Source organism: Pieris rapae, chromosome W (assembly GCF_905147795.1).
Source record: "Pieris rapae chromosome W, ilPieRapa1.1, whole genome shotgun sequence".
Taxonomy (NCBI): domain Eukaryota; kingdom Metazoa; phylum Arthropoda; class Insecta; order Lepidoptera; family Pieridae; genus Pieris; species Pieris rapae.
This window is the reverse complement of record NC_059533.1, coordinates 3,044,781-3,116,869: the sequence shown is the minus strand read 5'-3', so window position 1 is coordinate 3,116,869 and position 72,089 is coordinate 3,044,781. Positions and strand designations below refer to the sequence as shown.

At 42.9% G+C, this 72,089-nt stretch overlaps 2 protein-coding genes and 1 long non-coding RNA gene across 3 annotated transcripts; 2 read left to right on the top strand and 1 right to left on the bottom strand.

The window, feature by feature from the left end:
* The first annotated feature begins 28,735 nt into the window (after positions 1–28,735).
* LOC123690452 (L-dopachrome tautomerase yellow-f2-like) lies at positions 28,736–59,135 on the top strand. The gene is given in 10 exon segments (XM_045633880.1): positions 28,736–28,743; positions 30,039–30,127; positions 45,998–46,027; positions 47,660–47,758; positions 48,227–48,283; positions 51,402–51,575; positions 56,630–56,805; positions 57,625–57,808; positions 58,453–58,555; positions 59,075–59,135. Coding segments are annotated over 10 exon segments (981 nt in total).
* Positions 32,890–34,546, top strand: LOC123690491. The gene is made up of 3 exons (XR_006751112.1): positions 32,890–33,109; positions 33,763–33,865; positions 34,384–34,546. It is a non-coding gene; the product is annotated as an uncharacterized LOC123690491 (long non-coding RNA).
* A 2,379-nt stretch (positions 59,136–61,514) lies between the features above and the next one.
* LOC123690451 (gelsolin-like) lies at positions 61,515–63,294 on the bottom strand. Its single transcript, XM_045633879.1, has 3 exons — positions 63,206–63,294; positions 62,419–62,535; positions 61,515–61,685 (listed from the first exon to the last, which is right to left on the bottom strand). Exons 1-3 carry the CDS (start codon positions 63,275–63,277, stop codon positions 61,515–61,517), a joined length of 360 nt encoding a protein of 119 aa, XP_045489835.1. The 5' UTR covers positions 63,278–63,294.
* Between the last annotated feature and the right edge of the window lie 8,795 nt (positions 63,295–72,089).

Sequence of the window (72,089 nt, the reverse complement as noted above, 5' to 3'; positions counted from 1 at the left end):
GTGCTGGTGTTCTTTTGAGAGTGTTACGGGCGCTGTCCCGGTGGATGTATTCTTTGAATACTTGTCAGGCTGAGTCCTGTGCAGCCGCAGTGCTGGTTCTCCTTTGAGAGTGTTACGGGCGCTGTCCCGGTGGATGTATTCTTTGAATACTTGTCAGGCTGAGTCCTGTGCAGCCGCAGTGCTGGTTCTCCTTTGAGAGTGTTACGGGCGCTGTCCCGGTGGATGTATTCTGTGAATACTTGTCAGGCTGAGTCCTGTGCAGCCGCAGTGCTGGTGCTCTATTAAGAGTGTTACGGGCGCTGTCCCGGTGGATGTATTCTCTGAATACATATCAGGCGCAGTCCTGGCAGCCGCAGTGCTGGTGCTCTTTTGAGAGTGTTACGGGCGCTGTCCCGGTGGATGTATTCTGTGAATACTTGTCAGGCTGAGTCCTGTGCAGCCGCAGTGCTGGTGCTCCTTTGAGAGTGTTACGGGCGCTGTCCCGGTGGATGTATTCTGTGAATACTTGTCAGGCTGAGTCCTGTGCAGCCGCAGTGCTGGTGCTCTATTAAGAGTGTTACGGGCGCTGTCCCGGTGGATGTATTCTTTGAATACATATCAGCCGCAGTGCTGGTGCTCTTTTGAGAGTGTTACGGGCGCTGTCCCGGTGGATGTATTCTCTGAATACATATCAGGCGCAGTCCTGGCAGCCGCAGTGCTGATGCTCTATTAAGAGTGTTACGGGCGCTGTCCCGGTGGATGTATTCTTTGAATACTTGTCAGGCTGAGTCCTGTGCAGCCGCAGTGCTGGTGCTCCTTTGAGAGTGTTACGGGCGCTGTCCCGGTGGATGTATTCTCTGAATACATATCAGGCGCAGTCCTGGCAGCTGCAGTGCTCTTTTGAGAGTGTTACGGGCGCGGTCCCGGTGGATGTATTCTGTGAATACATATCAGGCGCAGTCCTGGCAGCCGCAGTGCTGGTGCTCTTTTGAGAGTGTTACGGGCGCTGTCCCGGTGGATGTATTCTGTGAATACTTGTCAGGCTGAGTCCTGTGCAGCCGCAGTGCTGGTGCTCCTTTGAGAGTGTTACGGGCGCTGTCCCGGTGGATGTATTCTTTGAATACATATCAGGCTGAGTCCTGTGCAGCCGCAGTGCTGGTGCTCTATTAAGAGTGTTACGGGCGCTGTCCCGGTGGATGTATTCTCTGAATACATATCAGGCGCAGTCCTGGCAGCCGCAGTGCTGGTGCTCTTTTGAGAGTGTTACGGGCGCTGTCCCGGTGGATGTATTCTCTGAATACATATCAGGCGCAGTCCTGGCAGCCGCAGTGCTGGTGCTCTTTTGAGAGTGTTACGGGCGCTGTCCCGGTGGATGTATTCTGTGAATACTTGTCAGGCTGAGTCCTGTGCAGCCGCAGTGCTGGTGCTCCTTTGAGAGTGTTACGGGCGCTGTCCCGGTGGATGTATTCTGTGAATACTTGTCAGGCTGAGTCCTGTGCAGCCGCAGTGCTGGTGCTCTATTAAGAGTGTTACGGGCGCTGTCCCGGTGGATGTATTCTTTGAATACATATCAGCCGCAGTGCTGGTGCTCTTTTGAGAGTGTTACGGGCGCTGTCCCGGTGGATGTATTCTCTGAATACATATCAGGCGCAGTCCTGGCAGCCGCAGTGCTGATGCTCTATTAAGAGTGTTACGGGCGCTGTCCCGGTGGATGTATTCTTTGAATACTTGTCAGGCTGAGTCCTGTGCAGCTGCAGTGCTGGTGCTCCTTTGAGAGTGTTACGGGCGCTGTCCCGGTGGATGTATTCTCTGAATACATATCAGGCGCAGTCCTGGCAGCTGCAGTGCTCTTTTGAGAGTGTTACGGGCGCTGTCCCGGTGGATGTATTCTCTGAATACATATCAGGCGCAGTCCTGGCAGCCGCAGTGCTGGTGCTCTTTTGAGAGTGTTACGGGCGCTGTCCCGGTGGATGTATTCTGTGAATACTTGTCAGGCTGAGTCCTGTGCAGCCGCAGTGCTGGTGCTCCTTTGAGAGTGTTACGGGCGCTGTCCCGGTGGATGTATTCTTTGAATACATATCAGGCTGAGTCCTGTGCAGCCGCAGTGCTGGTGCTCTATTAAGAGTGTTACGGGCGCTGTCCCGGTGGATGTATTCTCTGAATACATATCAGGCGCAGTCCTGGCAGCCGCAGTGCTGATGCTCTATTAAGAGTGTTACGGGCGCTGTCCCGGTGGATGTATTCTTTGAATACTTGTCAGGCTGAGTCCTGTGCAGCCGCAGTGCTGGTGCTCCTTTGAGAGTGTTACGGGCGCTGTCCCGGTGGATGTATTCTCTGAATACATATCAGGCGCAGTCCTGGCAGCTGCAGTGCTCTTTTGAGAGTGTTACGGGCGCTGTCCCGGTGGATGTATTCTCTGAATACATATCAGGCGCAGTCCTGGCAGCCGCAGTGCTGGTGCTCTTTTGAGAGTGTTACGGGCGCTGTCCCGGTGGATGTATTCTGTGAATACTTGTCAGGCTGAGTCCTGTGCAGCCGCAGTGCTGGTGCTCCTTTGAGAGTGTTACGGGCGCTGTCCCGGTGGATGTATTCTTTGAATACATATCAGGCGCAGTCCTGGCAGCCGCAGTGCTCTTTTGAGAGTGTTACGGGCGCTGTCCCGGAGGATGTATTCTTTGAATACATATCAGCCGCAGTGCTGGTGCTCTTTTGAGAGTGTTACGGGCGCTGTCCCGGTGGATGTATTCTTTGAATACTTGTCAGGCTGAGTCCTGTGCAGCCGCAGTGCTGGTTCTCCTTTGAGAGTGTTACGGGCGCTGTCCCGGTGGATGTATTCTTTGAATACTTGTCAGGCTGAGTCCTGTGCAGCCGCAGTGCTGGTTCTCCTTTGAGAGTGTTACGGGCGCTGTCCCGGTGGATGTATTCTGTGAATACTTGTCAGGCTGTCCTGTGCAGCCGCAGTGCTGGTGCTCTATTAAGAGTGTTACGGGCGCTGTCCCGGTGGATGTATTCTCTGAATACATATCAGGCGCAGTCCTGGCAGCCGCAGTGCTGGTGCTCTTTTGAGAGTGTTACGGGCGCTGTCCCGGTGGATGTATTCTCTGAATACATATCAGGCGCAGTCCTGGCAGCCGCAGTGCTGGTGCTCTTTTGAGAGTGTTACGGGCGCTGTCCCGGTGGATGTATTCTCTGAATACATATCAGGCGCAGTCCTGGCAGCCGCAGTGCTGGTGCTCTTTTGAGAGTGTTACGGGCGCTGTCCCGGTGGATGTATTCTTTGAATACATATCAGGCGCAGTCCTGGCAGCCGCAGTGCTGGTGCTCTTTTGAGAGTGTTACGGGCGCTGTCCCGGTGGATGTATTCTGTGAATACTTGTCAGGCTGAGTCCTGTGCAGCCGCAGTGCTGGTGCTCCTTTGAGAGTGTTACGGGCGCTGTCCCGGTGGATGTATTCTTTGAATACATATCAGGCGCAGTCCTGGCAGCCGCAGTGCTGGTGCTCTATTAAGAGTGTTACGGGCGCTGTCCCGGTGGATGTATTGTTTGAATACTTGTCAGGCTGAGTCCTGTGCAGCCGCAGTGCTGGTGCTCTATTAAGAGTGTTACGGGCGCTGTCCCGGTGGATGTATTCTTTGAATACTTGTCAGGCTGAGTCCTGTGCAGCCGCAGTGCTGGTGCTCTATTAAGAGTGTTACGGGCGCTGTCCCGGTGGATGTATTCTTTGAATACATATCAGCCGCAGTGCTGGTGCTCTTTTGAGAGTGTTACGGGCGCTGTCCCGGTGGATGTATTCTCTGAATACATATCAGGCGCAGTCCTGGCAGCCGCAGTGCTGATGCTCTATTAAGAGTGTTACGGGCGCTGTCCCGGTGGATGTATTCTTTGAATACTTGTCAGGCTGAGTCCTGTGCAGCCGCAGTGCTGGTGCTCCTTTGAGAGTGTTACGGGCGCTGTCCCGGTGGATGTATTCTCTGAATACATATCAGGCGCAGTCCTGGCAGCTGCAGTGCTCTTTTGAGAGTGTTACGGGCGCTGTCCCGGTGGATGTATTCTCTGAATACATATCAGGCGCAGTCCTGGCAGCCGCAGTGCTGGTGCTCTTTTGAGAGTGTTACGGGCGCTGTCCCGGTGGATGTATTCTGTGAATACTTGTCAGGCTGAGTCCTGTGCAGCCGCAGTGCTGGTGCTCCTTTGAGAGTGTTACGGGCGCAATCCCGGTGGATGTATTCTTTGAATACATATCAGGCGCAGTCCTGGCAGCCGCAGTGCTGGTGCTCTATTAAGAGTGTTACGGGCGCTGTCCCGGTGGATGTATTGTTTGAATACTTGTCAGGCTGAGTCCTGTGCAGCCGCAGTGCTGGTGCTCTATTAAGAGTGTTACGGGCGCTGTCCCGGTGGATGTATTCTTTGAATACTTGTCAGGCTGAGTCCTGTGCAGCCGCAGTGCTGGTGCTCTATTAAGAGTGTTACGGGCGCTGTCCCGGTGGATGAATTCTTTGAATACATATCAGCCGCAGTGCTGGTGCTCTTTTGAGAGTGTTACGGGCGCTGTCCCGGTGGATGTATTCTCTGAATACATATCAGGCGCAGTCCTGGCAGCCGCAGTGCTGATGCTCTATTAAGAGTGTTACGGGCGCTGTCCCGGTGGATGTATTCTTTGAATACTTGTCAGGCTGAGTCCTGTGCAGCCGCAGTGCTGGTGCTCCTTTGAGAGTGTTACGGGCGCTGTCCCGGTGGATGTATTCTTTGAATACATATCAGGCGCAGTCCTGGCAGCCGCAGTGCTGGTGCTCTTTTGAGAGTGTTACGGGCGCTGTCCCGGTGGATGTATTCTTTGAATACTTGTCAGGCTGAGTCCTGTGCAGCCGCAGTGCTGGTTCTCCTTTGAGAGTGTTACGGGCGCTGTCCCGGTGGATGTATTCTTTGAATACTTGTCAGGCTGAGTCCTGTGCAGCCGCAGTGCTGGTGCTCTATTAAGAGTGTTACGGGCGCTGTCCCGGTGGATGAATTCTTTGAATACATATCAGCCGCAGTGCTGGTGCTCTTTTGAGAGTGTTACGGGCGCTGTCCCGGTGGATGTATTCTCTGAATACATATCAGGCGCAGTCCTGGCAGCCGCAGTGCTGATGCTCTATTAAGAGTGTTACGGGCGCTGTCCCGGTGGATGTATTCTTTGAATACTTGTCAGGCTGATTCCTGTGCAGCCGCAGTGCTGGTGCTCCTTTGAGAGTGTTACGGGCGCTGTCCCGGTGGATGTATTCTTTGAATACATATCAGGCGCAGTCCTGGCAGCCGCAGTGCTGGTGCTCTTTTGAGAGTGTTACGGGCGCTGTCCCGGTGGATGTATTCTTTGAATACTTGTCAGGCTGAGTCCTGGCAGCCGCAGAGCTGGTGCTCTTTTGAGAGTGTTACGGGCGCTGTCCCGGTGGATGTATTCTTTGAATACATATCAGGCGCAGTCCTGGCAGCCGCAGTGCTGGTGCTCTTTTGAGAGTGTTACGGGCGCTGTCTCGGTGGATGTATTCTGTGAATACTTGTCAGGCTGAGTCCTGTGCAGCCGCAGTGCTGGTGCTCTATTAAGAGTGTTACGGGCGCTGTCCCGGTGGATGTATTCTCTGAATACATATCATGCGCAGTCCTGGCAGCCGCAGTGCTGGTGCTCTTTTGAGAGTGTTACGGGCGCTGTCCCGGTGGATGTATTCTGTGAATACTTGTCAGGCTGAGTCCTGTGCAGCCGCAGTGCTGGTGCTCTATTAAGAGTGTTACGGGCGCTGTCCCGGTGGATGTATTCTGTGAATACTTGTCAGGCTGAGTCCTGTGCAGCCGCAGTGCTGGTGCTCTTTTGAGAGTGTTACGGGCGCTGTCCCGGTGGATGTATTCTCTGAATACATATCAGGCGCTGTCCTGGCAGCCGCAGAGCTGGTGCTCTTTTGAGAGTGTTACGGGCGCTGTCCCGGTGGATGTATTCTGTGAATACATATCAGGCGCAGTCCTGGCAGCCGCAGTGCTGGTGCTCTTTTGAGAGTGTTACGGGCGCTGTCCCGGTGGATGTATTCTGTGAATACTTGTCAGGCTGAGTCCTGTGCAGCCGCAGTGCTGGTGCTCTTTTGAGAAAGAGTGTTACGGGCGCTGTCCCGGTGGATGTATTCTGTGAATACTTGTCAGGCTGAGTCCTGTGCAGCCGCAGTGCTGGTGCTCCTTTGAGAGTGTTACGGGCGCTGTCCCGGTGGATGTATTCTGTGAATACTTGTCAGGCTGAGTCCTGTGCAGCCGCAGTGCTGGTGCTCTTTTGAGAAAGAGTGTTACGGGCGCTGTCCCGGTGGATGTATTCTGTGAATACTTGTCAGGCTGAGTCCTGTGCATCCGCAGTGCTGGTGCTCCTTTGAGAGTGTTACGGGCGCTGTCCCGGTGGATGTATTCTGTGAATACTTGTCAGGCTGAGTCCTGTGCAGCCGCAGTGCTGGTGCTCTTTTGAGAGTGTTACGGGCGCTGTCCCGGTGGATGTATTCTCTGAATACATATCAGGCGCTGTCCTGGCAGCCGCAGAGCTGGTGCTCTTTTGAGAGTGTTACGGGCGCTGTCCCGGTGGATGTATTCTTTGAATACATATCAGCCGCAGTGCTGATGCTCTTTTGAGAGTGTTACGGGCGCTGTCCCGGTGGATGTATTCTCTGAATACATATCAGGCGCAGTCCTGGCAGCCGCAGTGCTGGTGCTCTATTAAGAGTGTTACGGGCGCTGTCCCGGTGGATGTATTCTTTGAATACTTGTCAGGCTGAGTCCTGTGCAGCCGCAGTGCTGGTGCTCTATTAAGAGTGTTACGGGCGCTGTCCCGGTGGATGTATTCTTTGAATACATATCAGGCGCAGTCCTGGCAGCCGCAGTGCTGGTGCTCTTTTGAGAAAGAGTGTTACGGGCGCTGTCCCGGTGGATGTATTCTGTGAATACTTGTCAGGGTGCTCTTTTGAGAGTGTTACGGGCGCTGTCCCGGTGGATGTATTCTTTGAATACATATCAGGCGCAGTCCTGGCAGCCGCAGTGCTGGTGCTCTTTTGAGAAAGAGTGTTACGGGCGCTGTCCCGGTGGATGTATTCTGTGAATACTTGTCAGGCTGAGTCCTGTGCAGCCGCAGTGCTGGTGCTCCTTTGAGAGTGTTACGGGCGCTGTCCCGGTGGATGTATTCTTTGAATACTTGTCAGGCTGAGTCCTGTGCAGCCGCAGTGCTGGTGCTCTATTAAGAGTGTTACGGGCGCTGTCCCGGTGGATGTATTCTTTGAATACTTCTCAGGCTGAGTCCTGTGCAGCCGCAGTGCTGGTGCTCTATTGAGAGTGTTACGGGCGCTGTCCCGGTGGATGTATTCTTTGAATACTTGTCAGGCTGAGTCCTGTGCAGCCGCAGTGCTGGTTCTCCTTTGAGAGTGTTACGGGCGCTGTCCCGGTGGATGTATTCTGTGAATACTTGTCAGGCTGAGTCCTGTGCAGCCGCAGTGCTGGTGCTCTTTTGAGAGTGTTACGGGCGCTATCCCGGTGGATGTATTCTCTGAATACATATCAGGCGCAGTCCTGGCAGCCGCAGTGCTGGTGCTCCTTTGAGAGTGTTACGGGCGCTGTCCCGGTGGATGTATTCTGTGAATACTTGTCAGGCTGAGTCCTGTGCAGCCGCAGTGCTGGTGCTCTTTTGAGAGTGTTACGGGCGCTATCCCGGTGGATGTATTCTCTGAATACATATCAGGCGCTGTCCTGGCAGCCGCAGAGCTGGTGCTCTTTTAAGAATGAGTGTTACGGGCGCTGTCCCGGTGGATGTATTCTTTGAATACATATCAGGCGCAGTCCTGGCAGCCGCAGTGCTGGTGCTCTTTTGAGAGTGTTACGGGCGCTGTCCCGGTGGATGTATTCTTTGAATACATATCAGGCGCAGTCCTGGCAGCCGCAGTGCTGGTGCTCTTTTGAGAGTGTTACGGGCGCTGTCCCGGTGGATGTATTCTTTGAATACATATCAGCCGCAGTGCTGGTGCTCTTTTGAGAGTGTTACGGGCGCTGTCCCGGTGGATGTATTCTCTGAATACTTATCAGGCGCAGTCCTGGCAGCCGCAGTGCTGATGCTCTATTAAGAGTGTTACGGGCGCTGTCCCGGTGGATGTATTCTTTGAATACTTGTCAGGCTGAGTCCTGTGCAGCCGCAGTGCTGGTGCTCTATTAAGAGTGTTACGGGCGCTGTCCCGGTGGATGTATTCTCTGAATACATATCATGCGCAGTCCTGGCAGCCGCAGTGCTGGTGCTCTTTTGAGAGTGTTACGGGCGCTGTCCCGGTGGATGTAATCTCTGAATACATATCAGAAGCAGTCCTGTGCAGCCGCAGTGCTGGTGCTCTATTAAGAGTGTTACGGGCGCTGTCCCGGTGGATGTATTCTTTGAATACTTGTCAGGCTGAGTCCTGTGCAGCCGCAGTGCTGGTGCTCTATTAAGAGTGTTACGGGCGCTGTCCCGGTGGATGTATTCTCTGAATACATATCATGCGCAGTCCTGGCAGCCGCAGTGCTGGTGCTCTTTTGAGAGTGTTACGGGCGCTGTCCCGGTGGATGTAATCTCTGAATACATATCAGAAGCAGTCCTGTGCAGCCGCAGTGCTGGTGCTCTTTTGAGAGTGTTACGGGCGCTGTCCCGGTGGATGTATTCTGTGAATACTTGTCAGGCTGAGTCCTGTGCAGCCGCAGTGCTGGTGCTCCTTTGAGAGTGTTACGGGCGCTGTCCCGGTGGATGTATTCTTTGAATACATATCAGGCGCAGTCCTGGCAGCCGCAGTGCTGGTGCTCTTTTGAGAGTGTTACGGGCGCTGTCCCGGTGGATGTATTCTTTGAATACATATCAGGCGCAGTCCTGGCAGCCGCAGTGCTGGTGCTCTTTTGAGAAAGAGTGTTACGGGCGCTGTCCCGGTGGATGTATTCTGTGAATACTTGTCAGGCTGAGTCCTGTGCAGCCGCAGTGCTGGTGCTCCTTTGAGAGTGTTACGGGCGCTGTCCCGGTGGATGTATTCTGTGAATACTTGTCAGGCTGAGTCCTGTGCAGCCGCAGTGCTGGTGCTCTATTAAGAGTGTTACGGGCGCTGTCCCGGTGGATGTATTCTTTGAATACTTCTCAGGCTGAGTCCTGTGCAGCCGCAGTGCTGGTGCTCTATTGAGAGTGTTACGGGCGCTGTCCCGGTGGATGTATTCTTTGAATACTTGTCAGGCTGAGTCCTGTGCAGCCGCAGTGCTGGTTCTCCTTTGAGAGTGTTACGGGCGCTGTCCCGGTGGATGTATTCTGTGAATACTTGTCAGGCTGAGTCCTGTGCAGCCGCAGTGCTGGTGCTCTATTAAGAGTGTTACGGGCGCTGTCCCGGTGGATGTATTCTCTGAATACATATCATGCGCAGTCCTGGCAGCCGCAGTGCTGGTGCTCCTTTGAGAGTGTTACGGGCGCTGTCCCGGTGGATGTATTCTGTGAATACTTGTCAGGCTGAGTCCTGTGCAGCCGCAGTGCTGGTGCTCTTTTGAGAGTGTTACGGGCGCTATCCCGGTGGATGTATTCTCTGAATACATATCAGGCGCTGTCCTGGCAGCCGCAGAGCTGGTGCTCTTTTAAGAATGAGTGTTACGGGCGCTGTCCCGGTGGATGTATTCTTTGAATACATATCAGGCGCAGTCCTGGCAGCCGCAGTGCTGGTGCTCTTTTGAGAGTGTTACGGGCGCTGTCCCGGTGGATGTATTCTGTGAATACTTGTCAGGCTGAGTCCTGTGCAGCCGCAGTGCTGGTGCTCCTTTGAGAGTGTTACGGGCGCTGTCCCGGTGGATGTATTCTGTGAATACTTGTCAGGCTGAGTCCTGTGCAGCCGCAGTGCTGGTGCTCTATTAAGAGTGTTACGGGCGCTGTCCCGGTGGATGTATTCTCTGAATACATATCATGCGCAGTCCTGGCAGCCGCAGTGCTGGTGCTCCTTTGAGAGTGTTACGGGCGCTGTCCCGGTGGATGTATTCTCTGAATACATATCAGGCGCTGTCCTGGCAGCCGCAGAGCTGGTGCTCTTTTGAGAGTGTTACGGGCGCTATCCCGGTGGATGTATTCTCTGAATACATATCAGGCGCTGTCCTGGCAGCCGCAGAGCTGGTGCTCTTTTAAGAATGAGTGTTACGGGCGCTGTCCCGGTGGATGTATTCTTTGAATACATATCAGGCGCAGTCCTGGCAGCCGCAGTGCTGGTGCTCTATTAAGAGTGTTACGGGCGCTGTCCCGGTGGATGTATTCTTTGAATACTTCTCAGGCTGAGTCCTGTGCAGCCGCAGTGCTGGTGCTCTATTGAGAGTGTTACGGGCGCTGTCCCGGTGGATGTATTCTTTGAATACTTGTCAGGCTGAGTCCTGTGCAGCCGCAGTGCTGGTTCTCCTTTGAGAGTGTTACGGGCGCTGTCCCGGTGGATGTATTCTGTGAATACTTGTCAGGCTGAGTCCTGTGCAGCCGCAGTGCTGGTGCTCTATTAAGAGTGTTACGGGCGCTGTCCCGGTGGATGTATTCTCTGAATACATATCATGCGCAGTCCTGGCAGCCGCAGTGCTGGTGCTCCTTTGAGAGTGTTACGGGCGCTGTCCCGGTGGATGTATTCTCTGAATACATATCATGCGCAGTCCTGTGCAGCCGCAGTGCTGGTTCTCCTTTGAGAGTGTTACGGGCGCTGTCCCGGTGGATGTATTCTGTGAATACTTGTCAGGCTGAGTCCTGTGCAGCCGCAGTGCTGGTGCTCTATTAAGAGTGTTACGGGCGCTGTCCCGGTGGATGTATTCTCTGAATACATATCAGGCGCAGTCCTGGCAGCCGCAGTGCTGGTGCTCTTTTGAGAGTGTTACGGGCGCTGTCCCGGTGGATGTATTCTTTGAATACTTGTCAGGCTGAGTCCTGTGCAGCCGCAGTGCTGGTTCTCCTTTGAGAGTGTTACGGGCGCTGTCCCGGTGGATGTATTCTGTGAATACTTGTCAGGCTGAGTCCTGTGCAGCCGCAGTGCTGGTGCTCTATTAAGAGTGTTACGGGCGCTGTCCCGGTGGATGTATTCTCTGAATACATATCATGCGCAGTCCTGTGCAGCCGCAGTGCTGGTGCTCTATTAAGAGTGTTACGGGCGCTGTCCCGGTGGATGTATTCTTTGAATACTTCTCAGGCTGAGTCCTGTGCAGCCGCAGTGCTGGTGCTCTATTGAGAGTGTTACGGGCGCTGTCCCGGTGGATGTATTCTTTGAATACTTGTCAGGCTGAGTCCTGTGCAGCCGCAGTGCTGGTTCTCCTTTGAGAGTGTTACGGGCGCTGTCCCGGTGGATGTATTCTGTGAATACTTGTCAGGCTGAGTCCTGTGCAGCCGCAGTGCTGGTGCTCTATTAAGAGTGTTACGGGCGCTGTCCCGGTGGATGTATTCTCTGAATACATATCATGCGCAGTCCTGGCAGCCGCAGTGCTGGTGCTCCTTTGAGAGTGTTACGGGCGCTGTCCCGGTGGATGTATTCTGTGAATACTTGTCAGGCTGAGTCCTGTGCAGCCGCAGTGCTGGTGCTCTTTTGAGAGTGTTACGGGCGCTATCCCGGTGGATGTATTCTCTGAATACATATCAGGCGCTGTCCTGGCAGCCGCAGAGCTGGTGCTCTTTTAAGAATGAGTGTTACGGGCGCTGTCCCGGTGGATGTATTCTTTGAATACATATCAGGCGCAGTCCTGGCAGCCGCAGTGCTGGTGCTCTTTTGAGAGTGTTACGGGCGCTGTCCCGGTGGATGTATTCTTTGAATACATATCAGGCGCAGTCCTGGCAGCCGCAGTGCTGGTGCTCTTTTGAGAGTGTTACGGGCGCTGTCCCGGTGGATGTATTCTTTGAATACATATCAGCCGCAGTGCTGGTGCTCTTTTGAGAGTGTTACGGGCGCTGTCCCGGTGGATGTATTCTCTGAATACTTATCAGGCGCAGTCCTGGCAGCCGCAGTGCTGATGCTCTATTAAGAGTGTTACGGGCGCTGTCCCGGTGGATGTATTCTTTGAATACTTGTCAGGCTGAGTCCTGTGCAGCCGCAGTGCTGGTGCTCTATTAAGAGTGTTACGGGCGCTGTCCCGGTGGATGTATTCTCTGAATACATATCATGCGCAGTCCTGGCAGCCGCAGTGCTGGTGCTCTTTTGAGAGTGTTACGGGCGCTGTCCCGGTGGATGTAATCTCTGAATACATATCAGAAGCAGTCCTGTGCAGCCGCAGTGCTGGTGCTCTATTAAGAGTGTTACGGGCGCTGTCCCGGTGGATGTATTCTTTGAATACTTGTCAGGCTGAGTCCTGTGCAGCCGCAGTGCTGGTGCTCTATTAAGAGTGTTACGGGCGCTGTCCCGGTGGATGTATTCTCTGAATACATATCATGCGCAGTCCTGGCAGCCGCAGTGCTGGTGCTCTTTTGAGAGTGTTACGGGCGCTGTCCCGGTGGATGTAATCTCTGAATACATATCAGAAGCAGTCCTGTGCAGCCGCAGTGCTGGTGCTCTTTTGAGAGTGTTACGGGCGCTGTCCCGGTGGATGTATTCTGTGAATACTTGTCAGGCTGAGTCCTGTGCAGCCGCAGTGCTGGTGCTCCTTTGAGAGTGTTACGGGCGCTGTCCCGGTGGATGTATTCTTTGAATACATATCAGGCGCAGTCCTGGCAGCCGCAGTGCTGGTGCTCTTTTGAGAGTGTTACGGGCGCTGTCCCGGTGGATGTATTCTTTGAATACATATCAGGCGCAGTCCTGGCAGCCGCAGTGCTGGTGCTCTTTTGAGAAAGAGTGTTACGGGCGCTGTCCCGGTGGATGTATTCTGTGAATACTTGTCAGGCTGAGTCCTGTGCAGCCGCAGTGCTGGTGCTCCTTTGAGAGTGTTACGGGCGCTGTCCCGGTGGATGTATTCTTTGAATACTTGTCAGGCTGAGTCCTGTGCAGCCGCAGTGCTGGTGCTCTATTAAGAGTGTTACGGGCGCTGTCCCGGTGGATGTATTCTTTGAATACTTCTCAGGCTGAGTCCTGTGCAGCCGCAGTGCTGGTGCTCTATTGAGAGTGTTACGGGCGCTGTCCCGGTGGATGTATTCTTTGAATACTTGTCAGGCTGAGTCCTGTGCAGCCGCAGTGCTGGTTCTCCTTTGAGAGTGTTACGGGCGCTGTCCCGGTGGATGTATTCTGTGAATACTTGTCAGGCTGAGTCCTGTGCAGCCGCAGTGCTGGTGCTCTATTAAGAGTGTTACGGGCGCTGTCCCGGTGGATGTATTCTCTGAATACATATCATGCGCAGTCCTGGCAGCCGCAGTGCTGGTGCTCCTTTGAGAGTGTTACGGGCGCTGTCCCGGTGGATGTATTCTGTGAATACTTGTCAGGCTGAGTCCTGTGCAGCCGCAGTGCTGGTGCTCTTTTGAGAGTGTTACGGGCGCTATCCCGGTGGATGTATTCTCTGAATACATATCAGGCGCTGTCCTGGCAGCCGCAGAGCTGGTGCTCTTTTAAGAATGAGTGTTACGGGCGCTGTCCCGGTGGATGTATTCTTTGAATACATATCAGGCGCAGTCCTGGCAGCCGCAGTGCTGGTGCTCTTTTGAGAGTGTTACGGGCGCTGTCCCGGTGGATGTATTCTGTGAATACTTGTCAGGCTGAGTCCTGTGCAGCCGCAGTGCTGGTGCTCCTTTGAGAGTGTTACGGGCGCTGTCCCGGTGGATGTATTCTGTGAATACTTGTCAGGCTGAGTCCTGTGCAGCCGCAGTGCTGGTGCTCTATTAAGAGTGTTACGGGCGCTGTCCCGGTGGATGTATTCTCTGAATACATATCATGCGCAGTCCTGGCAGCCGCAGTGCTGGTGCTCCTTTGAGAGTGTTACGGGCGCTGTCCCGGTGGATGTATTCTGTGAATACTTGTCAGGCTGAGTCCTGTGCAGCCGCAGTGCTGGTGCTCTTTTGAGAAAGAGTGTTACGGGCGCTGTCCCGGTGGATGTATTCTGTGAATACTTGTCAGGCTGAGTCCTGTGCATCCGCAGTGCTGGTGCTCCTTTGAGAGTGTTACGGGCGCTGTCCCGGTGGATGTATTCTGTGAATACTTGTCAGGCTGAGTCCTGTGCAGCCGCAGTGCTGGTGCTCTTTTGAGAGTGTTACGGGCGCTGTCCCGGTGGATGTATTCTCTGAATACATATCAGGCGCTGTCCTGGCAGCCGCAGAGCTGGTGCTCTTTTGAGAGTGTTACGGGCGCTGTCCCGGTGGATGTATTCTTTGAATACATATCAGCCGCAGTGCTGATGCTCTTTTGAGAGTGTTACGGGCGCTGTCCCGGTGGATGTATTCTCTGAATACATATCAGGCGCAGTCCTGGCAGCCGCAGTGCTGGTGCTCTATTAAGAGTGTTACGGGCGCTGTCCCGGTGGATGTATTCTTTGAATACTTGTCAGGCTGAGTCCTGTGCAGCCGCAGTGCTGGTGCTCTATTAAGAGTGTTACGGGCGCTGTCCCGGTGGATGTATTCTCTGAATACATATCAGGCGCAGTCCTGGCAGCCGCAGTGCTGGTGCTCTATTAAGAGTGTTACGGGCGCTGTCCCGGTGGATGTATTCTTTGAATACTTGTCAGGCTGAGTCCTGTGCAGCCGCAGTGCTGGTGCTCTATTAAGAGTGTTACGGGCGCTGTCCCGGTGGATGTATTCTCTGAATACATATCAGGCGCAGTCCTGGCAGCCGCAGTGCTGGTGCTCTATTAAGAGTGTTACGGGCGCTGTCCCGGTGGATGTATTCTTTGAATACTTGTCAGGCTGAGTCCTGTGCAGCCGCAGTGCTGGTTCTCCTTTGAGAGTGTTACGGGCGCTGTCCCGGTGGATGTATTCTTTGAATACTTGTCAGGCTGAGTCCTGTGCAGCCGCAGTGCTGGTGCTCTATTGAGAGTGTTACGGGCGCTGTCCCGGTGGATGTATTCTTTGAATACTTGTCAGGCTGAGTCCTGTGCAGCCGCAGTGCTGGTTCTCCTTTGAGAGTGTTACGGGCGCTGTCCCGGTGGATGTATTCTGTGAATACTTGTCAGGCTGAGTCCTGTGCAGCCGCAGTGCTGGTGCTCTTTTGAGAGTGTTACGGGCGCTGTCCCGGTGGATGTATTCTGTGAATACTTGTCAGGCTGAGTCCTGTGCAGCCGCAGTGCTGGTGCTCTATTAAGAGTGTTACGGGCGCTGTCCCGGTGGATGTATTCTCTGAATACATATCATGCGCAGTCCTGGCAGCCGCAGTGCTGGTGCTCCTTTGAGAGTGTTACGGGCGCTGTCCCGGTGGATGTATTCTTTGAATACATATCAGCCGCAGTGCTGATGTTTTTTTGAGAGTGTTACGGGCGCTGTCCCGGTGGATGTATTCTCTGAATACATATCAGGCGCAGTCCTGGCAGCCGCAGTGCTGGTGCTCTATTAAGAGTGTTACGGGCGCTGTCCCGGTGGATGTATTCTCTGAATACATATCATGCGCAGTCCTGGCAGCCGCAGTGCTGGTGCTTTTTTAAGAAAGAGTGTTACGGGCGCTGTCCCGGTGGATGTATTCTGTGAATACTTGTCAGGCTGAGTCCTGTGCAGCCGCAGTGCTGGTTCTCCTTTGAGAGTGTTATGGGCGCTGTCCCGGTGGATGTATTCTGTGAATACTTGTCAGGCTGAGTCCTGTGCAGCCGCAGTGCTGATGCTCCTTTGAGAGTGTTACGGGCGCTGTCCCGGTGGATGTATTCTGTGAATACTTGTCAGGCTGAGTCCTGTGCAGCCGCAGTGCTGGTGCTCTTTTGAGAGTGTTACGGGCGCTGTCCCGGTGGATGTATTCTGTGAATACATATCAGGCGCAGTCCTGGCAGCCGCAGTGCTGGTGCTCTTTTGAGAGTGTTACGGGCGCTGTCCCGGTGGATGTATTCTGTGAATACTTGTCAGGCTGAGTCCTGTGCAGCCGCAGTGCTGGTGCTCTTTTGAGAAAGAGTGTTACGGGCGCTGTCCCGGTGGATGTATTCTGTGAATACTTGTCAGGCTGAGTCCTGTGCAGCCGCAGTGCTGGTGCTCCTTTGAGAGTGCTACGGGCGCTGTCCCGGTGGATGTATTCTGTGAATACTTGTCAGGCTGAGTCCTGTGCAGCCGCAGTGCTGGTGCTCTATTAAGAGTGTTACGGGCGCTGTCCCGGTGGATGTATTCTCTGAATACTTGTCAGGCTGAGTCCTGTGCAGCCGCAGTGCTGGTGCTCTATTAAGAGTGTTACGGGCGCTGTCCCGGTGGATGTATTCTGTGAATACTTGTCAGGCTGAGTCCTGTGCATCCGCAGTGCTGGTGCTCCTTTGAGAGTGTTACGGGCGCTGTCCCGGTGGATGTATTCTGTGAATACTTGTCAGGCTGAGTCCTGTGCAGCCGCAGTGCTGGTGCTCTTTTGAGAGTGTTACGGGCGCTGTCCCGGTGGATGTATTCTCTGAATACATATCAGGCGCTGTCCTGGCAGCCGCAGAGCTGGTGCTCTTTTGAGAGTGTTACGGGCGCTGTCCCGGTGGATGTATTCTTTGAATACATATCAGCCGCAGTGCTGATGCTCTTTTGAGAGTGTTACGGGCGCTGTCCCGGTGGATGTATTCTCTGAATACATATCAGGCGCAGTCCTGGCAGCCGCAGTGCTGGTGCTCTATTAAGAGTGTTACGGGCGCTGTCCCGGTGGATGTATTCTTTGAATACTTGTCAGGCTGAGTCCTGTGCAGCCGCAGTGCTGGTGCTCTATTAAGAGTGTTACGGGCGCTGTCCCGGTGGATGTATTCTCTGAATACATATCAGGCGCAGTCCTGGCAGCCGCAGTGCTGGTGCTCTTTTGAGAGTGTTACGGGCGCTGTCCCGGTGGATGTATTCTCTGAATACATATCAGGCGCAGTCCTGGCAGCCGCAGTGCTGGTGCTCTTTTGAGAGTGTTACGGGCGCTGTCCCGGTGGATGTATTCTGTGAATACTTGTCAGGCTGAGTCCTGTGCAGCCGCAGTGCTGGTGCTCCTTTGAGAGTGTTACGGGCGCTGTCCCGGTGGATGTATTCTTTGAATACATATCAGGCGCAGTCCTGGCAGCCGCAGTGCTGGTGCTCTTTTGAGAGTGTTACGGGCGCTGTCCCGGTGGATGTATTCTTTGAATACATATCAGGCGCAGTCCTGGCAGCCGCAGTGCTGGTGCTCTTTTGAGAAAGAGTGTTACGGGCGCTGTCCCGGTGGATGTATTCTGTGAATACTTGTCAGGCTGAGTCCTGTGCAGCCGCAGTGCTGGTGCTCCTTTGAGAGTGTTACGGGCGCTGTCCCGGTGGATGTATTCTTTGAATACTTGTCAGGCTGAGTCCTGTGCAGCCGCAGTGCTGGTGCTCTATTAAGAGTGTTACGGGCGCTGTCCCGGTGGATGTATTCTTTGAATACTTCTCAGGCTGAGTCCTGTGCAGCCGCAGTGCTGGTGCTCTATTGAGAGTGTTACGGGCGCTGTCCCGGTGGATGTATTCTTTGAATACTTGTCAGGCTGAGTCCTGTGCAGCCGCAGTGCTGGTTCTCCTTTGAGAGTGTTACGGGCGCTGTCCCGGTGGATGTATTCTGTGAATACTTGTCAGGCTGAGTCCTGTGCAGCCGCAGTGCTGGTGCTCTATTAAGAGTGTTACGGGCGCTGTCCCGGTGGATGTATTCTCTGAATACATATCATGCGCAGTCCTGGCAGCCGCAGTGCTGGTGCTCTTTTGAGAAAGAGTGTTACGGGCGCTGTCCCGGTGGACGTATTCTGTGAATACTTGTCAGGCTGAGTCCTGTGCAGCCGCAGTGCTGGTGCTCCTTTGAGAGTGTTACGGGCGCTGTCCCGGTGGATGTATTCTGTGAATACTTGTCAGGCTGAGTCCTGTGCAGCCGCAGTGCTGGTGCTCTATTAAGAGTGTTACGGGCGCTGTCCCGGTGGATGTATTCTCTGAATACATATCATGCGCAGTCCTGGCAGCCGCAGTGCTGGTGCTCCTTTGAGAGTGTTACGGGCGCTGTCCCGGTGGATGTATTCTGTGAATACTTGTCAGGCTGAGTCCTGTGCAGCCGCAGTGCTGGTGCTCTTTTGAGAGTGTTACGGGCGCTGTCCCGGTGGATGTATTCTCTGAATACATATCAGGCGCTGTCCTGGCAGCCGCAGAGCTGGTGCTCTTTTGAGAGTGTTACGGGCGCTATCCCGGTGGATGTATTCTCTGAATACATATCAGGCGCTGTCCTGGCAGCCGCAGAGCTGGTGCTCTTTTAAGAATGAGTGTTACGGGCGCTGTCCCGGTGGATGTATTCTTTGAATACATATCAGGCGCAGTCCTGGCAGCCGCAGTGCTGGTGCTCTTTTGAGAGTGTTACGGGCGCTGTCCCGGTGGATGTATTCTGTGAATACTTGTCAGGCTGAGTCCTGTGCAGCCGCAGTGCTGGTGCTCCTTTGAGAGTGTTACGGGCGCTGTCCCGGTGGATGTATTCTTTGAATACATATCAGGCGCAGTCCTGGCAGCCGCAGTGCTGGTGCTCTTTTGAGAGTGTTACGGGCGCTGTCCCGGTGGATGTATTCTGTGAATACTTGTCAGGCTGAGTCCTGTGCAGCCGCAGTGCTGGTGCTCTATTAAGAGTGTTACGGGCGCTGTCCCGGTGGATGTATTCTCTGAATACATATCATGCGCAGTCCTGGCAGCCGCAGTGCTGGTGCTCTTTTGAGAAAGAGTGTTACGGGCGCTGTCCCGGTGGACGTATTCTGTGAATACTTGTCAGGCTGAGTCCTGTGCAGCCGCAGTGCTGGTGCTCCTTTGAGAGTGTTACGGGCGCTGTCCCGGTGGATGTATTCTGTGAATACTTGTCAGGCTGAGTCCTGTGCAGCCGCAGTGCTGGTGCTCTTTTGAGAGTGTTACGGGCGCTGTCCCGGTGGATGTATTCTCTGAATACATATCAGGCGCTGTCCTGGCAGCCGCAGAGCTGGTGCTCTTTTGAGAGTGTTACGGGCGCTGTCCCGGTGGATGTATTCTTTGAATACATATCAGCCGCAGTGCTGATGCTCTTTTGAGAGTGTTACGGGCGCTGTCCCGGTGGATGTATTCTCTGAATACATATCAGGCGCAGTCCTGGCAGCCGCAGTGCTGGTGCTCTATTAAGAGTGTTACGGGCGCTGTCCCGGTGGATGTATTCTTTGAATACTTGTCAGGCTGAGTCCTGTGCAGCCGCAGTGCTGGTTCTCCTTTGAGAGTGTTACGGGCGCTGTCCCGGTGGATGTATTCTTTGAATACTTGTCAGGCTGAGTCCTGTGCAGCCGCAGTGCTGGTGCTCTATTGAGAGTGTTACGGGCGCTGTCCCGGTGGATGTATTCTTTGAATACATATCAGGCGCAGTCCTGGCAGCCGCAGTGCTGGTGCTCTTTTGAGAGTGTTACGGGCGCTGTCCCGGTGGATGTATTCTGTGAATACTTGTCAGGCTGAGTCCTGTGCAGCCGCAGTGCTGGTGCTCTATTAAGAGTGTTACGGGCGCTGTCCCGGTGGATGTATTCTCTGAATACATATCATGCGCAGTCCTGGCAGCCGCAGTGCTGGTGCTCTTTTGAGAAAGAGTGTTACGGGCGCTGTCCCCGTGGATGTATTCTGTGAATACTTGTCAGGCTGAGTCCTGTGCAGCCGCAGTGCTGGTGCTCCTTTGAGAGTGTTACGGGCGCTGTCCCGGTGGATGTATTCTGTGAATACTTGTCAGGCTGAGTCCTGTGCAGCCGCAGTGCTGGTGCTCTTTTGAGAGTGTTACGGGCGCTGTCCCGGTGGATGTATTCTCTGAATACATATCAGGCGCTGTCCTGGCAGCCGCAGAGCTGGTGCTCTTTTAAGAATGAGTGTTACGGGCGCTGTCCCGGTGGATGTATTCTTTGAATACATATCAGGCGCAGTCCTGGCAGCCGCAGTGCTGGTGCTCTTTTGAGAGTGTTACGGGCGCTGTCCCGGTGGATGTATTCTCTGAATACATATCAGGCGCAGTCCTGTGCAGCCGCAGTGCTGGTGCTCTTTTGAGAGTGTTACGGGCGCTGTCCCGGTGGATGTATTCTCTGAATACATATCATGCGCAGTCCTGGCAGCCGCAGTGCTGGTGCTCTTTTAAGAAAGAGTGTTACGGGCGCTGTCCCGGTGGATGTATTCTGTGAATACTTGTCAGGCTGAGTCCTGTGCAGCCGCAGTGCTGGTGCTCCTTTGAGAGTGCTACGGGCGCTGTCCCGGTGGATGTATTCTGTGAATACTTGTCAGGCTGAGTCCTGTGCAGCCGCAGTGCTGGTGCTCTATTAAGAGTGTTACGGGCGCTGTCCCGGTGGATGTATTCTCTGAATACTTGTCAGGCTGAGTCCTGTGCAGCCGCAGTGCTGGTGCTCTATTAAGAGTGTTACGGGCGCTGTCCCGGTGGATGTATTCTCCGAATACTTGTCAGGCTGAGTCCTGTGCAGCCGCAGTGCTGGTGCTCTATTAAGAGTGTTACGGGCGCTGTCCCGGTGGATGTATTCTCTGAATACATATCATGCGCAGTCCTGGCAGCCGCAGTGCTGGTGCTCTTTTGAGAGTGTTACGGGCGCTGTCCCGGTGGATGTATTCTCTGAATACATATCAGGCGCTGTCCTGGCAGCCGCAGAGCTGGTGCTCTTTTAAGAATGAGTGTTACGGGCGCTGTCCCGGTGGATGTATTCTGTGAATACTTGTCAGGCTGAGTCCTGTGCAGCCGCAGTGCTGGTGCTCCTTTGAGAGTGTTACGGGCGCTGTCCCGGTGGATGTATTCTTTGAATACTTGTCAGGCTGAGTCCTGTGCAGCCGCAGTGCTGGTGCTCTATTAAGAGTGTTACGGGCGCTGTCCCGGTGGAAGTATTCTCTGAATACTTGTCAGGCTGAGTCCTGTGCAGCCGCAGTGCTGGTGCTCTATTAAGAGTGTTACGGGCGCTGTCCCGGTGGATGTATTCTCTGAATACATATCATGCGCAGTCCTGGCAGCCGCAGTGCTGGTGCTCTTTTGAGAGTGTTACGGGCGCTGTCCCGGTGGATGTATTCTCTGAATACATATCAGGCGCTGTCCTGGCAGCCGCAGAGCTGGTGCTCTTTTAAGAATGAGTGTTACGGGCGCTGTCCCGGTGGATGAATTCCCTGAATACATATCAGGCGCAGTCCTGGCAGCCGCAGTGCTGGTGCTCTTTTGAGAGTGTTACGGGCGCTGTCCCGGTGGATGTATTCTCTGAATACATATGAGGCGCAGTCCTGGCAGCCGCAGTGCTGGTGCTCTTTTGAGAGTGTTACGGGCGCTGTCCCGGTGGATGTATTCTGTGAATACTTGTCAGGCTGAGTCCTGTGCAGCCGCAGTGCTGGTGCTCTATTAAGAGTGTTACGGGCGCTGTCCCGGTGGATGTATTCTTTGAATACATATCAGGCGCAGTCCTGGCAGCCGCAGTGCTGGTGCTCTATTAAGAGTGTTACGGGCGCTGTCCCGGTGGATGTATTCTCTGAATACATATCATGCGCAGTCCTGGCAGCCGCAGTGCTGGTGCTCTTTTGAGAGTGTTACGGGCGCTGTCCCGGTTGATGTATTCTCTGAATACATATCAGGCGCTGTCCTGGCAGCCGCAGAGCTGGTGCTCTTTTAAGAATGAGTGTTACGGGCGCTGTCCCGGTGGATGTATTCTTTGAATACATATCAGGCGCAGTCCTGGCAGCCGCAGTGCTGGTGCTCTTTTGAGAGTGTTACGGGCGCTGTCCCGGTGGATGTATTCTCTGAATACATATCATGCGCAGTCCTGGCAGCCGCAGTGCTGGTGCTCTTTTGAGAGTATTACGGGCGCTGTCCCGGTGGATGTATTCTTTGAATACTTGTCAGGCTGAGTCCTGTGCAGCCGCAGTGCTGGTTCTCCTTTGAGAGTGTTACGGGCGCTGTCCCGGTGGATGTATTCTGTGAATACTTGTCAGGCTGAGTCCTGTGCAGCCGCAGTGCTGGTGCTCCTTTGAGAGTGTTACGGGCGCTGTCCCGGTGGATGTATTCTTTGAATACATATCAGGCGCAGTCCTGGCAGCCGCAGTGCTGGTGCTCTTTTGAGAGTGTTACGGGCGCTGTCCCGGTGGATGTATTCTGTGAATACTTGTCAGGCGCAGTCCTGGCAGCCGCAGTGCTGGTGCTCTTTTGAGAGTGTTACGGGCGCTGTCCCGGTGGATGTATTCTGTGAATACTTGTCAGGCTGAGTCCTGTGCAGCCGCAGTGCTGGTGCTCCTTTGAGAGTGTTACGGGCGCTGTCCCGGTGGATGTATTCTCTGAATACATATCAGGCGCAGTCCTGGCAGCCGCAGTGCTGGTGCTCTTTTGAGAGTGTTACGGGCGCTGTCCCGGTGGATGTATTCTCTGAATACATATCATGCGCAGTCCTGGCAGCCGCAGTGCTGGTGCTCTTTTAAGAAAGAGTGTTACGGGCGCTGTCCCGGTGGATGTATTCTGTGAATACTTGTCAGGCTGAGTCCTGTGCAGCCGCAGTGCTGGTGCTCCTTTGAGAGTGCTACGGGCGCTGTCCCGGTGGATGTATTCTGTGAATACTTGTCAGGCTGAGTCCTGTGCAGCCGCAGTGCTGGTGCTCTATTAAGAGTGTTACGGGCGCTGTCCCGGTGGATGTATTCTCTGAATACTTGTCAGGCTGAGTCCTGTGCAGCCGCAGTGCTGGTGCTCTATTAAGAGTGTTACGGGCGCTGTCCCGGTGGATGTATTCTCCGAATACTTGTCAGGCTGAGTCCTGTGCAGCCGCAGTGCTGGTGCTCTATTAAGAGTGTTACGGGCGCTGTCCCGGTGGATGTATTCTCTGAATACATATCATGCGCAGTCCTGGCAGCCGCAGTGCTGGTGCTCTTTTGAGAGTGTTACGGGCGCTGTCCCGGTGGATGTATTCTCTGAATACATATCAGGCGCTGTCCTGGCAGCCGCAGAGCTGGTGCTCTTTTAAGAATGAGTGTTACGGGCGCTGTCCCGGTGGATGTATTCTGTGAATACTTGTCAGGCTGAGTCCTGTGCAGCCGCAGTGCTGGTGCTCCTTTGAGAGTGTTACGGGCGCTGTCCCGGTGGATGTATTCTTTGAATACTTGTCAGGCTGACTCCTGTGCAGCCGCAGTGCTGGTGCTCTATTAAGAGTGTTACGGGCGCTGTCCCGGTGGAAGTATTCTCTGAATACTTGTCAGGCTGAGTCCTGTGCAGCCGCAGTGCTGGTGCTCTATTAAGAGTGTTACGGGCGCTGTCCCGGTGGATGTATTCTCTGAATACATATCATGCGCAGTCCTGGCAGCCGCAGTGCTGGTGCTCTTTTGAGAGTGTTACGGGCGCTGTCCCGGTGGATGTATTCTCTGAATACATATCAGGCGCTGTCCTGGCAGCCGCAGAGCTGGTGCTCTTTTAAGAATGAGTGTTACGGGCGCTGTCCCGGTGGATGTATTCTCTGAATACATATCAGGCGCAGTCCTGGCAGCCGCAGTGCTGGTGCTCTTTTGAGAGTGTTACGGGCGCTGTCCCGGTGGATGTATTCTCTGAATACATATGAGGCGCAGTCCTGGCAGCCGCAGTGCTGGTGCTCTTTTGAGAGTGTTACGGGCGCTGTCCCGGTGGATGTATTCTGTGAATACTTGTCAGGCTGAGTCCTGTGCAGCCGCAGTGCTGGTGCTCTATTAAGAGTGTTACGGGCGCTGTCCCGGTGGATGTATTCTTTGAATACATATCAGGCGCAGTCCTGGCAGCCGCAGTGCTGGTGCTCTATTAAGAGTGTTACGGGCGCTGTCCCGGTGGATGTATTCTCTGAATACATATCATGCGCAGTCCTGGCAGCCGCAGTGCTGGTGCTCTTTTGAGAGTGTTACGGGCGCTGTCCCGGTTGATGTATTCTCTGAATACATATCAGGCGCTGTCCTGGCAGCCGCAGAGCTGGTGCTCTTTTAAGAATGAGTGTTACGGGCGCTGTCCCGGTGGATGTATTCTTTGAATACATATCAGGCGCAGTCCTGGCAGCCGCAGTGCTGGTGCTCTTTTGAGAGTGTTACGGGCGCTGTCCCGGTGGATGTATTCTCTGAATACATATCATGCGCAGTCCTGGCAGCCGCAGTGCTGGTGCTCTTTTGAGAGTATTACGGGCGCTGTCCCGGTGGATGTATTCTTTGAATACTTGTCAGGCTGAGTCCTGTGCAGCCGCAGTGCTGGTTCTCCTTTGAGAGTGTTACGGGCGGTGTCCCGGTGGATGTATTCTGTGAATACTTGTCAGGCTGAGTCCTGTGCAGCCGCAGTGCTGGTGCTCCTTTGAGAGTGTTACGGGCGCTGTCCCGGTGGATGTATTCTTTGAATACATATCAGGCGCAGTCCTGGCAGCCGCAGTGCTGGTGCTCTTTTGAGAGTGTTACGGGCGCTGTCCCGGTGGATGTATTCTGTGAATACTTGTCAGGCGCAGTCCTGGCAGCCGCAGTGCTGGTGCTCTTTTGAGAGTGTTACGGGCGCTGTCCCGGTGGATGTATTCTGTGAATACTTGTCAGGCTGAGTCCTGTGCAGCCGCAGTGCTGGTGCTCCTTTGAGAGTGTTACGGGCGCTGTCCCGGTGGATGTATTCTGTGAATACTTGTCAGGCTGAGTCCTGTGCAGCCGCAGTGCTGGTGCTCTATTAAGAGTGTTACGGGCGCTGTCCCGGTGGATGTATTCTCTGAATACTTGTCAGGCTGAGTCCTGTGCAGCCGCAGTGCTGGTGCTCCTTTGAGAGTGTTACGGGCGCTGTCCCGGTGGATGTATTCTTTGAATACATATCAGGCGCAGTCCTGGCAGCCGCAGTGCTGGTGCTCTTTTGAGAGTGTTACGGGCGCTGTCCCGGTGGATGTATTCTTTGAATACATATCAGGCGCAGTCCTGGCAGCCGCAGTGCTGGTGCTCTTTTGAGAGTGTTACGGGCGCTGTCCCGGTGGATATATTCTTTGAATACATATCAGCCGCAGTGCTGGTGCTCTTTTGAGAGTGTTACGGGCGCTGTCCCGGTGGATGTATTCTCTGAATACATATCAGGCGCAGTCCTGGCAGCCGCAGTGCTGGTGCTCTTTTGATAGTGTTACGGGCGCTGTCCCGGTGGATGTATTCTGTGAATACTTGTCAGGCTGAGTCCTGTGCAGCCGCAGTGCTGGTGCTCCTTTGAGAGTGTTACGGGCGCTGTCCCGGTGGATGTATTCTCTGAATACTTGTCAGGCGCAGTCCTGGCAGCCGCAGTGCTGGTGCTCTTTTGAGAGTGTTACGGGCGCTGTCCCGGTGGATGTATTCTCTGAATACATATCAGGCGCAGTCCTGGCAGCCGCAGTGCTGGTGCTCTTTTGAGAGTGTTACGGGCGCTGTCCCGGTGGATGTATTCTCTGAATACATATCAGGCGCTGTCCTGGCAGCCGCAGAGCTGGTGCTCTTTTAAGAATGAGTGTTACGGGCGCTGTCCCGGTGGATGTATTCTTTGAATACATATCAGGCGCAGTCCTGGCAGCCGCAGTGCTGGTGCTCTTTTGAGAGTGTTACGGGCGCTGTCCCGGTGGATGTATTCTCTGAATACATATCATGCGCAGTCCTGGCAGCCGCAGTGCTGGTGCTCTTTTAAGAAAGAGTGTTACGGGCGCTGTCCCGGTGGATGTATTCTGTGAATACTTGTCAGGCTGAGTCCTGTGCAGCCGCAGTGCTGGTGCTCCTTTGAGAGTGCTACGGGCGCTGTCCCGGTGGATGTATTCTGTGAATACTTGTCAGGCTGAGTCCTGTGCAGCCGCAGTGCTGGTGCTCTATTAAGAGTGTTACGGGCGCTGTCCCGGTGGATGTATTCTCTGAATACATATCATGCGCAGTCCTGGCAGCCGCAGTGCTGGTGCTCTTTTGAGAAAGAGTGTTACGGGCGCTGTCCCGGTGGATGTATTCTGTGAATACATATCAGGCGCTGTCCTGGCAGCCGCAGAGCTGGTGCTCTTTTGAGAGTGTTACGGGCGCTGTCCCGGTGGATGTATTCTTTGAATACATATCAGGCGCAGTCCTGGCAGCCGCAGTGCTGGTGCTCTTTTGAGAGTGTTACGGGCGCTGTCCCGGTGGATGTATTCTGTGAATACTTGTCAGGCTGAGTCCTGTGCAGCCGCAGTGCTGGTGCTCTATTAAGAGTGTTACGGGCGCTGTCCCGGTGGATGTATTCTCTGAATACATATCATGCGCAGTCCTGGCAGCCGCAGTGCTGGTGCTCTTTTGAGAAAGAGTGTTACGGGCGCTGTCCCGGTGGATGTATTCTGTGAATACTTGTCAGGCTGAGTCCTGTGCAGCCGCAGTGCTGGTGCTCCTTTTAGAGTGTTACGGGCGCTGTCCCGGTGGATGTATTCTGTGAATACTTGTCAGGCTGAGTCCTGTGCAGCCGCAGTGCTGGTGCTCTTTTGAGAGTGTTACGGGCGCTGTCCCGGTGGATGTAGTCTCCGAATACATATCATGCGCAGTCCTGGCAGCCGCAGTGCTGGTGCTCTTTTGAGAGTGTTACGGGCGCTGTCCCGGTGGATGTATTCTCTGAATACATATCAGGCGCTGTCCTGGCAGCCGCAGAGCTGGTGCTCTTTTAAGAATGAGTGTTACGGGCGCTGTCCCGGTGGATGTATTCGTTGAATACATATCAGGCGCAGTCCTGGCAGCCGCAGTGCTGGTGCTCTTTTGAGAGTGTTACGGGCGCTGTCCCGGTGGATGTATTCTGTGAATACTTGTCAGGCTGAGTCCTGTGCAGCCGCAGTGCTGGTACTCTATTAAGAGTGTTACGGGCGCTGTCCCGGTGGATGTATTCTCTGAATACATATCATGCGCAGTCCTGGCAGCCGCAGTGCTGGTGCTCTTCTGAGAGTGTTTCGGGCGCTGTCCCGGTGGATGTATTCTCTGAATACATATCAGGCGCTGTCCTGGCAGCCGCAGAGCTGGTGCTCTTTTAAGAATGAGTGTTACGGGCGCTGTCCCGGTGGATGTATTCTTTGAATACATATCAGGCGCAGTCCTGGCAGCCGCAGTGCTGGTGCTCTTTTGAGAGTGTTACGGGCGCTGTCCCGGTGGATGTATTCTTTGAATACATATCAGGCGCAGTCCTGGCAGCCGCAGTGCTGGTGCTCTTTTGAGAGTGTTACGGGCGCTGTCCCGGTGGATGTATTCTCTGAATACATATCAGGCGCAGTCCTGGCAGCCGCAGTGCTGGTGCTCTTTTGAGAGTGTTACGGGCGCTGTCCCGGTGGATGTATTCTTTGAATACATATCAGGCGCAGTCCTGGCAGCCGCAGTGCTGGTGCTCTTTTGAGAGTGTTACGGGCGCTGTCCCGGTGGATGTATTCTTTGAATACATATCAGCCGCAGTGCTGATGCTCTTTTGAGAGTGTTACGGGCGCTGTCCCGGTGGATGTATTCTCTGAATACATATCAGGCGCAGTCCTGGCAGCCGCAGTGCTGGTGCTCTATTAAGAGTGTTACGGGCGCTGTCCCGGTGGATGTATTCTCTGAATACATATCATGCGCAGTCCTGGCAGCCGCAGTGCTGGTGCTTTTTTAAGAAAGAGTGTTACGGGCGCTGTCCCGGTGGATGTATTCTGTGAATACTTGTCAGGCTGAGTCCTGTGCAGCCGCAGTGCTGGTTCTCCTTTGAGAGTGTTATGGGCGCTGTCCCGGTGGATGTATTCTGTGAATACTTGTCAGGCTGAGTCTTGTGCAGCCGCAGTGCTGGTGCTCCTTTGAGAGTGTTACGGGCGCTGTCCCGGTGGATGTATTCTTTGAATACTTGTCAGGCTGAGTCCTGTGCAGCCGCAGTGCTGGTGCTCTATTAAGAGTGTTACGGGCGCTGTCCCGGTGGATGTATTCTCTGAATACATACCATGCGCAGTCCTGGCAGCCGCAGTGCTGGTGCTCTTTTAAGAAAGAGTGTTACGGGCGCTGTCCCGGTGGATGTATTCTGTGAATACTTGTCAGGCTGAGTCCTGTGCAGCCGCAGTGCTGGTGCTCCTTTGAGAGTGTTACGGGCGCTGTCCCGGTGGATGTATTCTTTGAATACTTGTCAGGCTGAGTCCTGTGCAGCCGCAGTGCTGGTGCTCTATTAAGAGTGTTACGGGCGCTGTCCCGGTGGATGTATTGTTTGAATACTTGTCAGGCTGAGTCCTGTGCAGCCGCAGTGCTGGTGCTCTATTACATTACAACATTACATTATTCCACATCATGGTGTAATTCGTGAGTCATCTATAAGCACCAAAGTTAGAATGGTGCTCGATTCCAGCGCGAAGACTGATAATAACATATCGATTAATGATATTTTACATGTCGGTCCTAACTTACAGCCTGACTTATTTGCAGTTCTACTTCGGTTTAGAACGTTCCCTATCACCTTTTGCGCTGACGTTAAACAGATGTATCTACAACTGAAAACCCTTCCTGAACATAATAAATATCAACGCGTTTATTATAGATTTGATCCGTCTGATCCGTTACAATTATTTGAATTTAAGCGCGTTTGTTTTGGATTTTCTTCAAGCCCATATTTAGCGCTTCGGACTTTAAAACAACTAGCCGATGATGAAAGGGCCAAATATCCTTTGGCTGCTGACGTTATTGATCGTGGTAATTATTATATGGACGATATTTTCTGTAGTTGCGATTCGATTCCCGAAGCAGTTGAAGTATCCTCTCAACTTATTAAAATGTTTTCAGCTGGTGGATTTGATCTTTTAAAATGGTCTAGTAATTCTGAAAAGTTACTTTCTTCTTTACCTTCCCATCATTTGCATCCGCAAGCAGTTCATTTTGACTCAAATGAGTTTCATAAAGTTTTAAGTGTAAAATGGGATTCAAAATCAGATACCTTCTCGTTCGAAGTAAGTAACTTAACTAATGTCACAGCAACTAAGCGTAATATGCTTTCTATCATTGCCCGTTTATGGGACGTGCTAGGTTTTGCCGCACCTTTCATACTACACGTAAAACTTCTAATAAAGGAGCTTTGGCTTTTAAAACAGGATTGGGATGAGATTGCTCCTCCTCATATTATTAAAGCATGGAAGAAATTCTATAGTGATTTATCATATACCCCTATTCGTAGACGGGGTAGTAAAAGTGAAAAGATTTATATCTGCGTATTTATATGTCTTGTGACAAGAGCGATTCACATAGAAACCGCAACTGATTTAAGTACTAACTCATTTCTGAATGCTTTAAATCGATTCATGTCGCGCAGAGGTCCAATCCAAGTCATTTATTCTGATAATGGAACCAATTTTATTGGTGCACGTTCCTATTTAAGCGAACTTCAAAATTTCATTTTTTCTAACGCATTCAGTGAGGACTTTCGCTGCGTATTAAACGAAAATCCTATTACATGGCAAATGATTCCGCCTAACGCTCCACATTTTGGTGGTAGTTGGGAAGCGGCAATCAAAAGTGTAAAGACTCATTTATACCGGGTGATAGGTGATCAAATTCTAACGTTCGAGGAGTTCAGCACGGTACTTGCACAGATCGAGGCAGTGATGAACTCGCGGCCACTGTGTCGCACGCTATCCAATGATCCCGGTACCTCTCGCATTATTATATTATATTACATTTGTATAGATTAGATTAATAGATCACTAGGTAGATTATTAAGCTTAATGAACTTTTCGATTATTGTATTCTAGTTTATTTTATTGTTTATTGATTTTTTATTTTGAAGGCCACCCTTCAAGCCCGGGGGAATGGTTGCGCCAAATTCGCATTTTTTTTGTCTTAATGGTTGCTCAATATATCCCTCCTTAATGTCCTTCCCTATGACGGCACTAGTACCGGAACGGGCTGTAGGTGACGCATAATAATGCGTCGACATTTAAAAAAAAAAGGGAAATTGAGCAGCGGGTAGTGTTAATTTGGTCGCCTCGCATTGTGGATTTGTTTCGGTCTCCGCACGCATCGTATCGTTTCATATAACCTTATTAATTATTTATCTTGTTTATTGTAATAATTGTTTTGTGATATATATCGTTACATACTTTTTCGTGATAAAGCGTGTCTGTGATAAAGTTAGTGAAGAAGCTCAAATCCAGCAGCAAGAAGCCACATCCAGCCATAAGAAAGGAAGCCGAGAAGGTTGAAGGTACTGTGCCGTGTCCTTTCTTTCTTTCTCCAGTACAAGACCCAAATATTGAGCAACCGTATTAAGAAAATTACAGTCCACTTTAAATTGCAATAAATATAAATAATATAATCAACAACCAGCGCCGCCATTTTTTTTGGTCCATACGAACCGAGATATATTTCTTAACTTATAGATTTTACTTACGCTCCGCTTATTTTCGCTTAGCATAATAATTTAGCTTAGCTATTGTAATGTAATACTTATAAAATTTCGATTATAATTTGCGTCGCTTTGTTAAACGTACGCGTGACCTTGACATAGTTTGCCGGTCGCTGCAATATACTTTCACTTCATTAAACTTTATTCCTAATTATCTTTTATTGATTTTCTATTCTTTGGCTATTATAAATATAATTCTACGATTATTTTAAATTCACAATGCCGAAAAGTGATAAGACATCGGAATCTACAGATCTAGATATCTAACAACTCATATTATTATTACAAGCCCGACAAAATTCGTATTTTTCTAAGATGCAATCATTATACGATTTGTCGTTAAATATTAACAGTAAAGAAGACGAAAAAAATTTCCAAATTAAAACGTTTAATATACAAGTACTTCGTAGTGAATTTAATGAGTTAGTAACTCAATTAAATATTGAACAAATGAAGCATAACCCTCAGTTCACTCCTTCTTTTCAAACATGGGAGTCCTTTGAGGACCTGTACGTAACCATACAAAGTAAGCTGCAGGAAATTAAAAATACTTCACCTGAGGAGAAATTAGATCACCCGAAATTGAAATTGCCTCCAATTAAATTACCACAGTTTAATGGCGACCCAAATAATTGGACGTCGTTTTATGAAGCCTTTAACCATTTAGTGCATAATAATGGGTCAATTTCGAACTCAGAAAAGGTGTTTTATCTTTGTGGGCAACTAACAGGTAAGGCCCTAACTGTGATCGCTGGCATAAATCCAACCGCGAATAATTATAATTTAATTTATTCTACCTTGGTTGATAAATATCAAGATATACGGTCTCTCGGCTTTCAGTATTTAGATAATATATATAATTTCAAAACATTAACTAGTTCTTCTACAGAGGGTTTAAATAATTTTCTTGATAATTTTGTTACATCAATCGCAGCATTTGAAAAACTAGAAATACCTAATAAATTGAATTTTTTATTTTTATTTTTGGCACTTAAAAAATTAGATAACGAAACAATTATTTCATTTGAGAATTCTGTTAGAAAAGAAAAATTACCCTGTTACACGCAATTAGTTATGTTTTTAAGAGAACAGTGTAAAGTTTTGGATCGAACAAATTCTATTATTATTAAACCGGCTAATAATAAATATTCCAAAACCGTAAAATCTTTTGTAACTTCTATCACTGATACAACAAGTAAAATTTTAAAACCAACGCATACATACCTAAATACGCCGACTGCGCCTACGCAGCCGATGTGTTCCCTATGTACGCGACACGAACATTTGTATACATGCTCGACTTTTCGTAGCATGACCGCCGCGGCTACGGGCACCACGTCTGACGACAGTACGTCACACACGGTACCTGCTAATAAAGGGCGAACTTCGATGACACCTGCGCAATCCCATGACGTCACATCGTGTTCCTTATCCAATTGTAATACATCCCGCACACCTACTACGGTGTTACTCGCTACCGCACGCGTTGTCGCGCATTATCTGGAAGCGCTGGAAGGCTGACTACCTTCATACATTGCAAATGCGGAACAAGTGGAACACGCCAGTTAACCCAATTTCTAACGGTGATGTTGTTATTGTTATTGCTGACAATGCACCGCCGCTTCACTGGCCGTTAGGAATAGTGGAGGAAGTTTTCCCTGGTTCAAACGGTGTCACGCGTGTGGTCCGCGTTCGTACGGCTACAGGTTCCTACATACGTCCTGTAGTACGTCTCTGTCCCTTACCTCGAGAATAGTTAGTTTACATTTGTATAGATTAGATTAATAGATCACTAGGTAGATTATTAAGCTTAATGAACTTTTCGATTATTTGTCTGTCTTTGATTTTTATTAAGTAGATCGTCTTTTTTAATGTATAAACATTATGCTGTGTATATGTCGCAGCCAACTAGCTTTTTTAGCCGTTCAATTAACACCCTAGCCATTTAAAATGGTTTAGCCAGCGGCCTGAAAGATATTTAATAAACTGGCTGGCTAATGCTTAGGCCATTCGTACGATATACTCATTCGGCAGCAATAAAATAGATGAAACATATGACAATATGACAAATATTTATTTTAAAATTAAATGCTTAGGTAAGTCAAATTCACATTAGTATTGTCACTTCACTCTTTCATTGTTCTTGTTGTTTTTCATGAAATTTTGGAAAACACCACAACAGTGGCTGTAGTTTGCCGACGCCATATTGACAGTTTATAGAGTTTCGTTTCGAGTTTGAGAGTGGCAGCAAGTTAATTTAAATTTAAATTAACAGTCTAGGCGAGTAATGAAACGTCATCGACCCAAATCATTTACCTAGCTGTTTGATCAACTTGCTGAACATCTTTCAGGCCGCTAGTTAAACGGTGCCGTTTAGTTAAAAGGCTAGGTTGTTAATTGAACAGCTAATTAAGCTAGTTAGCTGAGAGAAGTAAGAAACATTTAAGAGTTGGGTTTGTAGTCCGTTTTACAGAATAGGAGGGAAACAGGAAGGAGGACAGTCACTACCAGAAGGCTCGCAAATGCATTGCCAATTATTAAAATAACACAAATTCAAAGGCGAAAGTTTTTTTAATTGATATTATTTTGTATCATAGTACTTAGGCAAGCGAGGTCCAAACAGCCAATCCACAATGCATGACTATCATGAGCCATCGAGAGTTCTGTTCTTCGCTGACATAGGAAGGGACGCCGTCTCGTGTTGGAATACGCAAAGAAAGTTGGAACCGCAAAATGTTGCTATTTTGGCGCAGGATAGCGAAAGATTGAGTTATCCCTCTGGTAAGTTTTTACTATTTCCCTCTTAGTGAGTTGTTCTCTGTTTTTTATTACATTTTGGAGTATTTAATTATTTTTATATTAATTCATAATATTCCTCTTAAAAAGTTTGACCTGATTACAGAAATGTTATATGTGTTACTGACAAGGGACAAATATATTTCTTTTAATGTTTTCCATTCTAAGTATACATATAAAATTGTACTCAAATCTATTCTGTATAAGAAGGTATCTATTATTGAGATGTTTGAAGAGAAACATCTAATGCGACTTCCAACAAGGTTTCGTTATGTGTTTAACGTTTCTTGGCCCTCCCAAGGAATAGAAAGAGACAGAGCAATAGTGTGGCACTCAAACGCATACGCATAGTATACCTGTTACATACCAGTGCGAGCGGTAGCAACGAGTATCGTCCAATATTCCAACGCAAGTTTGAGAAAGAAAGAAAGATACACAAAGTTAGAAAGTAGGAGAGAGAAAGAGAGTGAGGTAGATCCCAATCACATGCGCGTAGTATTCTTGCTACAGCGAAGTAAACAGTAACAGTACTTTTTGTTCTATTTTTTATAATATTCATTATTTCATTTACAAAGACGCGATCAATTGTGAATTGTAAGCTTTATATCTGTGATATATCCTTTATTTATACTTTTTAGATTTGCATATTACGGACAACGAAGTTTGGGTGATAGCGAATAAACTACCAAGATTTGGCTACACTGCACTAGATACAAATGAGTATAACTTTTATATTTACAAGTAAGTATTGCATATTCGTTATCGCATTGACTCTGATATTCTTATAAACGCATTTGACTAAAAAAGTTTTAAAATTCATCTTAAATGTGTTAAATATCTTTTAAACCAGAATTTCAAGTCGTACTCAAGTTCTTGTTTTGCATTTTTTAGTCTGCAGGCCCTAAGAAAAACTGATCCATTACTTATATGGTACATAGAATAAGTACAAAATGAGTTTTTGAGTCAAATAAAGTATGTTTTAATAAAAAAATATAATATTTAATCTATTTTTGATATATTTCTGTCGACTAAAACAATTGGAAAAATGCATATATTCATATAGATAAGATAGAAACAATGGCGCGAAAAACTGAGTTGACAAGTCGAATTGCGCCATCTTTATTTTATTTTTTTCAATTTATCCCTAATGGGAAAGGCAAAAGACTGCGCCATCTTTAATTATGAATTGTCATTTCTCATACAACTATGAAACAACCAATCAACGTAAATCAAACTAACGATTTAAAAAATATTTTCAGAGCCAACGTAAGGGACCTTTTATTAGGTACTGTTTGTGAATAAACAGTTTTAATTAGTGGACTTCTACGCAGATGGAACCTGGCATTAAAATTTGGTCTCGTTATTTTAGTAAAAGAAATATTTTGTATATTTGTAATAAGAAAATTAAACGCTATACATTCAGTGGTGTTTTTATTACAAGATAGATTTACTTTGGAAATGTCTATCTTTGTGTCAACAAGGAATTCAGTAATTTTAATGTATAACATTTTATTTAATAATACTAACACAATATATTTTTAATAGCTTCTGGTCTAAGATTTGGCTGCAGGATTAGTGCATTCATGGCGTTTGCTAAAAAACCAATTTTTATATAATTTTTATATAATTAAATTTAATACTAAAAGCGTCGCGCAACCGGCCATCGCTATCCTCGTATAGCACATAATGTTACGCGTTAACTTTTTCACTCCATTAAATATTTATCATCTTTAACAGCCAGCAACCCTTATTTGCGGCCAGATTTAGGCAACCATATATGATAATTAATAGAAAAAAATTAGTTTCATTTCATATATCTACACTAATATTATAAAGAGAAAAACTTTGTTTGTTTGATAGTAATGAATAGGCTCATAAACTACTGTACCGATTTTAAATAGTATATTTCATTACAAGTGCGAAAAGCCTGTCATTGCAACGAGTTCCGACGAATGTCTTTTTTAATACAGTTGCGAAAAAATTAAGCCATTTAATAAAACTATTTGCTTTTTTTTCTCTTCTCTCCACGCAATAAATTCTATGCACGTAGATATGTAGCGACTTTAACGTTTCCAGTAAAATGTTCTCCGAAGCATTTTGTGCAATTATACTGAGTTCGGGTGATATTAATTAAAATAAAATATCGTCGAAATTACTCATTTTCTTTGTGAAATTACATTTTTGGAAAATGGCGCCAACCGCCAAAGAATATGAGTAAATTTTTTTTCTTTTCTTCACTCATTCTGCTCAGGCAAAGGGAATTTCACAGCCAAGTCTTCAGTAGAATATTTGTATTGATATGAAATTAAAAGAAATCAAACCTAACTCATTGAATCCAATCATTAAATATTATATTGAAACAAATTAGTAGCTTCTTTTAAAATATTTGCGTGAATTATAAATACTTCTATGTTTTTTTTTAGTAAAACCTTCGTGGTTGGTTTTTTTCTTTTTAATAGACATTGTTTTGACAGTTGGGAAAGAAAAAGCACGAGTGTGTAATAGCCCTCTTTCCGCACGCTATACGTCTCTGCAATATGCCACTTCTTGAGCAACTGTATCAAAAAATTCTTTCACCATTCGAAAGCTTCATTATACACAAGTAATATAGGCTATATTTAATTTTGAACAAAAATAGGGTTGCGTAAGATATTAGGGATTTTCGGACACAAGGTGTAAAAAATGAAGCAAAAAAGTTACTTATTTTGGTTACCCTGCCTAAACTGTTAAAGATAGAACCATAAAGTGTTATAAGTAATTGTAGATCTTATAAATATCTACAAAAAACTCCGCGACACTATACCTATCTATGTCGAGTGAGGCACAATAACCATAAATGATATACATGGCAAAACGACGTTTGCCAGTTCAGCTAGTCATTGATAAATGTACATTTTTTTTTCAAAAATCAATTAAACATACTAGTGGACGAATCTTAACTTATATGGTACATATATATTCTCCTAGTTATAAATATGCATAAATTTGGCTTTGAGCAAATAACCAATGAACACACTTATTTTGCAGCCAGATCTCATACTATTATTTTTTAATGTTAGCTTTAGAAAATATAAATTTATATTGCTTTATAACCTTTTTCAATAGGTAATATTTTCTAGCATCCAACTAAAACTTCTGTATGCAACAGGTATTGTATTAGTCTACCCAGACATGTTAAATGTATTTTACATCAGCAAAGTTCTCATATGTTATCTATCGCTTTCCTTTCCTAAATTAAAACTAAATGGAATAACTAATAAAATATGTTTAGAATAGTCAATAAAGCTTTTATTTACCACATAAAATAATACACTTATACTTGATTAAAACATGTTTAGTTATCATAATTTAAGTTAAGAAATGACAGACTAGCTATGTTACATAGTTGATATAACTATGTTTAAGATTACAGAGCTAGTTGTCAGTAAACGATTGTGCAGTGTAACATTGTCGTGATAGAGCTAGTACTTTCAGTCTTGAATAGGGGTCACTTTCCCAATCGTAGTGTCTAGACTTTGCTATAACGAGCTTCGGTATCATCCATCGCATTTGCTCTATTTTCGCTACTACATTGTGAAGTTTCCTGTAATAAACATTTATTCTGATTACTTGGTTATCTTATATATAAAATTCTCGTGTCGCGGTTTTTGTGGTTAAACTCCTCCGAAACGGCTTTCCCGATTCTCATGAAATTTTGTGTGCATATCGGGTGGGTCTGAGAATCGAACATCTATTTTTCATCCCCCTACATGTTAAGGGTAATCCACCCCTAAACATTTTTTTTCAATTTTAGATTTAAAATAAATTATGATACAGCATTAGTAAATACATATAACCCTGATTTTTCAACCCTTTACAATCAACCCCTATTTTTTATTTCATTATTAAAAACTTATGCTGTGAACTCCTAGGTAAATACAGAGAAAAAATTACAGAACAACCGATATCAATCAAATTTGCACACCGTGTGCAGTTTGATCTAACTTAAAAGATAGGATAGCTTATATCTCAATTTATACCATGCAAATATTTGTTTATTATTGGATACAATTATAACAGATGGCGCTGTGTTAAAAGTAAAAACGTTTCACATAAGCTATCTACCTTTCACAAAGGTTCTTCTACCGTTTCCCTTGAATAGTTTACTACCATGTTATATAACATAAACCTTAGCCACAACAAAGCTTGGCAGAGTCTGCTAGTTAAATATAAATTTCATAGTAAACTCAAGCGGATGTTTACAAATTAGTACAATATTTGGTTTGTTTAAGGTCAGACAGAACATGATGCAACAAGATTAGCCAGTCGGTGATTTACCGCGTAAATAAAAAACTCAAGATACACACACACAACACATCTGACAAAATCACACACACGCATACAGTATTTTATTTTAAGTCTGTCATGTAAAATTTTTCTTTGATTTTTTTTATATAAAAATAATTTGTATTAGGTTACGTATAATATTTGACTCACGGTTGATGATCTGGTCACCCTGGACACTTGATGATGACACTAGTGTGGGGACTAGCGTCGGTATGATTAGGTACAGTATAATTTTGATTTTGCATATTTTTATTACTTAGGATTTCACTGATATAAAAAAATGTAGGAATGAAATCCCTAATTGTTTTTGATGGTACAGAAAGCTAACGAGCAGGCTTAGGAAGTTAAGCCACCTATGGACATCTGCGACACAAAATTGGCGTTGCCGGCTCTTAAATGGTCCTCTTAAAGTCCTCTAAGTAGTAACGCAAATACAAACGAAACCTACAATTTTTCTTTCCACCAGGATGTCGAACGGATTTAAATAATTTTCTTATATACTACTACTATATTTAAAAATCTTCTTTTTTAAAATTTTCTTATGCCTCGTAATTAGCTATTACTTATATATCAAGCTTATACATTTTTGTTTATAGACATTATTATTTTTATTTTTAGTACATTTTGTTTTAGTCATAGTTAAAATATGTTATTTTGAGTTTTTTTTTTTGTTAATATCTATGCACTTCTTGCACTTTATCCTCTGTAGGTGTTTAATTTTTTATTGTTCCATATTAGGCTTGCCTGGAAGAAATCGTTGTTAGCGATAAGACCGCCCGTGGCCTAATGACGTATGTAACCTGCTTTTATATATATATTTTTTGTATAAGGCAACGAAGTGTTAATAAATAAATACTGGGGCCAGTGACATATACACTATGACATTATACCCATTAAACTATTTAAATTGCACGTAAAATGTCACAAACCAATAGAAAAATATTGATGTTCCATAAAATATAGACGATGCAAGAAACCTGTTCTTGACGAGAATTCTCATTCGAATACAGGATGCATTCCTGTATTGGAATAATAATTAAAATGTAGATAATGTCTGATTAGCATATTTTTTGTTATGCATAATATTTTTTAATTTAAATTTAATATTGTGCAGCTGGTAGCTCTTTTAATTAATTTGAAATAAGATAGTCGAATGTTTTTTCCCATATATATAACTGTATTTGGGTAATGCAAATTGGTTTTTTAATTGTCTATGTGTTGAATAATGATAGATTTAATTGTTTTTAGGTAATTTTCTGTAAAGTAGTCATTAAATAATGGAATTCATGGACAGACGTTATCCCTAATTAAAATATTTTAAATCAAAAAAATACTGAACTTATTGAAGATTGCAGTGATTTAGCTGAAGTGTTTATAAATTTATACTTTATCACCGAAATTTTATTTCTTCAATGTTGGCCTACTGGCTTCAGCGTGTGACTCTTATACCTGAGGTCGTAGGTTCGATCCCGGGCTGTGCACCAACATTTTGTGCGCATTTAACATTTGCTCGAACGGTGATGGAAAACATCGTAAGGAAACCGACATGTCTTATACCCAAAAAAAAAGTCGACGACGTGTGTCAGGCACTGGAGGCTGATCACCTACTTGCCTATTAGATTTAAAAATGATCATGAATCAGATTCAGAACTCTGAGGCCAGGATCTAAAAAGGTTGTAGCGCCACTGATTATTATTATTATTTTATTTCGTCATTTCAAATGAAGCATGGTATAAGTCCCTTTAAATTTCCTTTTATATTTAATCGTAGGAGCTCTAGCTAGTTCTACTCAACCGCGTAACTGTTACTTGTATCTGTGAAAGTAATTTTAGAACTTTTTTTTAAGCAATAAATAGTTACGGTTCAAATATTCAGTTGAACTTCTGGAAGAGATAGCAAACGGAGTATCACTACATTGTATAAAACAAACTCGCTTTCTCTGTCCCTATGTCCCTTTGTATGCTTAAATCTTTGAATCTACGCAACGGATTTTGATGCGGTTTTTTTAAATAGATAGAGTGATTCAAGAGGAAAGTTTATATGTATAATAACATCCATTAAATAGTGGAGAAGTACTGTTATTTTTGAGGTTTCTAATGTGATGTCGTAAATAATTACATTTTTTCCGCTTACATTGCAAACGCAGGCTGAACCGTACGGGTTTTATCAAAATAATGTACTAAGTATTGTACACATTGAAAATGTCTACAGAAAAGTCCGTGATGGTATATATCTATCTCTTATGGATAACCCACATTTTTATATACAACGTTCACAGATTTTCTGTAGTGTATTTAGTATCAGCATTGCACCCGTGCGAAGCCGGGGCGGGTCGCTAGTAACTAATAAAAATCTCTCTCAGGTGACAAATAGTCCAAAGCAACGCCAAGTACAATGCAACGCTGCTTGCATTTGAATGTCAAACATTTCTTATTTAATTGTTCATTACAGTATTGCAAGATCGATACGGTGATCCATCCTTAATGTCCTTCCCTATGACGGCACTAGTACCGGAACGGGCGGGTGTGTGGGTGACGCACAATAATGCGTCGACATTTAAGAAAAAGGGAAATTGAGCAGCGGGTAGTTTTAATTTGGTCGCCTCGCAATGTGTTGATATTTGTTTCGGACTCCGCACGCTCGTATCGTTTCATTTAAACTTATTACTTATTTATCTTTTACTGTCTATTGTAATAATTGTTTTGGGATATATATATCGTTACATACTTTTCGGTGTCTGTGATAAAATTAGTGGAAGAAGCCAAATCCAGCAGCAAGAAGCCACATCCAGCCATAAGAAAGGAAGCCAAGAAGGTTGAAGGTACTGTGCCGTGTCCTTTCTTTCTTTCTCCAATATAAGACCCAAAGATTGAGCAACCATACTTAGAAAAATACAGTCCACTTAAAATTTCATTAGATATAAATAATATAATCAGCAACCAGCGCCGCCATTAAGTTGGTCCTTTTCGAGCCGTATATGTATCATATCTCTTAGTTAGGCATATTTATTTTCGTATATTTTCTTTCAATTTTGTTCGTTAGGTGAAATTGCAGGTGGGCATTTTTTTATTACCTGTATAACGACAATTTTAATATAGATTTTAAATATTATATGACGTATTTATAAATCTATTATCCGTATTTCATATCCCGTATTACGTATTTACGTATTTAATAATATATTGTGCCTGATTTGGTGAGAATGATCATGCGTAACATTAGTACCTACATCACTTTTTTCTAAAAATTGTTTCATAGTTAACAATCGAAATAAATCTGTTTATAGTTTAATTTAATCGTATTGTTCATATTTAATTTTTTTTATTTATAAAGTTAATTTTGAAACGATTAATAATTATTTGTAGATAATATGGACAAAAGAACAAGAACAAAGGCCGGTGAATGTTCACCAATCGAGTTAGAACATGTTCAAAGTTCCATATTATTATTACAAGCCCGACAAAATTCGTATTTTTCTAAGATGCAATCATTATACGATTTGTCGTATTCGTAAAGAAGACGAAAAAAATTTCCAAATTAAAACGTTTAATATACAAGTAGTACTTCGTAGTGAATTTAATGAGTTAGTAACTCAATTAAAATATATTGAACAAATGAAGCATAACCCTCAGTTCACTCCTTCTTTTCAAACATGGGAGTCCTTTGAGGACCTGTACGCAACCATACAAAGTAAGCTGCAGGAAATTAAAAATACTTCACCTGAGGAGAAATTAGATCACCCGAAATTGAAATTGCCTCCAATTAAATTACCACAGTTTAATGGCGACCCAAATAATTGGACGTCGTTTTATGAAGCCTTTAATCATTTAGTGCATAATAATGGGTCAATTTCGAACTCAGAAAAGGTGTTTTATCTTTGTGGGCAACTAACAGGTAAGGCCCTAACTGTGATCGCTGGCATAAATCCAACCGCGAATAATTATAATTTAATTTATTCTACCTTGGTTGATAAATATCAAGATATACGGTCTCTCGGCTTTCAGTATTTAGATAATATTTATAATTTCAAAACATTAACTAGTTCTTCTACAGAGGGTTTAAATAATTTTCTTGATAATTTTGTTACATCAATCGCAGCATTTGAAAACCTAGAAATACCTAATAAATTGAATTTTTTATTTTTATTTTTGGCACTTAAAAAATTAGATAACGAAACAATTATTTCATTTGAGAATTCTGTTAGAAAAGAAAAATTACCCTGTTACACGCAATTAGTTATGTTTTTAAGAGAACAGTGTAAAGTTTTGGATCGAACAAATTCTATTATTATTAAACCGGCTAATAATAAATATGCCAAAACCGTGAAATCTTTTGTAACTTCTAACTCTGATCAAACTAATTTAAAATGTCCTTTATGTCATAGTAAAAATCATGATCAGTTATACGGTTGTCCTGATTTTTTAAAATTAAATGCAAAAGAACGATTCAATATCATTAAAAAACGAAATTATTGTGTGAAGTGTTTTAGCGTAAAACATAAAACCACAAATTGTAATTCTGTTAAAAGTTGTAAAACATGTAATTCTAATACGCACAATACATTGCTGCGTTTTTTGTTAAATTCCAGTTTGTTCAATAAACAGGAGAAACCGTTCGAACCTGCTATCGATGGACTGCGATCAAACGCGCAAGCCATTGAGTCGCAGCGTGAGTCATTGCTAGTCGACAGTACCCCGCGCGTCGCGTCTGGCTCCTTTGACGAACCTAATAACTATCACGCGCTGATTTCTCTGTGTTCATTGCAGAATGAAGCGAATACTTTAATATCACAACCGTCAACGGTTTTACTTGGTACTGCCCGCGTATGTACTCTTGATACGCGTGGTAACCCGCATATTTTGCGTTGTCTTATAGACAACGGCTCTCAAAATCATTTTATAACGACTGAGTGTTGTAAAAAGTTACTATTAAATAACAATACGTTTTCCGAACCTATGTTTGTGAACGGGTTTGGTGGCTGTTCGAATGATATAATAGGAGCAACCAATATTGTTATATCCTCTCGGTTTGTTAAAAATATTAAATATTCTATTAATTCTTTAATCGTGAAACGCATTACGGATTATTTACCCACTTCTAAGGTTGATAGATCGAAGTTGGAGTATTTGTTTAACGTACCGCTCGCCGATGATATATTTCATGAACCCGGTCAGATTGATATGTTAATCGGTGCGCAGCTGTTTTCGAAACTACTCAAGCAGGGTCGTATCCAGGGACCGCCTGGTATGCCTGATGCTGTTCAAACCACATTTGGTTTTATTTTAATGGGTGAAGCGCCTATTTTGTCTACAAATTTTAATATAAAAAGTTCATCGACTTTATGCGCCTACTCGAGTATCCCTTTAGAAAACATTTTGCGAAGATTCTGGGAGCTTGAGGAGCCGTCATCTAAGTCTTCCGCTTTCCTTAGTGAGGAAGAGGAAGATTGTGAACGCATATATAAGACTACCACGTATCGTGAATTGTCAGGTCGATATGTTGTTGCACTTCCATTCAAGAAAAGCCCTCTTAATCTGGGTTCATCTATGGACATAGCTAAAAAGCGGTTTATGTCACTCGAACGTAAATTACAGTCATCGCCTAGTTATCGTGAGGCATACGACAAAATATTCATTGAATATCTGGAAAAAGATTATATTTCTCCTGTAGTAGATCAGTGCGACAATATAGGTTACATTATTCCACATCACGGTGTAATTCGTGAGTCATCTATAAGCACCAAAGTTAGAATGGTGCTCGATTCCAGCGCGAAGACTGATAATAACATATCGATTAATGATATTTTACATGTCGGTCCTAACTTACAGCCTGACTTATTTGCAGTTCTACTTCGGTTTAGAACGTTCCCTATCACCTTTTGCGCTGACGTTAAACAGATGTATCTACAACTGAAAACCCTTCCTGAACATAATAAATATCAACGCGTTTATTATAGATTTGATCCGTCTGATCCGTTACAATTATTTGAATTTAAGCGCGTTTGTTTTGGATTATCTTCAAGCCCATATTTAGCGCTTCGGACTTTGAAACAACTAGCCGATGATGAAAGGGCCAAATATCCTTTGGCTGCTGACGTTATTGATCGTGGTAATTATTATATGGACGATATTTGCTGTAGTTGCGATTCGATTCCCGAAGCAGTTGAAGTATCCTCTCAACTTATTAAAATGTTTTCAGCTGGTGGATTTGATCTTTTAAAATGGTCTAGTAATTCTGAAAAGTTACTTTCTTCTTTACCTTCCCATCATTTGCATCCGCAAGCAGTTCATTTTGACTCAAATGAGTTTCATAAAGTTTTAAGTGTAAAATGGGATTCAAAATCAGATACCTTCTCGTTCGAAGTAAGTAACTTAACTAATGTCACAGCAACTAAGCGTAATATGCTTTCTATCATTGCCCGTTTATGGGACGTGCTAGGTTTTGCCGCACCTTTCATACTATACGTAAAACTTCTAATAAAGGAGCTTTGGCTTTTAAAACAGGATTGGGATGAGATTGCTCCTCCTCATATTATTAAAGCATGGAAGAAATTCTATAGTGATTTATCATATACCCCTATTCGTAGACGGGGTAGTAAAAGTGAAAAGATTTATATCTGCGTATTTATATGTCTTGTGACAAGAGCGATTCACATAGAAACCGCAACTGATTTAAGTACTAACTCATTTCTGAATGCTTTAAAACGATTCATGTCGCGCAGAGGTCCAATTCAAGTCATTTATTCCGATAATGGAACTAATTTTATTGGTGCACGTTCCTATTTAAGCGAACTTCAAAATTTCATTTTTTCTAACGCATTCAGTGAGGACTTTCGCTGCGTATTAAACGAAAATCGTATTACATGGCGAATGATTCCGCCTAACGCTCCACATTTTGGTGGTAGTTGGGAAGCGGCAATCAAAAGTGTAAAGACTCATTTATACCGGGTGATAGGTGATCAAATTCTAACGTTCGAGGAGTTCAGCACGGTACTTGCACAGATCGAGGCAGTGATGAACTCGCGGCCACTGTGTCGCACGCTATCCAATGATCCTTCGGAACCTCTCGCGTTAACACCCGCTCATTTTTTAAACTTAACACCGCTTAAGTATCTACCAGCTAGAGAAATCGAAGAAGATACATTTGCTTTCACGCCATGAGTTAGTTGATAAGCTAGTGCAGTCCTTCTGGAAGCGCTGGAAGGCTGACTACCTTCATACATTGCAAATGCGGAACAAGTGGAACACGCCAGTTAACCCAATTTCTAATGGTGATGTTGTTATTGTTATTGCTGACAATGCACCGCCGCTTCACTGGCCGTTAGGAATAGTGGAGGAAGTTTTCCCTGGTTCAAACGGTGTCACGCGTGTGGTCCGCGTTCGTACGGCTACAGGTTCCTACATACGTCCTGTAGTACGTCTCTGTCCCTTACCTCGAGAATAGTTAGTTTACATTTGTATAGATTAGATTAATAGATCACTAGGTAGATTATTAAGCTTAATGAACTTTTCGATTATTGTATTATTTTTTATTTTAGTTTATTACATTAGTTTATTTTATTGTTTATTGTTTTTTTTTTTTTTTGAAGGCCACCCTTCAAGCCCGGGGGAATGGTTGCGCCAAATTCGCATTTTTTTTTATCTTAATGGTTGCTCAATATAACCTCCTTAATGTCCTTCCCTATGACGGCACTAGTACCGGAACGGGCTGTAGGTGACGCACAATAATGCGTCGACATTTAAGAAAAAGGGAAATTGAGCAGCGGGTAGTATTAATTTGGACGCCTCGCATTGTGTTGATATTTGTTTCGGACTCCGCACGCTCGTATCGTTTCATTTAACCTTATTAATTATTTATCTTTTACTGTCTATTGTAATAATTGTTTTGGGATATATATATCGTTACATACTTTTCGGTGTCTGTGATAAAATTAGTGGAAGAAGCCAAATCCAGCAGCAAGAAGCCACATCCAGCCATAAGAAAGGAAGCCAAGAAGGTTGAAGGTACTGTGCCGTGTCCTTTCTTTCTTTCTCCAATATAAGACCCAAATATTGAGCAACCATACTTAGAAAAATACAGTCCACTTAAAATTTCATTAGATATAAATAATATAATCAGCAACCAGCGCCGCCAGTGTGTAAAAGTAAATAATTACTGTTGACGTAATCAGCAAATAAGAAAATCAAAGACCCCCTATGGTGCTTACGTAAAACTTGCACGACCCCAGGCAGCAGCCATTGCACAAAACAAGAGCTATTTTAGGAATACACAATACAAACTATTTAATTAGTAATCATTTCAATAATATTCTTACATCGGTGAAATCAAGAGCAGCTTTCAAAATCAACAATTATTTAATATCGATTTAGTTTAAGTCTCTTTTAAGAAATTAGTATTTTTTATTTTCACAATTTTTAAGAGGAAAATTCAGGTCAGGTCGTCTCTAACTAAGAAATAAGGGGTGAGGTAGTACCCGGTTACATACATATACTACTTATATATTAATAGTTTTGTCTGTGTATGTGTACTTTTATGTCTTTTTTTAAGGACCTGTGACAACTCCGCCTGATACAAATGGTAAGCAATTATTTTTATCTTATTCATTTTATATAATATAATATAATTAGCATTCGGCAAACTGATTTTTTGCTACGTAAAGGGAGAGAAGGTTAAATGTGAAAATCACAAACAAAACACTACAAAACTAAAGGAAGATTTATTTCAAATTGTGGTGGCGGCTATCCAGACATACATCGTTTATTTTGATCTGGATATCGGTCCATCAGGCTGAGGAACGGCCACATGATATTTTCCATTTTGTTGGGTTTTGTAATTTATTTATTTATTTATTTATTTATATTGTACTCCTACAGCTAACACAAAAAACAAATACACCGAGAACATAGCCACAGATGGAATACATGATACATTATAATAAAAAGATTTACAAAAGGGAACAAACAAACAAAGTATTTAATACAATAAACTGATTTAATACAAGTAATAATAATAATAAGCGAGGTATATCATGTAATGAAGATTCAAATTTAATAAGTGATACCTATATATATTATGTTACATAGAAAGAAACAACTTTATTAGACACTATATACAGGAATGTTTCGATAAAGTAGAGTGCACTGGCCCCCACACTAGGATTCCCTGTCTTGTGGGCAGCCAGTCTGTTCCTTTTCACATCTTAACAGTAATGCTTAATTATTTCTAAGTAACACATTTATATTTATACTATTTTTGTACAATAAGAATATTTTCTGTATCAGTATAGGACAGCTTAACAAGATATTGTTTGAGATTTTTAGTAAATGTATGTAATGTGATTTTTGTAATGTTAGTGATAATTTTGTTATAAGTATAACATACTGTTACGAGCTAGCGGATCGGATAGAAACTGCCGTCGATTTCTTCAAGGGTTTATTTCAATAAAATCTACGAGGAATTCGTTAACACTAATATCTGGAAATGACGCACAGAAAAGCACTAAAAACACACACAATGAAACACTGTCACTAATCACTTAAAACACTCAGTACTTTATCACTGGTTCGCACTTATTCGCACTTTTTCTCTTCGGTGTTTATCGCTTGGAATCGCATTCAAAACTGAACTGAGTGGTCGCGTTTCGGCTCACTTATATATCCCTGGGAAGAATCTCGAACGATGTTTCCGATGTTTACGAGAACTTTCTAGGCGGGAGCGCTACTGAGTAGCGATCGCCTAATTCTAGAACGCGCGTACTTGCTATCTCCTTCGCACACTGCTACGTGCTTGTCGTACGACGTTCTAGAGTTCTCGGTCTAGCTTCGAGAAGGTTCTTATCTTTTCTCTCTTTCGCGTATCAAACAGTGCTTGTCCCACACCTAGAAAATTCGTTCTAGAATATTCCTTCATCGAAGGGGTATAACCAGGCCTGAAAACGCCTGAAAACGGGTCTGCTGAAAAGTGTACCATTCGTCTATACGTGTTCTGAAACCGACTGAAAAAATGTTTCAGCCTCCTGAAAACTACGGCAACATTGTGTAAATTTCGATTTTCTAATATGTGATTGACCCTCTCCTGAAACGGTCATAAATCATATTTCAGCCTGCTGAAAAGTTCTCTAAGTAGTGGAAAAATCTAAAAACATTGCAGTTGACCCGTCTTCGTAACAATACTAAACATATTTTGTTTATAATGTGAATTTTATAACAGCTGACGCGAACAAATTCTTCATACAATACAACAATGTGCCCATGGGTGCCGAGAAAGTTGGGCATCGATTATTCATCGCATTACCTCGACGTAGATATGGTATAGTAATTTTTTTTTAAAGATTGTGTTTTGGTAGAGTCAAGGGCGGATCGTGGTCAAGTCAAGAACTTATACGTTTGCCATCATAAATTAAATTAATTAAATATTGAAGGTATGTAGTTACATAAAATCTGTATGGTGACAAAATATCGAAATGAAAACATTATGTTCAATTAGTGATCCACCTAATCCCATTAATAAATGCTAATCGCAGCGATTGTTTGAGTAAGCCCTCAATCAAAGTCGGGTTAAATCATTGTCAGAAAATTATCTCAAGTTAGGTTCATTTTCACGTGTAACAAGAGTTTTAGATTTGCCGCCAATTCACAAAAAAACAAATGACAAATGAAGCAACATACTAAATTATGTTTCCAAAGAGTTCTAAAATTGAAATTCAAAAAAGTCTTAATTAGCAATGTTTCTAACTGGCCAGTTCTAAACATTTTCAGTGTGAATTATTAATTACAGGAATACCAGCCACGTTGAACTACATAGATTTGAACGATCAAAATGGCCGATCGCCAGGCACCTTATGAAGATACCGACCAAAGCATCCATGCCCAGACAATATCTGCGATAGCCGAAACGTCACAGCACCCCAATGTCTATTCACCCAGTCTTTTAGGACTGGGCGGATTGCCCCTACCGTCAATGCACCAGCGCGGGGCGTAGCAAGATCGTCAGACCACCTTTTAAAAAGAATGTCTCTGGCATGACGCCTCACATGCCCCGCTATTTCCCCCCATGTGACGTTCCCGCTATCCATTACCTCGGCCTTCGCGCGGTATGAGGCAGCAATCACTTCTACCTCCCGCTCCCAAGGAGGAGTTCCAGCTAACACACAGGCCGCCTCAAACGATACTGTACGGTAGCAGCGAGCTGCCCGAGCCGCGATCACTCGCTGCGGCCTCCGTATAAGCATACGGTTCGTCCGCCTGCTCAGCGCGTCGTCCCAAATGGGGGCCCCGTACAGGGCCATACTGCGAATGATTCCGCAGTACAGCCGGCGCACGCTCTGGCATGGGCCTCCAAGGTTAGGCAAGAGCGTGCCAAGTGCTCCTGCCGCCCTCACAAGTCTCCCCTCGAGAGATTTAAAATGGGGCTCGAAATTCCAGCGACCATCTAAAACAAGACCAAGATATTTCATGGAGGGGGCCACCGGAACCCTAAGGCCTTCAATCACCAATGCCGCCCCCGAAGGAGGACCCATCTTTGGGCCATGAAATAGCAGGGCTTCCGTTTTGTCAAGGGACACCTTGAGACCCAGGGCCTGGATCCGCCTAACAACAAGCCTTGTACCGGCCATCGCAAGCTGAGCCACCTCCCCAAATGACCCTCCGCTCGCTACGACTAGAGTGTCGTCTGCATAGCAGAAGAGGCGCATCCCAGGAAGCAGTGCACCTCGCAGCACCCAATCATAGCTAATATTCCACAGAAACGGTCCAAGAACTGATCCCTGTGGAACTCCGCACATCACCGGATAGCGAACGATTTCTCCCTGTCCGTTCACAATAGCGACCTGTCGTCCTTCCAGATAGCTCCCTACTATTCGGCGCAAGTACAGGGGAACCTCGAAAAATTTAAGGGCCTCTGTGATCACGCCAAATGGAAGGCTATTAAAGGCATTGGCAATGTCGAGAGACACTGCTAACGCCCTCCCACCCCGCTCGACTACACTCTTGGTGTGCTGTTTTAGGTCCGTGAGAGCATCGATTGTAGAGCGACCAGCCCGGAAGCCATATTGGGCTTCGTCCAGGTCCGGCCCGACGATCGAGAGGTGACGGCCCAAACGAGAGGCAATAATCCATTCCAACGCCTTACCAGCTTCGTCTAAGAGAATTATGGGCCGGTAAGCTCCAGGGCTGTTCGGCGCACGACCTTCCTTTCGGATGAGACACAATTGGCCCTCCTTCCATGCTATCGGGAACCGTCCACTACGTAGACATAAGTTAAACAGACCCCGAATGGTTTCCCCCATGTGGGGAAAAGTTACCGCTAAGACCCTAGCATGCAAGCCATCTGGACCTGGTGCCTTCTTTCTGCTCTTCAGGCGACAAAGTATGGACTCTATTTCTGGGTCAGTCACTTCAGGAGCTTGCTCTCTATCGACGTCCCCCACCACCACCGAGTTCACCATTCTTGGAAGGACAATGTTCGGAGGCAAAGGGAAAAGCCCCGAGATCACATTATCAAGCAAGGTGGGCTCAAGAGTCTCTGTTAGTGGAGCCCCTGCGCCCTTCAGCCTTTTCCGAGCTGCTCGGTAAGGGCGCCCCCAGGGATCACTGTCTAACTCCTTTAAGAACATTTTATGTGCCTCGTTCTTGGCGTCTAAGATGGCCACCTGAAGAACCTTCTTGTGTCTACAGTAGGCCAACCGTAATCCCTCTCTGACCTGCGGATCATCACTTCTTCGTCGGCAACTCCTAAGATAAGTCCTCCTAGCACTACTACATACCCTGCGAAGCTCTTCGATTTCCCGAGTCCACCAGTAGACTGCCTTCCGCAGAGGTGGCGGTCTCCACTTAGGCATGGAGGCGTTGCACACCTCAGTCATGTTCCGTTGGAGTCTGCGGACGCCTTCTTCTACGCATTCAACCGGGGTTGAATCCGCACACCACGCCTGAACAATGGCAACCTCTTCCGCTCGCTCCCGGTTAAGTCGACCAACAGTCCAACGCGGAAAAGTCCGACGACTGGTCCGCGACCTCAGAGGTGGTCCTAAAGAAGCATTTACGACAAATCTAATGTAACGGTGATCTGAAAACGTCTCCAAATCCCTCATTACCTCCCATCCAGACAACCTCCATGCGAAGTTTGAGGAAGCAAGCGTGACATCTACCCGTGACACTCCCTGTGGTCGTACACATGTAGGCTCCGTCCCCCTATTTATAAATATAAGCCCTAACTCCGCCGCCCACTCCTCCAGAAGCGGCCCCCTTGGGTTTACAGAAGTGTCACCCCAGGCGGTGGACCTAGCATTTAAATCTCCCATCAGGATAACTGGCCTGGGCAAGGCCCGCTGGATCGCACGACCCAAGTCACCAATAAAGCTTTCGAAATCTCTAAGCGGCTTGTTAGGGGAGAAATAAGTGCCTATTACCGAACAAAGCCCCCAGTCAACCATGACAAACCCAGGCCCCCTTTCTCTAAGGGTAATAGCCATATCCATCGGACTTACGATAACAGCCACCACCCCCAAAGTGTCTCCCATCCAGTGGCTCCGCTGAGCCACGTAGTATGGTTCAGAAACAACCGCAACTTTCGCCCCCAGCTCCGCCATGGACTGCAAGAACAAGTCTTGCGCCGCAGCGCAATGGTTTAGGTTCCCTTGTAGGTCTGCCCCAGTCAGAGACTCCACGTAGTAGGGTTTCTACTTCAGACACAAGTTTGTTCCGGTACTCATCGACATCTGCCCGAGAAATACTTGCCCGGCCAGTGTAAAGAGTGTCCCCAGTGCTGTCATCCGCATAGCAGTGAATGTTGTTAAGTTGCAACATATCATATTATTAAAGTTTTTAACGTAACGTTTTTGAAAATATTTTGTAGCCGCCATCAGTGATTCGTTCCAATTGTAATTTTTTTTATTTTTATTTTGAGATAGATTTATTTAGTATATAAATAAATAAAATTAACTCTATTCTAGGCCTTGCATCAATAACAGTGGATATAACAAACAACTGCGCAGACGCATATGCCTATGTCCCGGATTTGACAACAAATGGTATCATTGTGTATTCGCTGAGAGATAACGATAGCTGGCGAATCACCCATAATTACTTCAATTTCAACCCACTGTCTGAAAATTTGAGGGTTTCTGGTGAGTATATCCGAATAAAGGATTTGTGTTATTTTTAATATTATTTTCTACAATGTCCGTTTGAAAGTAGCTTATTTAAACAAATCCATATTAAATACCTTTTCGTTCGTTCGTTTCGTACATTTATGGAATTAAATATTATGACAAAACTGTTTTTATTTTTTGTACTCACAAGGCTTTTAAAACATATTGAAAGCAAATGGTGGCTTTCACCAGTATAATACTTACTCGAAACAGAAATAATCTAAGCGTATGACCAACCAGGCTCCAGAAGATTTTTTTTTTTTTTTTTTTTTTTTCTATATACATGTGTCTTCACTGAGACATCATGGAACATTACGATCTAGCCTAACTTAAGACTAATAAGTAATTTAAGTCTAACCTAATTTACTAAAAAGGATTATTATATAAGTGAGTGTCCAATAACACTACTTACAGTCTCTATTAAAGGGAAGAAGACACTCTGTTCTTGTGTTCTATGTTGCAGACACTCTTTAGCACTTGATATTTACGTACATTATCACTAAATCACTAGTTCAAATGGTTTTGTCCTTTTCAGTCTTCTCACTAAGCCCGTGGTGTCAAGGAGTTGGATAGCCTCGACATTCACGTGATGGTGGAGCCTATGTTCGTGTGCTCCAGCAGTCTTTTTTATTACTGTAGCGACGTCCTCAACATTAAGGTCCCGGTGGAGGTCGTAATTGCGAATGTACCAGGGAGCATTGACTATTCCCCTGAGCACTTTGTTTTGGAAACGTTGGATCACTTGTATACTGGCAGGTAATTTGATGTCTTGTTGGAAAAGTTAATGTGAACTGATTTCGACTGATTTAGTCTTATCCGCCACTTCTTGGTCCACAAGCCAACAATATTTATAGCTCTTTGTAGTTTTGCTACCGCTTCCTTTTCAGTAGCTGCCGTAGACATGATAGCAGTATCATCGGCAAAGGTCGCGATTATGTTATCTTCTAGTTCAGGGATATCGCACGTGTATAAGAGGTACAGGACCGGACCTAATACACTCCCTTGCGGCACCCCAGCTTTTATTTGTTTCAGTTCTGAATAATCATCTTCTTGTCGTACCCTAAACGTTCTTTGTGTTAAATATGACTCGAGGATATTTGAAAATTGACGAGGCAGTAGTTTCTTCAATTTGTAAACAAGTCCTCGGTGCCACACTTTGTCAAAAGCCTGAGCTACATCTAGAAAGACCGTGGAGCAGACTTTTTGTTCTTCTAGTGCTATTTCAATATTATTTGTAATTCTATGGACCTGCTCTATGGTAGAATGTTTATCTCTGAAACCGAATTGGTAATCCGGTATGAGCTGCTTTTTGGCAATAATGGGGTTAAGACGTTTGAGAAAGAGTTTCTCAAATAGTTTTGCTATAACAGGTAACAGTGAGATTGGCCGGTAAGATGTTACTTCGTGTGGTGGTTTTCCTGGCTTGGGAATCATTATAACTTCCGCAACTTTCCACATACTGGGAACATATTGAAGTCGAAATGTGGCATTAATTAAGAAGATGAACTACTTCTTGTGGGATTGAATCCGTTTTTACAACAACTTATATATATATTGATTTCCAAGCCAAAGTAGAGAAAATTAAATTATTCTTATCCTTGGGATTGATCTGCTCCAATACATCAATCAATATTTATGGCTTCTCTTACAAACAATTTGTACGACTCAAACCTTGTATGATTTACTTGATTTTATTAAACCATTTTATGGTACGATTTGTCTTTAGTCTCAAAATAGGCTTTTGTATAAACAAAGGAAGTTCCTTCACAACACAAACTAAAAATCACATTAAAATAATACCCGTAGCGCCATCTATGTGTCGGCGTATCAACTATGTATCGACCGAATGAAATTCTGTCTCACAGATATTTCGATACAGCGAGAAAATATTTGATACTAGCTGTTACCCGCGACTTCGTCTGCGTAGAACTACTACTTCGTGTAAATTTGTTTGGACTGAATAGGCTCTGAAACTATAATGAAACGATTCTAATGAAGCCGGCACATTGAATTATTGAGATTAACATAGGTAGACTTTTCCTGACCCTGATCCCTGACTTAACTTAGTTTAATACGTTTTTGTATACGACATTTTTTGTTTTTCCTTCTTTGGTCATTTATTAAAGGTGCATTATATCGTCTTTCGTGTTCCCCACTTGGTGTACGATCTGGGTGAATCACCAACTTATAATCATCTCCCGGCATTCTTTCTAAGGCTGTTGTGAAAGTGTTTATTAGGCGGTTATGTTCATGCAACATTCTCTGAATCTTTAAGACAATATCCTTTTCTACTAATTGAATGTTTTGACACCTGCGGTCAACCTCGTCGTTTTCATTTCCCATAAAATAAATCTGTAAAAATTTTGGTTGCTCATTATTTGTAGGAAGCAAAGAACCAATCCTATGATAGATTTGACCTTGGATTGTAAAAGTAGATGAAAACCCAGGCATAACCACCTCATTTTCTACACCAAATGACGTCATTTGAAAGCATGAATTATATTTCCTTATTTTGATTAAAAAACGCCGCGATTCGTTGTTATCACCTAAAAGTAAAGACTTCAATGGTTCCTCTGGTTCTCCAAGTATTGGAATTGAAACTTTGCCACCAGTACCCGGAGTTTCTTCTTTCCACTTGAGTGCTTCACAATGTATACATTTTTTATCCATTCCACCTATGAGAAGTAATCGATGGTTATTATACTCAATCGATGGGTCATAATCAAAAGCAGCATTGTGGAATGCTCCCCATGTATACATTGTAAACGCATTTCTCCTTTCTGACTGCCGTTCAGCATTTAACACACGTCGTCTTTGGGATTCTTCTGGCATCTCTGCAGCTATCAATGATGCGTGTCGCTCAGCATCTAAAATCTGCCGGGCCTGAGTCTGTTCATAGGTCTCGGCAGCTCTTTGCGTTGCGTGTCGCTCAGCATCTATAATCTGCCGGGCCTGAGTCTGTTCATAGGTTTCGGCAGCTCTTTGCGTTGCGTGTCGCTCAGCATCTATAATCTGCCGGGCCTGAGTCTGTTCATAGGTTTCGGCAGCTCTTTGCGTTGCGTGTCGCTCAGCATCTAAAATCTGCCGGGCCTGAGTCTGTTCATAGGTCTCGGCAGCTCTTTGCGTTGCGTGTCGCTCAGCATCTAAAATCTGCCGGGCCTGAGTTTGTTCATAGGTCTCGGCAGCTCTTTGCGTTGCGTGTCGCTCAGCATCTAAAATCTGCCGGGCCTGAGTTTGTTCATAGGTCTCGGCAGCTCTTTGCGTTGCGTGTCGCTCAGCATCTAAAATCTGCCGGGCCTGAGTTTGTTCATAGGTCTCGGCAGCTCTTTGCGTTGCGTGTCGCTCAGCATCTAAAATCTGCCGGGCCTGAGTCTGCTCCTCAGATTCTTGGGATCTAGCTACTTGCGCAGCAGTTACGAGCTCTTTTAGAGCTACGCGCTAAATTAGATTTACGCTTGCGAGGCATATTACTTAACCAGTTACCTACCTAAAGTAATAAAAACAGGTAAGTACTTATGGAAAAAAAAATTCTTTAGCTGACAAAAAAATTTAGTTAAAGGTACTGAGTACGAAACTATACTTAAGGTAGGTACTTATACACATGAAATAAAACAAAAACAAAACGAATTGCTAAACTAAAACTAAATGTTAAAAAAAATATACTATCCACATGGAATAAAAACAAAATGAATCGATAAAATTATATGCGAAACTACTGGAACTATTTTATTCACAAAACAACATTACTTACCTATTAATACTCAATAAAAACTATGCTGACCTTCTTAGGTACCGTAACTACTTACTAAATGTGAAAAAACTTAAAAAAACCTGCCTACTAATCTACTACAATTTTATACCTATTCTAAAAAATGAATTAAAGTATTTATTTTACCTATTAACTATAATTCTACCTAGTACTAACTTATGCTAAACTAATAATAACAACCAAAACAACTAAGTAAATAACACAAAATGCTTATCCAAGAAACCCTAAACACCAATGAAAACGTAAAGAAAGCGAATACGTTGCAGCTCAAAATTGTAGATATCGCATGCGTCCGCCAACGACGTCTGCCCTCACGTGTCTGCCCGTTCGGGTAAGCATACTTTGTGATCTACACTCCTCCCACCGAGCCATCCGCGTCCCCCGCACGTCTTTGCCGCCGCGCCGCGCAGCGCGCCCGCGCCCGCCAGCCCCGCCACACCACACCATGCATCGTCACACTCACACATTCATAGTGTATAGGCCGATGGGCCTGATGGACATGTCAGGCAGAAAGTATTCTTAAAGCTGGCTAGGAGTATTTGAATTATGCGATACATAACTGCACCCCGCGTTTTCACCCGCATAATTCCGGGATCGGGATCGGGATAAAAAGTAAAGATGTCCTTTCCCAAGGTTCCATCTATCTCTATACCAAAATTCATCAAAATCGGTTCAGCGGTTTAGGCGTGAAAACGAAACAGACAGACTGTCTATGTCTTTCCCCAAGGTTCCATCTATCTCTATACCAAAATTCATTTAGTAGGCATATACGATACATAACTGCACCCTGCGTTATCTATCACTCGCATAATTACGGGATCGGGATCGGGATCGGGATAAAAGGTTGCCTTTGTCCTTTTCCAAGGTTCCATCTATCTCTATACCAAAATTCATTTAGTAGGGATATACGATACACAACTGCACTCTGCGTTTCCACCCGTATAATTCCGGGATCGGGATCGGGATCTAGATAAAAAGTACCCTATGTCCTTTCCCAAGGTTCCATCTATCTCTATACCAAAATTCATCAAAATCGGTTCAGCGGTTTAGGCGTGAAAAAGTAACAGACAGACAGACAGACAGAGTTACTTTCGCATTTATAATATTAGTAGGGATTAATTATTATTTTAGTAATACTAATATTCTACAATATATTAGCGATTTTTATATATTTAATATATCAATATGAAAATAATGTTTACATACGTCATCATTAAAACATAATAAAAACAAGTGTAAAGAAAAAAACGTTTTCCGTCAGGCGAATATTTTCAATGGAGCGACGGCATATTCAGCATAGCCCTATCACCAGCCGGTTCTGCATGCAGAACAGCATATTTCCACCCTCTCATCAGCACACAAGAGTTCTCTATTTCCACCTGCCTTTTGCAGAATAAAACTGCGAGAAGCGATCGTTACTTCTTCGATAAGTTAAACGTAAGTCCAAATCAATTCAATGCGTCTTATGAATATGGTTTCTATTATTATTTGTCTATCTTCGATTTTTACTAAGTACTTAGATCGTCTTTTTTAATGTATAAATATTATGCTGTGTATCAGTCGCAGCCTAGCTTTTTTAGCCGTTCAATTAACACCCTAGCCATTTAAAATGGTTTAGCCAGCGGCCTGAAAGATATTTAATAAACTGGCTGGCTAATGCTTAGGCCATTCGTACGATATACTAATTCGGCAGCAATAAAATAGATGAAACATATGACAATATGACAAATATTTATTTTAAAATTAAATGCTTAGGTAAGTCAAATTCACATTAGTATTGTCACTTCACTCTTTCATTGTTCTTGTTGTTTTTCATGAAATTTTGGAAAACACCACAACAGTGGCTGTAGTTTGCCGACGCCATATTGACAGTTTATAGAGTTTCGTTTCGAGTTTGAGAGTGGCAGCAAGTTAATTTAAATTTAAATTAACAGTCTAGGCGAGTAATGAAACGTCATCGACCCAAATCATTTACCTAGCTGTTTGATCAACTTGCTGAACATCTTTCAGGCCGCTAGTTAAACGGTGCCGTTTAGTTAAAAGGCTAGGTTGTTAATTGAACAGCTAATTAAGCTAGTTAGCTGAGAGAAGTAAGAAACATTTAAGAGTTGGGTTTGTAGTCCGTTTTACAGAATAGGAGGGAAACAGGAAGGAGGACAGTCACTACCAGAAGGCTCGCAAATGCATTGCCAATTATTAAAATAACACAAATTCAAAGGCGAAAGTTTTTTTAATTGATATTATTTTGTATCATAGTACTTAGGCAAGCGAGGTCCAAACAGCCAATCCACAATGCATGACTATCATGAGCCATCGAGAGTTCTGTTCTTCGCTGACATAGGAAGGGACACCGTCTCGTGTTGGAATACGCAAAGAAAGTTAGAACCGCAAAATGTTGCTATTTTGGCGCAGGATAGCGAAAGATTGAGTTATCCCTCTGGTAAGTTTTTACTATTTCAGTCTTAGTGAGTTGTTCTCTGTTTTTTATCACATTTGGAGTATTTAATTATTTTTAAATTCATTCATAATCCTCTTAAAAAGTTTGACCTGATTACAGAAATGTTATATGTGTTACTGACAAGGGACAAATATATTTTTTTTAATATTTTCCATTCTAAGTATACATTTAAATTGTACTCAAATCTATTCTATATAAGTAGGTATCTATTATTGAGATTTTTGAAGAGAAACATCTAATGCGATTTCCAACAAGGTTTCGTTATATGTTTAACGCTTCTTGGGAGGGGGAATAGAAAGAGACAGAGGAATAGTGTGGCACTCAAACGCATACGCGTAGTATACCTGTTACATACCAGTGCGAGCGTTAGCAACGAGTAGCGTCCAATATTCCAACGCAAGTTTGAGAAAGAAAGAAAGATACACAAAGTTAGAAAGTAGGAGAGAGAAAGAGAGTGAGGTAGATCCCAATCACATGCGCGTAGTATTCTTGCTACAGCGAAGTAAACAGTAACAGTACTTTTTGTTCTATTTTTTATAATATTCATTATTTCATTTACAAAGACGCGATCAATTGTGAATTGTAAGCTTTATATCTGTGATATATCCTTTATTTATACTTTTTAGATTTGCATATTACGGACAACGAAGTTTGGGTGATAGCGAATAAACTACCAAGATTTGGCTACACTGCACTAGATACAAATGAGTATAACTTTTATATTTACAAGTAAGTATTGCATATTCGTTATCGCATTGACTCTGATATTCTTATAAACGCATTTGACTAAAAAAGTTTTAAAATTCATCTTAAATGTGTTAAATATCTTTTAAACCAGAATTTCAAGTCGTACTCAAGTTCTTGTTTTGCGTTTTTTAGTCTGCAGGCCCTAAGAAAAACCGATCCATTACTTATATGGTACATAGAATAAGTACAAAATGAGTTTTTGAGTCAAATAAAGTATGTTTTAATAAAAAAATATAATATTTAATCTATTTTTGATATATTTCTGTCGACTAAAACAATTGGAAAAATGCATATATTCATATAGATAAGATAGAAACAATGGCGCGAAAAACTGAGTTGACAAGTCGAATTGCGCCATCTTTATTTTATTTTTTTTCAATTTATCCCTAATGGGAAAGGCAAAAGACTGCGCCATCTTTAATTATGAATTGTCATTTCTCATACAACTATGAAACAACCAATCAACGTAAATCAAACTAACGATTTAAAAAATATTTTCAGAGCCAACGTAAGGGACCGTTTATTAGGTACTGTTTGTGAATAAACAGTTTTAACAGAGTGAAAAGGACGAAATTGGAGCAAAAGAATCCATTTTCCTCATATCAATCCATAGATGTCATTCCTACAAATGGTTGGTAGCTGGTTTGTGATAAACTGGATGGCTTGTGTATAAACATCTATTAATCTTTTTTTCCTTTATTTTACAAAATAATATAATATATCACAAAATCTTACATTAGAAAACCGCTGTGATTTGTAAAAGTAAACCCAGTAGACTAAAATTATGTTAAAGCGTTGATAAACGCCTATCTGGTATCTATTAAGCAAAAAAAAAAAATACTCGTACAAACTAAAATTTAAAATATTTTTTGTAGTAAAATTTATGTTCACTGTATTTGTCGTGTATTTTATAGCATACATATTGTAGGTACTTTAATAAATTAATATGTCAACAAGTTCACATGTCATTCATTGATGAGATTAAAGCTGTTTAAACAGTACGTCCCTGTGTTGGTCAAATGTCAAACAAACAAAGATAGCCATAATCGGAACTAGGCAGCCTTGCGTACGTCTCTTGCTCTTAATGTAAGGAAAACAGATTGAGATATATCACTGTTATGATTAAACACTCAAATCCGTATTATTTAACTGTTTTCTAAAGAAGTCTGTTTTATTTAAGCGTAAACAGAATTTGATAATGAATAGTGCAAAAATACATGTTAATTCGGTCATAATTTTTTGAGTATAGTTCGGTGGGGGTTTTTATATGAATATGTTTACATATATTTTAAATGAAATCTTGATTTTAAGCTGCTTAAAATATTGGCTAAAAATGACAAGAAATATACCAAAATGTGTAGTTTCAGCTCAAAAGATTAAATGGGATAATCACAATCCTGGTGTCCTTTATTAATTTAAATTAATTTTAAAACTTGGAAATACAGAGGTCTAGGCACTGAATATTATTGTGCGCCATTCGCTGTCGAGACCCTTGTTCCGTGGGGTCCGAGCCTATTTAAGTAAATAACAAAAATAATAGTCGACATCACAGGCGACCGAAGAGCTAGCAGCTACCTCGCACAAAGTATTAGTCTAGCTATTCAAAGGGGGAACGCTGCCAGTATCTTCGGAACCTTGCGTAATATACTCCTTTTAAGTTTTGTATGAGTGATTCAAATCCTGCCAGTACCCCTGCAGATGTAAATGTTATTATTTCAAAGAAAATGGATGAAAATATTATTAATTTTCCATACAGAGAAGCTATAGGGTCCTTGTTATTTTTGAGCTCTGTTTCAAGGCCTGACATTTCTTTTGCTGTAAATGTTTTGAGTAGATATGTAAACGATCCAAGTCAACAACATGTAAATGCCATTAAACGTGTTATTAGATACCTAATAAATACTAAAGATTTATTTTTATATGTTATGGAGAAAGTAGTGATCTCACTGGCTATTCGGATTCAGATTTTGCAGGTGATGTAGATACGCGTAAGTCTACTACAGGTTATATTTTTAATATGAATGGGGGACCTATAACATGGTGTAGCCAGAAACAGAAGACTACTGCTCTCTCCACAACTGAAGCAGAATTTGTAGCTGCTTGTGAAGCTGCAAAAGAGATATTATGGTTACAGCAATTATTATTAGATTTAGGTGAAAATATTACATCTGTTCCATTGTATGTTGATAATCAGAGTGCAATTAAGTTAATTAGCAATCCTGTTTATCATAAGAAAACCAAACACATAGATGTGAAATTTAATTTTATTAGGGAAAAGGTTGAGTTGGGTGTAATTAAACTAAATTATATTCCTAGTAACAGTCAATTAGCAGATACGTTAACTAAAGCGTTACCAACTCAAGCTTTTATCTATTTAAGAGATCACATTTTGTTTTTCTTTTCACAACTCTAATTTCAGTAGGAGTTTATTTTTTTAATATTTGTACCTAGTTTAAATTTTAGTGGGAGTATTGAGCAATTTAAGTAAAATAGTTTTTTTGAAAATTTAACTAGGTGGCAACACTATATATGAAGGTTGTTGTAACTAAGTGTTCTTGCTGTCATTCATCTTATTACCAAATAAAAGTTATATTTGTGCTAATTACTATCGTTTCTTTGATAAACGACCCATAATCCTTCAAATTAGTTATATTAAGAAGGCATTAAAGGCTAGACAAGATAGGTTTGCCCGCTCTACACCCTTGACTTGCGGACTGGTAGTAAATATAAATTTAGAGTCAACTTAACTTTTCTGTTGATGTTTATAATTGTACTATATGAATAGTTACATATTTTGAGTTTGATATAATGTTTGCTTAGTAGGCGAAAGAAAACGCAGGATTTTTACAAGTTAATACGTTTTTTAATTCAGAAGTATTATTAAAAAAAACTAGATACCAAATCTGCTTACGAATGCCAATTAGTATCACGTCAATGTCAATTAGTAGTAGCTGATGGCGTGGGGGATCCTGGTTTTAAATCGGAGTTTTGTTGGGAAGGAAAAGGAAGAGTTCTTACGAGTTAGATTAAACAGTTTCCTTACCTTGTGTGAAGCCTGCTTTCCGAGCCAAACGTAAATACTGCCGCTCACTGTATCCAATATATATGTCTCCTGTTAATTAAAAAAAAATATTAAAATCATTAATTAACAGTTTTACAATCAGTCCCCAAATGAAGGTCGTAGGGAACACTTTTCAACAGTACTAACAATATTATTAACTATGAAGTTAAAATAATTGATACATAGAAAATTAAAACAGATTTATAAAGTTTGGGCCCCAAGCAGTATACCTTTTAAGCTGGCATTTTCTCGCTGTATAGCGATACTTATTCGTTGAGCGAGGAAACACAAGCTCTGGGGTTACCGGTACTATATACCAGGCGCCAACTTAAATATCTAAATAGCGTTTGTGCACTTGAACCACACGTCCCAAGAGTGAAAAAATCACTTTCTGAGTGGCTATCAAGGTTGATAATAATATGCCAAAAACATACAAAAATTCTTCCAACTAGAGTTTATAAAAATCTACTTAGTATAATACTTTTGGAAAAAGTATATTCAATTAATCATTACTGCTTGAAACATTCGAATTAATATTAATTACTACTGTGTATTAAGTTTTTTATTTAGTTGCAAATCTCTGCATTATTAATACACCATTGGGTATTGATCTAAAAAAATGATTTTAATGGCGCCAGATCGCGGGATATTTGTGAGAATTGGGCAATGCCATTTGCGCTCGCTCACTCGTTCTCATGTATGAATAATTGATATCACTTATTCATACATGAGAACTGTGAATTGAATTGAATCACAGGTATTAATAATTGATCTTTATTAATACCTGTGATTTTAATTGTGCCTGTGTGTATGGCTTCTGTAATGCTTTGACTTTGACAGAGCCCGTGCCGTCAGACACTTCCGAGAGCGTCGCTATGTTTTCTTCGTTCTTTTCAAAAGCCTGAAAATTAGAAAACAATCTAAATAGAATTTAATATTAAACATCACGTTATTACTGTTTTAAAATTCATTTTAATCGACCTGGGCAACACTAAAAATGTTTAGAAAATGAAAAACGGCTTAATGTAGAAAGTTGAGTTTATTGCCAGTTCGTCTCTTCCTTTCTACGCCCTATTGCCCTACGATTTGAGAACTGGCAGTAAATGTAAAATTAGAATCATTTAATGTATATTTCTTTTTTTTTACGTTCATAAGTGTACATTATGTTGCCTATACGAATAAATGATTTTTGATTTAATTTGCCAATACTTTTATTGAATTTTGTAGAATTCTACGTTCCCCTCTTCACATCGGACACAATATATACACATTCAATGGAACCACTGAGAAAAGCTGTGGGCCCATTCTTCCTAAGGAGTCTCTTCTGTACGTAGCATTTTTGTACGCTTTCACCGCGTCTTCAGAACTCGTAAAGCAAATACCTCGAATGTTATCTCTAGCTCTCGCTAATAAATATAAGGCGCAGGGCGCCAGGTCAGGACTGTTACAGGGATATAAAGTTTTTTCAATCGACCTGGCTAACAGAAAGATAACCATGGTGCCAAACACAGCTCTTCTAGAGGCGTTTATGATTACAATTTATTAAATTATTTAACGTTTTAAAATGTTACCTGATCGTCGCCACCAGCGCTTTCCTCTGGCACGAGATCCTTATCCATGGGTTGTGAAAAACTTTTGAACATCCACTTCACTTGAGTATTTGTCTAAGAAGATAATTAAAACTATAAAATATATATATAAAATAATAAATATATATATAAATTAAAGATAAAAACCTTGTTATAGTATATAGTTCTATGTAAATGGAAATAAGAGGTTACAAAATATCTTATTCTTTAAGAAAGTTTTATTTATTTTCATTTAGCTACTAAAGAGTAATTTAAAAACAATATCAGATAATTTCTTTGAATTAGAACCTACATTTTATTATTTTTAATAGTATTAGTATTTTACCAAAACGATTTGTAGACAAGATGGCGCCGTACAAGCCTGAAGGCTGCAGCGTACTTTGTAAACAAAATGTTGGTTACCGCCGGAGGAGGCGTTCAATATATTTTAATTAAATATTACTTATAATTTAAGTATTAAATGTGGCAGTTCGATACTGCCATATCTGATATCTGTATTCCAACTTGGTAACTTAGCATAAATCATGTAAGTGTCTTCATTACACGTAAATAAATGTAAAGTTTTCATGTGTTTCTCATGATGCGATTTGTGTTAAATCACACAAATACACATATTGCAGTATTAGGATTAGTCAGATGAAGACATTATTTACAAATTTTTAGTATAAATCTGTAATTTTAATAATTTACTGTAAACGCTTTTTAAAACAATGTTTTAAACATAACTCAATAACTATATGTTTCGTACAATATTCTAATCGTTTTATTATATTGTAATATATTATATAATAATTTGCTTAATAATATTTAAATAGAATTATCATAATATACCTGCCGCACGCGAACATTTCTTTTTCCTTTGACTTGATACATTTTCTTTTCCGACCCGGCATTCGTGACAACATGGTTAAAGCCTGATGGGTTGCCGCCATCCAAGTAACGTAGTCCTGTTAATATTAATATAGATTATTTTTAGAGGCGGTTCGACCCAAGGAGGTCCATGAAAATGGATGAATGAAGGATGTGGATTTTATTAGGAGTTTGAACGGCTGTTGCACTAGTTTTCCCAGACTTTCCCAGGTTATTAGGATAAGTGTTTTTGTATTTTTTTTTAATCATATGTCTATATTGTAATAGACATAGACATAACATTAATAATAAAACACACAAAATAACCATAATCAAAGAAAAAAAGGAAAAAAAGAATGACAGATAACGATTTTTTTGAGAACAGGGTATGTTTTAATGGTGTATTATGTGGTAGGTTTAGCATTATGCTGCGGAGCAAACTCCAGCGCTGGTCATTCTGTCAGAGACCACAGCAGTAAGTAGTGTTGCCCAAAATCGGTCTTGGTCTTGCAGTCTTGGTCTTGTTCTTGCATTTTTGCAAGACCGCCTTATCGTAGCAAGACCAATACCAAGACTGAAGCCTGCAAGACTTGAGCAAGAGAATACTTAAGCCTGCAATACTCTTGCGTCTTGCAGTTAGGACAAACTGAGATTTGGGCGTTATCAAATTTCTTTAACAGATTTTCAACTTTATCTCTACAAAATTAAGGTTCAAGGTTGATTGAGAAAATGTGACGTTCTGCGAATAAACTATTGGTCGGTCGGTGTATTATATACCTACATATTTGTTAATTTACTGACAAAGACGCCGCGGTTTGCAGCAAGTGTATCACAGCATTTGACACTGTTTGAGCGCCGCATTCGCCGACAAAGAGTACGGACAGAGGCACACAAAATTGTTACCTATTTTGGTAGCGTTGGTACAGGAGGATAAAATTATATGACCTTGAAGATGTCTAGCAGTAGGTAGGTATAAATTGAATGCTCTGAGTTTATTGTACAAATACATTCTCACACTGGCTGTCGGGCGAGATGATAATTAATAACTAAGTAGGTATTGCATCTATTGAATTGCGAATATTTTGATTTCGAAATAATCATTGTTAATATCGGTAAATGATAGATAGTGAGTGATATACCTAGGTACTAAAGTGTGAGCAGCAAGATTGATAATTGTATATGCCCTGTCAGTGTTTTCGTTTTATTAACTTAAGTTTATTTTAAGAAAGCTCTCAAGTAAGATTTAGAGTTTACTATTCAATTATACACAATAAATTATTGAAAAACAAAAAATTATGAAAAATATATAAAGACTGAGTACTTAGGGAATTAGTAGAAAAACAAAACATTTTAATAAAACTTCGCAATTTTTTATTAGATTTTTAATTAGCTCGATATTCGAATGCTTTAAAGACAGGTTGTTAAGGGAATATACTAAAGAAATAATACAAACTAAGTAATCATCTCCTCTTCTCTTGTATAACATCGCTATGAGCTATTCATGAATCCTTAAGATTAGCTTCTTAGTTTTAGTAAGTTATTAATATTCTATTTATTTATTTTTCTCTAGAGTAAGGTTCTATAGATAAATATATATAACTTCTGGTTATGCACTTCTTGCACTCATCATTTAAATTTTTTTTCTTTCCTTACTAGGGTTGCCTGGAAGATATAAGGCCGCCCGTTGCATCCCTTGTAACTTTTATGTATTGTGTCATTTGTGTTTCTTTGCAACGAAGTGTGAATAAATAAAAATAAATAAAAAATAAAATGTACTAAAGATAAGTATCGGTAACTAACAATGCCAGACACAAAAATCTCCTTAAATAACCATAAAAAGCCCAGGGCGTTATCTCACCCAAGGATAATATTAAGGTCATTTGTTTTAGTCACCGAAGCGAGAATGCGGTTTCCGCAATTTCTTTATGCTGACGTGGCGAATACGAGCCTTTAATACCTCAGTAAGCCTTATCAAGCTTTTTACTCGACGTAATAGTATATCTCTATTTTATTTCACTTAAAATTCTATTAGTAACTACACATTTTCACTGCAAACTGGAATTCGATTGGAATAATTCAGGGCCATTTGACCATTTCATCAATTCATCAAATGGCGACTTATTTATTGAGGCTGGATTCACATAGAAAAAAAACCCTCTACAAGTCTTGTTCTTAATCAGCCTTCTATTCCTGATAGATCATATTAAAGGCTAAGGATGTTTTTCTGACGGTGTATTCCTTCGCTGTACGATAAAATGCCCACACAGAAAGAAATGTCCCTTGGCCAGACCTAGAGAAGCACCACTTGACAGACACTCAACTAAGCAGGAGATATTATAATTCCCTTGACAGGATAATATGGGTTCATTAATACGGCAGTTAAACAGCTATCTCCAGGCATGCTCTGCAATCGACCACACCTCATTTCATATCAGGTGGGATTCTGGCCAAAACTCTCTCCAGTTCTGTATAGAAAAATTACATACTATACCAAATAATATGTTAAAAATAGACACGCGAAAAAAATCACTGTGATTTTTATATCATGTACATAGAGCAAAGCCTAGTTAGTTAAACCATCAAAGGAAAACGTTACCGGTGAGCCTAGGTGAGCGTCCATGCTGTCTTCTACATCTAAATTGTGTCCAGAGCGTCCGAACCCTGGCCAATGAATTCAGAGGATAGAAGTGCAGACGAGATCGAAGCCGAATAAATCAAAGCCGCCAAGCGGCAATTTGGGTCTCAGAAAGTTTGTCTTCAGAGCGTCCATAAGAACTGTGCTTTTCACCTACTTCTGAATTCGTTTCTGAACCGTATCGTTCAATGGGAATAAAAATATGGGAGTAAAAATCGAAAATATCGTGTATAAATTTGCACATAAAAGAACAAAAGAATATCATCATAGACGCAAAAACGCCTCCCTCCATTCGGAATATATCACTACATATTATAAAACAAAGTCGCTTTCTCTATCCCTATATCCCTTTGTATGCTTAAATCTTTGAAACTACGCAACGGATTTTCATGCGGTTTTTAAATAGATAGAGTGCTTCAAGAGGAAGGTTTATAATATGTATAATAACATCCATTAAACAGTGGAGAAGTACTGTTATTTTTGCAGAGATGTCGTAAATAATTACATTTTTTCGCTTACATTGCAAATGCAGGCTGAACCCTACGAGTTTTATCAAAATAATGTACTAAGTATTGTACACATTGAAAAGGTCTACAGAAAAGTCCATGATGGTATATGTGTATCTCTTATGGATAACCCACATTTTTATATACAACGTTCACAGATTTTCTGTAGTGTATTTAGTATCAGCATTGCACCCGTGCGAAGCCGGGGCGGGTCGCTAGTATTATGATGATACATCATTTATAATTTCATGTTACATATATTTTATACTTCATGTTTATATATTATTTTATTTATTTATTCCACTACAATTTTCTATCTTAACAGTTACTACTAATACGATAGAATTCCAAAATAATTCCCACACCAATTATCCTACATAAAAACATTAAAAAATTAAACTTATATTCCTAAATTTTATAAATAATAATATATATATTAAAATTAATCAGTGGATTAATTTTATTTGTTTATGGTTCAAAATGATTAATCATTTTTTTACGTAGAACGATCCAGATGCATTTATTATGACTTAAATAATAACATTCAAAGACGATGTTAAAATTGGCACGTGAATCAAATTTATATTATGAAAGGCATTTTTGTAAGTACAATTATATATATATATATATATATATATATATATCGAGTCAAATGTGAAGCAAAAATAATAAACCTACAAAATTCTTTGAACCTACAAAGATTTAAACTAAAGCGTGTATTCGCCAAACTTCCTTGACATTTAACAACCATTTAACTAATTAGTTAATAAAATATTTGTGTTTTTTCAATTTAACCGTTTGTTTAGGGTGGCTGGTCGACTCTGATATAAGCAGAAACTCATTCGGTGCGGTGTAACCCCGAAGTTTATTTGGCGGCTTACCTCGGCGCTGACTGGAATTGTTGAATCTGTTTTTCTTTCATTTCTATCCCGAATGTTTCGATATCCTTTGGAATACAATAAGAATCGAACACTGATTGCGTTTCTTTTTACGTATTTAGCTTTGGGGTAAATTTCATAAATAATGGATTTCTAGGGAAAGGTTTTTTAGGTGTTTATGTCTTAAAATAGATATTCGATAACAAAAATCAAATCACGAATCGGGATTTTGTACGTCCTGACTTATACTAAACTTAATGTTAAAGGTTTATACGATACTAAATACTAATTATACTTAATGGATCCTTAAAAATATATATGCAAGCTGCAAGCTGCAGTGCAGTTCAATCCTCTTTTCCTGCACCCACAAGATGCTCCACATCCTGTTTTGCATGAGCAAAAAATAATTTTTAATAAAGATTCTGGAGCTGGTCGTTGCGTCATTGTTTGCGGTGTCAATATTCCGCATTCATATTTCCAGCCCCATTCTTCTGGTAATATTTCTCTTCCAAGCCATGTTTGAACTTGCAAAAATACTCTTTTAAAGTGTTCAAATGCGCTATCTGCAGTGGGTGGTAATGACGGCAGTTTAACGCAGGTATTTTTAGCAGTTGCTTTCAAAAAAGAGTTATATCTTAATGCATTAAGATCTTTTATTTTCTGGGGGGCACCGTATAAAGCAAGAGTGCATGTAACACCAGCCTTAAAAATGTCATCAGTATTTTCGCATTCATTTTTGAAGACTGTCGCAGCATTTTGCAAGTCTGGTCGCTTTTCAAAATTTTTTGCAAATACGTTTTTGCCACGTTGGAAAAAAGCTGATGTCGTGTCACACCCAGTGAATGCATGTAAGAACAGAATATGCTCTTTACACTTAGGTAATATTCTCTCTAAGCATTTGGAAGAGTACGTTTTTTGCGGTATTTTGCCTTTGGATGGTTTTCGAAAATAAATTTCTCGATCTGTTGGTGAGAGAGCAGTCAATAAAACTAAAACATCTATATCTACTAAATCTAACACGCCTACAATTCTTTTATGAATATTGCGACAATATTCACTTTTGTCTTCACATATCAAACTTACTATACTTTTCTTGAAATCAGTACTAGTGACGTAGCTGATTTGTTGTCTTGACGACTTGGACTTCCTTCTTTCCTTCATTTCATCCGCTTCTTTTTCACAAAAGAAGCACCTAGTTTTCCAATCAAAATCAGTGGAAGTAGCTGTTCGAAGCTTTTTTTTAGGTGGAGAGCATGCAGATGTGGTGTTCTTTTTTTAAATAAGAATTAATGCATCCTTTATTAATATATTTTTGTCTGCATACCGAATGCACGTAGACAAAGTCGCGAGTATTTATATACTGAGAAAGTCCATCCCCTCTTTCCGCAGATGCAGCTTTTAATGATGATATGCCTCTAGTGACTTTTATAATATCTCCTAGTTCAGAGCTTAATTCAGAACTAGATCCGATTTTATCACAAATGAGGCAATCATTGTTTGTACTATCACTACTGGATGGTTCACCCATTGCGACACGTGGCTGCAACAACAAATATTAGTAATATTAATAACTAACTTTTATATCATAATTAATGATTTATATTATTAAATTCTACTATTATATTCTAACTTTTAACATCGATTTATTACAAAATATTCATAACTATTTTCAAAAGCATGTAATATAAATGAAAAACAAATACTTACAATTTATGCCACTATTTTCAAAGTTTTTAAAACTCAGTAATGTTCAGTAATTAACGTTTATCACACTCACTGCACAATAATATAAACATTAATTTTTAATAAACAAAAATCTGAAATAAATATTTTTCGGAACGAAAACAACAGCTACGTATTAAGTCTAGCAAGTTACAACGTGTACTATCCTGTGAGGGCCTAAGTAATTTTTAAAAAATTGAGAGCGCGAAAAAATTTTTTTTTAACATTTTTCTATATACTATTAAAAACATATTTTCAAGGTTTATATTAAGATTCATTGACTGGCCCTGGATTCCGAGGTATAAACCTTACGGCGCTCTACTATTAGTATATTCCCTTAACAACCTGTCTATAAAGCATTCGAATATCGAGCTAATTAAAAATCTAATAAAAAATTGCGAAGTTTTATTAAAATGATGATGTGCTTGAACTCGTAGACTTTAGATAACATTACAGCTAACAGACATTACGGCTTCTATATACACGAGCTATGTTTAAAAAAACAAATGACTTAGCATTTAAAAAACGTTTCACCCCGCGAGTTATGAGCGAATTATCTATTCGAGTAAGACAATCGCGCTAGTAATATCCTGGGGCAGTGGTACCTAACACTTGTTATGGGGTCATTGTATTATATTTAAAAAAAAATCTTTAATACACAACTTGTCCCCTGATATGTGCAAGTACTAAACATAATAATTCCAACGTTTGTTATAAATTCGCTCTATTTAGTATAAATATTTTAACCGGTAAGAAATGTAGTTTCGAAAAACCTTTAACTGTCACTGCCACTCAAAATACCTAATACGCTCTGTATTTATCGGTCCGGGTACATTTTATATACAGGTTTAAGAGTAATGGTAAAAATTGCCAAAAATACAAAGGAATAAAAACCTGTATTTATTGTAATAAAACATTATTTCTCAAGCATTTAGCTTTCAATAAAGCATCGATCACAAATCCTCGCTTATAACAAAGTACGAATACGAGAAATATAGGTTTTAGATCTGCCGGTCGATTTTGTAACTCACTTTACAAATTCTCACAGCGGATTCCGCTCTCAAATCACTCCTGAAGGTGTCAGGTTGCAATATTTAGGTATTCTGATAAACAATAACCGCGACAAAAGCGCCGCTCAAATGAGATTGTTTATATTTGGAACTAAAATTTAAGACTCGCATCACTTACGCTCAAAAAGTCTTGCTATTTTGCATTCTGATGACACCATTTGACATCTCATGTGATTTAAAATCGGCAGTGAACTCGATTTTTTACGTCAAATTAAAAGTTGCTTTTTCCTAGGTGAAATTTAGTTAGCCATTTTTTAGCGAAGTTAAAGGTTGTTTTATGTGAAAATATTCTAATATAGGACAATCTATATATATGTGGTAAGTTTATAAATTAATATTTATAAATACAGCATTTTTTTACGAAATTCAAATTTATATCTATAAGCAGTAAGTTTAGTAAAATAGAATTTTTTTATTCTTACAGAAGGCCAGTTTCCACTTTAAACCTCTATTTCAATAATAAATTATGTAAACAATTAAAAAATACTTAATATAATATCTATTGATGGCGAAGAAAAAGGCATGAAACGACCAATTGGTTTCTCGGCGTTGGTTACTATCGCTTTTTTCCAATACCCAAGACATTATGTGGTATTTACGAAACCTAAAACATTTCCTATATGGGCTGCTGAGATTCAAAGAGTCTAGTAAATAGATAATCTAATGTAAACATTTTGATTATTTTAGCAATAAAATATAATTTTTATCTCAGAACCAATTTTTCAATCCACTCCAGTAGATTCATCCTATTTTATGAGAAGGTATACTAAAATTATTAATGTAATAATTTCAGAGTTCCAATGCTCAAAAAATCCTGGTTGTATTTTTCTGCCTTTGAAGAAGAATGTCACATTTATATCAATGACAAGGACCCTGGATATAGAGAGACACAATAGTGCAGATATTTTCAAATAATTGAATTTCAACTATCCTTCAATTTATAATAAATGATATCACAGCCCGAACAACCAAAATGGGCGGTTCTTATATCTTTATAAATATTGATAGGTATAACATTAAGGTTTTGAATAAGAACATTATTCTGCTTTACACAAGTATAAAATACCATCATTATGTACATGATAGTTTAAGTACTTATTAAGCTTTTTAATATTTTTGTTCATAACAATTACTTTTGATGTGAAACATCTATAGCCGCACGTAAAACCGATTTCTGGCGTGGCGACGCATGCCGTGGCGACGCGT

Excerpts from the sequence above, each read along its gene's own strand:
- LOC123690451 (XM_045633879.1), bottom strand. The coding sequence starts at position 63,277 with ATGTTCAAAAGTTTTTCACAACCCATGGATAAGGATCTCGTGCCAGAG. Across the intron at positions 62,536-63,205 it reads GCGCTGGTGGCGACGATCAG|GCTTTTGAAAAGAACGAAGA; the intron begins GTAACATTTTAA and ends TCTAATTTTCAG. Across the intron at positions 61,686-62,418 it reads AGGCACAATTAAAATCACAG|GAGACATATATATTGGATAC; the intron begins GTATTAATAAAG and ends TTTAATTAACAG.